At 46.4% G+C, this 72,089-nt stretch overlaps 1 protein-coding gene across 3 annotated transcripts; it reads left to right on the top strand.

The window, feature by feature from the left end:
- The first annotated feature begins 12,399 nt into the window (after positions 1 to 12,399).
- map3k1 (mitogen-activated protein kinase kinase kinase 1, E3 ubiquitin protein ligase) lies at positions 12,400 to 66,688 on the top strand. 3 transcript variants are annotated; one of them, XM_041897423.2, is made up of 20 exons: positions 12,400 to 12,901; positions 42,942 to 43,092; positions 44,445 to 44,669; positions 44,899 to 45,099; positions 47,599 to 47,715; positions 48,164 to 48,315; positions 48,984 to 49,105; positions 51,862 to 51,943; positions 54,616 to 54,787; positions 54,982 to 55,236; positions 57,852 to 57,973; positions 58,582 to 58,673; positions 58,916 to 59,108; positions 59,658 to 61,071; positions 61,743 to 61,895; positions 62,652 to 62,814; positions 64,245 to 64,376; positions 64,830 to 64,972; positions 65,975 to 66,106; positions 66,466 to 66,688. In XM_041897423.2, the coding sequence occupies exons 1-20, from the start codon at positions 12,408 to 12,410 to the stop codon at positions 66,613 to 66,615; spliced, it is 4,665 nt and encodes a 1,554-aa protein (XP_041753357.2). In that variant the 5' UTR covers positions 12,400 to 12,407; the 3' UTR covers positions 66,616 to 66,688. The 3 variants fall into 3 exon arrangements, with proteins under 3 accessions (XP_041753357.2, XP_041753355.2, XP_041753358.2); XM_041897421.2 differs by having other exon boundaries at positions 48,981 to 49,105; XM_041897424.2 differs by lacking the exon at positions 12,400 to 12,901 and adding an exon at positions 38,240 to 38,424 and having other exon boundaries at positions 48,981 to 49,105.
- Positions 66,689 to 72,089: the final 5,401 nt, after the last annotated feature.

The raw sequence follows: 72,089 nt of genomic DNA, 5'->3' as shown, positions 1-72,089 counted from the left end.
CTGCTCTTTAATTATTTGTTACTTTTATTTAGTATTATTTAATATTGTATTTTTGTGTGATTTTCTTTGGTATTCTTTCTTAAAACTGCAAAACAGAAATATATTTATAGCTCAACTGCACTTTACATTTTCAAATACAATTGCATGTCAATTAATTTAAACACATACTGAGTGTGATTTAGTGTTTTCATCTCAACTCCCGCTGTCATTTCTTAACCAATGACAGGCAGAGCCATTTAACACGTGAGATGAAATGCGTGGGGCTTGGAGAGGGTAAAAAAGGTTACGTCCAATGACCTACAGATGAGTCTTCCTGGAAGTGAAAGTGCCAGGGAGAGTAATGTGATATCTGAGTCTTCCCAACAGGGGTTCACGTTTGGAAATATGCAAAGACACGCAAAGACGCCGCAAAGACACGCAAAGACACGCAAAGACACGCAAAGATGCCTCAAAGACACGCAAAGACACACAAAGACACGCAAAGATGCCTCAAAGACACGCAAAGACACCACAAAGACACGCAAAGATGCCTCAAAGACACGCAAAGACGCCTCAAAGACACGCAAAGACACGCAAAGACACGTAAAGACGCCGCAAAGACACGCAAAGACACGCAAAGATGCCTCAAAGACACGCAAAGACGCCTCAAAGACACGCAAAGACACGTAAAGACGCCGCAAAGACACGCAAAGACACGCAAAGATGCCTCAAAGACACGCAAAGACGCCTCAAAGACACGCAAAGACACACAAAGACGGCTCAAAGACACGCAAAGATGCCTCAAAGACACGCAAAGACACACAAAGACACACAAAGACGGCTCAAAGACACGCAAAGATGCCTCAAAGACACGCAAAGACACACAAAGACACGCAAAGACGCCTCAAAGACACACAAAGACACCTCAAAGACACGCAAAGACTCCTCAAAGACACGCAAAGACGCCGCAAAGACACGCAAAGACGCCGCAAAGACACGCAAAGACGCCTCAAAGACACGCAAAGACGCCTCAAAGACACGCAAAGACACACAAAGACGGCTCAAAGACACGCAAAGACACACAAAGACACACAAATATGCCTCAAAGATATGCAAAGACACGCAAAGATGCTTCAAAGACACGCAAAGACACACAAAGACGGCCCAAAGACACACAAAGATGCCTCAAAGACACGCAAAGACGCCGCAAAGACACGCAAAGACGCCGCAAAGACACGCAAAGACGCCTCAAAGACATGCAAAGACACACAAAGACGGCTCAAAGACACGCAAAGACACACAAAGACACACAAAGATGCCTCAAAGACATGCAAAGACACGCAAAGATGCTTCAAAGACACGCAAAGACACACAAAGACGGCTCAAAGACACGCAAAGATGCCTAAAAGACACGCAAAGACACACAAAGATGCCTCAAAGACACACAAAGACACGCAAAGATGCTTCAAAGACACGCAAAGACACACAAAGACGTCTCAAAGACACGCAAAGATGCCTCAAAGACACGCAAAGACACACAAAGATGCCTCAAAGACACGCAAAGACACACAAAGACGCCTCAAAGACACGCAAAGACACGCAAAGACACGCAAAGACACCTCAAAGACACGCAAAGATGCCTCAAAGACACGCAAAGACACGCAAAGACACGCAAAGACGGCTCAAAGACACGCAAAGATGCCTCAAAAACACGCAAAGACACGCAAAGATGCCTCAAAGACACGCAAAGACACGCAAAGATGCCTCAAAGACACGCAAAGACGCCTCAAAGACACACAAAGACACGCAAAGACACACAAAGACGGCTCAAAGACACGCAAAGATGCCTCAAAGACACGCAAAGACACACAAAGACGGCTCAAAGACACACAAAGATGCCTCAAAGACACGCAAAGACACACAAAGACGCCTCAAAGACACGCAAAGACACGTAAAGACGCCTCAAAGACACGCAAAGACACACAAAGACGGCTCAAAGACACGCAAAGATGCCTCAAAGACACGCAAAGACACACAAAGACGCCTCAAAGACACGCAAAGATGCCTCAAAGACACGCAAAGACAAGCAAAGACGGCTCAAAGACGCCTCAAAGACACGCAAAGACACACAAAGACGCCTCAAAGACACGCAAAGATGCCTCAAAGACACGCAAAGACACACAAAGACGCCTCAAAGACACGCAAAGACGCCTCAAAGACACGCAAAGACACACAGACACCTCAAAGTGAAATACAGCCATGGGTGTTTGTATTGTCATATTGTGGCGATCATGTGACTATGCACAGCTAAGTATTTAGAAGACTTCGAAAACAATTTGAGCCCAGGTCTGGCGGGCTCCTGCAGCGACTTGATGGGTGGGTCACAGGGATTTTGGACACAGCCAGACTTCATGGAAGAAACGGGCCCCTGCCCTCGAATCCAACACCAGACAACGATCAGAGCGCTCCTAGCACCATGAACTCGATTACCAGATCCTAATACTCCAGGCTTGGCATGGGATTTCATATTACGGGGCCGACAAAAAATAGCCAATGAAATATGATAATCTGATCCCGTTAACATGCAGAGAGTGCCCTGTCCCCATAGGGCTTCGTGCTAGCCTTGTAAAGGAGCATGGCCGAGGGGGGCTCGGCAGAGAGAGAGGCAGGGACAGAGAGCCGAAGTGGCTGAGGGGGGCTCGGCAGAGAGAGAGGCAGGGACAGAGAGCCGAAGTGGCTGAGGGGGGGGGGCTCGGCAGAGAGAGAGGCAGGGACAGAGATCCGAAGCTCTTGCCACACAACAGGGGAGCCTTTTCACAAAAGTGAACCTTTGATTGCGGATGACATTTAGCAATTATACACACATGAAGTTGTGATGAATGTTTGTTTGGTTTGTCACTGACACCGACACATAGACTAGTTGATGTGCTTCCCCCTGGAGGATCGACACAGCTAACCAGTGCCACTGTGTGAACAGTCATTCCGGAGCTTTCCAAAGAGTTTCATATCAAGCTGCACAGCAGTGGAATAGTATAGTGTAGGGGTGGAAATGACACATTCTTGAGGACATGAAACCTTGAGCTTCAGAATGCCTCTGTTGAAGAACGTATGCACCTACTAGGCTCCAAAAGGGGTGGGGGATTTTGGGGGCTAGGGTCCCACGAACAAAAGCTTTTCCCCGACTCCCCACCCCAACTAAATCTGACAGATTCTGGGCCGGGGTCCCAAACCCGGTAGGACAGATTCCGCATCCTCATGCAAGGGCTTAATACGCCCAGCGTGAGTTGTTCCTTGGGACAGAATAATTGGGATTTGGATTTTATGGGGAATCAGTGCATAGTTGAACATGACCATAAAGCATTCATCAAGAGGCCATCACGCAAATTGAGTGCATTTGACACATAGAGGTTAAAGGCATTTGTGTGGTTGTCAGGCCAGCGCACTGGTGTGAAATCAATGCCAAATCACATGGAATGAGTGGCATGTCTTTACGGAAAAGCCGTTGCTAAACACAATGAAAATGGTGAAACATTTTTGGGACATTGGCATGGGTTTGGTGTTTCTCAGAGAAGGGCGACGACGGGGTGTCGCCTGTTGCACAGTATAGAACTTCAATTACTTTCTGAACCCAAAATAAACCTCAGTGTGAGGCTTGTCACCAAAGAAAGTAGGAAAAATGTATCTTAAAACGATAAAGAATTTTCAGATGATGTACAATGTGCGACACTTGGTCTGCAAAATTTATATTCTCACAAACAAACAGCAGTCTATGAAGAGATTTCAATCCACGCTGTTTCTTTTCCCCTAGACACTCCACTAATATTAGCATTTTCCTACCAAAAACCAAGGGAATTCAATGTACCCCAAAGTAGCTGCAGCACTCTTGAAATTTCAGGCTGGGAGTAGACCTACATAGATTTTCATTGGTTTTTGGCTAGAAAATACCAATATTTAGAGTTGGTGACGTGCTAGATAAATAAAATCAAAGTGTGGATTGCAATCTCTATTTTTCCATGGACTGCATTCAAGCTAACAAAAAATGATTTTGTAATTTGTGTGAACTGTCCCTTTAAATAAATTCTTATCTGCATTGAATCTTGATTGGTCTAAATTAATTCAGTCATACTGTGTGTACTGTAAACACAAATGTCACTTGACAGTTGTGCAATTCCCCTATTATGAACTCGTTCCTAAACTTTAGTGCCTGATGGTATATTTGTCACAGGAAACAAACCTGACAAAGGAATCTAGAGTGTGCAGGATCTAAAACAGTCCCACATGCCTGCCAACTGTATGCCAGCTATGTGGTAGTAGTGGGGTTTTGCCCCACCTCAGGACAATGTGGTCACGTTCATTAGGCACCAAATGGAAGAAAGTGGACTGAAACAGGGAGGGACTACCTGGATTTGTCCAATAAGAAACGCTAATGTTTGTTTTCCATTGTAAAACATTTTAAAACGTTTTCCGTTGCTTGCCCTAATGAACTGACCTTCTTGTTTGCTCTTGGAAACCTTTGGTTTGACTACACCCCAAAGTCTTTGGTCCCAGATTGAAGCAGCAACCGTAGGACTGAAAGAGGATATGGTAATGTGTGCTTGGTTACATGGTGAGGCAAACTAATAGAGAAACCTTAGCATTTACACCTTTTGTGAAACCTGTTGCACCTTTTGTGAACCACTGGCTTATGAAGAATGACAGTGAGGGTGACCACGGTCGCTGTAGCCGAGTCTTTTTTTAATACAAGTCGTTTGTCGCTGGAGGATGCCAAGTCAGTGTTTAATCTGGTTCTACCCTAACTGAACCAACATTGTACTGTACCTGTAGCTTGGTCCTTATCCAGTTGGGTGAAAGCGTTCTGAAACGGGAGGCTACATCAACTTGTCCAACAAGACAAAACACAGATTTCTGCTTTATGCTCTGTGTTGAGTGAGTTGTTACATTCCTGGGCCCGGTTTCCCAAAAGTATCTTAAGGCTAAAATAATCTTATGGTTCTAACGATTAATTTAGCCTTAAGCTGCTGCAAAACCTGTGAAATGTCTCACAATTACCTTTCTCTATTTTTTTTAAAAATCGCAGCTAACCTAATAATTGTAGACATCAATATTGCATCTATAGAAAAGTTTGTGGTCATAAGCACATCCTTAAACACTTAGGTTCTGGGCTAATAAAGAATACCTGTAAAGGACTTAAGGGCCTGTTTATGCTCCCAATTCACTGCTTTATTGACAATGTTTCGATCCGTAACGGATCTTCGTCAGGTCAAACAGACGGCGCTCACATCCCAAAATATACACATTTCACCTCACATGACGCATGGTGGGTGTGGAAATAATTCAATTAACTTTGGCCCATAGTCAATGATAATTAATCACAGCGGTACATACGGTCATAAAGGATTATATACATACAAATCTGTCCGAGTTAAAAACCTTGGTAACAGTAACAAATATTACATTGGAAACTGTTGTAATACCTGCCCATATGACCATTACGCGCAGGACTCGTGGTGGCCATAGATATAATTAAAGTGACCTAAACGTCAATATTACGAAATTCATTATTATGATTCTCATAAACATATAAGTTAAATTGTCATGTTAATTTAGTGTGCTTACAGTATAAAGTTCTTAAGAAGTTGTCAGTTGAAGCACCTGTTGAATAAATGAAAATAAAGGTAAATGAACACAAATGCATCCAGGTATCAAGCTATCACCCCATAGCACTCACATCTATAGCCATGAAATACTTGAAAGGCTGGTCATGGCTCACATCAACACCATCATCCCAGACCCCTGGACCCACTCCAATTCGCATACTGCCCCAACGGATCCACAGATGAAGCAATCTCTATTGCACTCCAAATTGCCCTCACCCACCTGGACAAAAGGAATACCTATGTAAGAATGCTGTCACCCACCTGGACAAAAGGAATACCTATGTAAGAATGCTGTTCATTAACTACAGTATAGCATTCAACACCGTAGTCCCCTCCAAGCTCCCTGGGACTGAACACCTCCCTCTGCAACCAGATCCTGGTCTTCCTGACGGGCCACCCCCAGGTAGTGAGGGTAGGCAACAACACATCCGCCACGCTGACCATCAACACCGAGGCTCCTCACGAGTGCGTGCTTAGTCCCCTCCTGTACTCCCTGTTCATCCACAACTGCGTGGCCGCCAACGGCTCCAACACCATCATCAAGTTTGCTGACGACATGACGGTGGCAGGACTGATTACCGACGACGATGAGGCAACCTATAGGGAGGAGGTCAGAGACCTGGCAGTGTGGTGCCAGGGCAACAACCTCTCCCTCAACGTGAGCAGGACAAAGGACCATCCACAATGCCGGGGCTGTACTGGAGCGGGTTGAGAGCTTCAAGTTCCTCTGTGTCCACATCACTAAGGAATTAACATGGTCCTACACACACCAACAAGGTTGTGAAGAGGGCACGACAGCGCCTAGACTGTTCTTTCTGCTACCACACTGCAAGTGGTACCAGTGCACCGAGTCTGGGACCAACAGGACCCTGAAAAGCTTCTACCCCCAAGCCATCAGACTGCTAAACAAGACTGCTAAATAGCTCATCAAATGGCTACCCGGATTACCTTCAATTACCCTTTTTTTTCTCCTAACTCTCTTGCACTGACTCTATGCACACACACCGGACTCTACCCACACACTCACACACACTACATACGCCCATACACATAACATCTGCACACATTCATACTGACGCCACACACACACACACACACACACAAACAAACACACACACTTTCACACTCACCACATACGCTGCTGCTACAGCTCAGTCTATTATCTATCCTGTTGTCTAGTCACTTTACCCCTACCTACAGTATACTGCTGCTACTGTCTATTATCTATCCTGTTGTCTAGTCACTTTACCCCTACCTACAGTATACTGCTGCTACTGTCTATTATCTATCCTGTTGTCTAGTCACTTTACCCCTACCTACAGAATACTGCTGCTACTGTCTATTATCTATCCTGTTGCCTAGTCACTTTACCCCTACCTACAGTATACTGCTGCTACTGTCTATTATCTATCCTGTTGTCTAGTCACTTTACCCCTACCTACAGTATACTGCTGCTACTGTCTATTATCTATCCTGTTGTCTAGTCACTTTACCCCTACCTACAGTATACTGCTGCTACTGTCTATTATCTATCCTGTTGTCTAGTCACTTTACCCCTCACGTACAGAATACTGCTGCTACTGTCTATTATCTATCCTGTTGCCTAGTCACTTTACCCCTACCTACAGTATACTGCTGCTACTGTCTATTATCTATCCTGTTGTCTAGTCACTTTACCCCTACCTACAGTATACTGCTGCTACTGTCTATTATCTATCCTGTTGTCTAGTCACTTTACCCCTACCTACAGTATACTGCTGCTACTGTCTATTATCTATCCTGTTGTCTAGTCACTTTACCCCTACCTACAGTATACTACTGCTACTGTCTATTATCTATCCTGTTGTCTAGTCACTTTACCCCTACCTACAGTATACTGCTGCTACTGTCTATTATATATCCTGTTGTCTAGTCACTTTACCCCTACCTACATTATACTGCTGCTACTGTCTATTATCTATCCTGTTGTCTAGTCACTTTACCCCTACCTACAGTATACTACTGCTACTGTCTATTATCTATCCTGTTGTCTAGTCACTTTACCCCTACCTACAGTATACTGCTGCTACTGTCTATTATATATCCTGTTGCCTAGTCACTTTACCCCTACCTACAGTATACTGCTGCTACTGTCTATTATCTATCCTGTTGTCTAGTCACTTTACCCCTACCTACAGTATACTGCTGCTACTGTCTATTATCTATCCTGTTGTCTAGTCACTTTACCCCTACCTACAGTATACTGCTGCTACTGTCTATTATCTATCCTGTTGTCTAGTCACTTTACCCCCTACCTACAGTATACTGCTGCTACTGTCTATTATCTATCCTGTTGTCTAGTCACTTTACCCCTACCTACAGTATACTGCTGCTACTGTCTATTATCTATCCTGTTGTCTAGTCACTTTACCCCTACCTACAGTATACTACTGCTACTGTCTATTATCTATCCTGTTGTCTAGTCACTTTACCCCTACCTACAGTATACTGCTGCTACTGTCTATTATCTATCCTGTTGTCTAGTCACTTTACCCCTACCTACAGTATACTGCTGCTACTGTCTATTATCTATCCTGTTGTCTAGTCACTTTACCCCCTACCTACAGTATACTGCTGCTACTGTCTATTATCTATCCTGTTGTCTAGTCACTTTACCCCTACCTACAGTATACTGCTGCTACTGTCTATTATCTATCCTGTTGTCTAGTCACTTTACCCCTACCTACAGTATACTGCTGCTACTGTCTATTATCTATCCTGTTGTCTAGTCACTTTACCCCTACCTACAGTATACTGCTGCTACTGTCTATTATCTATCCTGTTGTCTAGTCACTTTACCCCTACCTACAGTATACTGCTGCTACTGTCTATTATATATCCTGTTGCCTAGTCACTTTACCCCTACCTATATGTACCTAGCTACCTCAATTACCTCGTAGCCCTGCACATCGACTTGGTACTGGTACTCCCTGCATATAGCCATGTTATTACCTGGTACTCCCTGCATATAGCCATGTTATTACCTGGTACTCCCTGTATATAGCCATGTTATTACCTGGTACTCCCTGTATATAGCCATGTTATTACCTGGTACTCCCTGTATATAGCCATGTTATTACCTGGTACTCCCTGTATATAGCCATGTTATTACCTGGTACTCCTGTATATAGCCATGTTATTACCTGGTACTCCCTGTATATAGCCATGTTATTACCTGGTACTCCTGCATATAGCCATGTTATTACCTGGTACTCCCTGTATATAGCCATGTTATTACCTGGTACTCCCTGTATATAGCAATGTTATTACCTGGTACTCCCTGTATATAGCCATGTTATTACCTGGTACTCCCTGTATATAGCCATGTTATTACCTGGTACTCCTGTATATAGCCATGTTATTACCTGGTACTCCTGCATATAGCCATGTTATTACCTGGTACTCCCTGTATATAGCCATATTATTACCTGGTACTCCCTGTATATAGCCATGTTATTACCCTGGTACTTCCTGTATATAGCCATGTTATTACCTGGTACTCCCTGCATATAGCCATGTTATTACCTGGTACTCCCTGTATATAGCCATGTTATTACCTGGTACTCCCTGTATATAGCCATGTTATTACCTGGTACTCCCTGTATATAGCCATGTTATTACCTGGTACTCCCTGTATATAGCCATGTTATTACCTGGTACTCCCTGTATATAGCCATGTTATTACCTGGTACTCCCTGTATATAGCCATGTTATTACCTAGTACTCCCTGTATATAGCCATGTTATTACCTGGTACTCCCTGTATATAGCCATGTTATTACCTGGTACTCCCTGTATATAGCCATGTTATTACCTGGTACTCCCTGTATATAGCCATATTATTACCTGGTACTCCCTGTATATAGCCATGTTATTACCTGGTACTCCTGTATATAGCCATGTTATTACCTGGTACTCCCTGTATATAGCCATGTTATTACCTGGTACTCCTGTATATAGCCATGTTATTACCTGGTACTCCTGTATATAGCCATGTTATTACCTGGTACTCCCTGTATATAGCCATGTTATTACCTGGTACTCCCTGTATATAGCCATGTTATTACCTAGTACTCCCTGTATATAGCCATGTTATTACCTGGTACTCCCTGTATATAGCCATGTTATTACCTGGTACTCCCTGTATATAGCCATGTTATTACCTGGTACTCCCTGTATATAGCCATATTATTACCTGGTACTCCCTGTATATAGCCATGTTATTACCTGGTACTCCCTGTATATAGCCATGTTATTACCTGGTACTCCCTGTATATAGCCATGTTATTACCTTGTACTTCCTGTATATAGCCATGTTATTTTTTACATCGTTATTATTATTTGTGTATATTTATTCCTCATGTCACTATTTCAATTTTTTTATATTTAACTCTGCGTTGTTGGAAAAGGACCGGTCAGTCAGCATTTCACTGTTGTTTACAAAGCATGTGACAAATAACGTTTAATTTGATTCTACCCTGTCAATTATCAAACGATGACACCCTTGTAAGCCTCAGTGACCAAATCCACCCTGGTATAAATGACCATGCTTGAGGAGGTGTGTGGGCATGTGTCATGTGTTCAGTCCCACGTGAGCAGGACATGTAGAAGCTAAAGGAAGTCTGAGTGGCTATGAATAGCGCTTGGTGATGGATTGAATCCACATTGACAGGAAATTGGTTTCTCCCCAGGGCTCAAAGATCCCCTCTACACCCAGTTTTTTTACTACACTAGGTAAAGAAAATACCCTCCTGAGTGGCGCAGCGGTCTAAGGCTCTGCATCTCAGTGCTTGGGGCGTCACTACAGACCCCCTGGTTCGATTCCAGGCTGTATCACAACCGGCCGTGATTGGGAGTCCTGTAGGGCGGCGCACAATTTGCCCATCGTCCTGGTTTGGCCGGTGTAGGCCGTCATTGTAAATAAGAATGTGTTCTTAACTCACTTGCCTAGTTAAATAAAGGTTTAAAAAAATACCCTGCTTGCTCAACTACCGGTTTCTGGGAAAACAAACTTTTTTGCTGAGTTTGCACGCTCAAAGTCACAATCTGAAACCGTCCATGTTCTAGAGTTTCTGATTGTTATATCAAGATAGCAATGCATTGACTTTCATATTTGTGGAGGTAATGTTTTCTTTGGGAATTTTATACAGTAAACAGTACACTGAATAAGGAGTACTCCTCTATGATAAAGTAAACAGAACACTGAATAAGGAGTACTCCTCTATGATAAAGTAAACAGTACACTGAATAAGGAGTACTCCTCTATGATAAAGTAAACAGTACACTGAATAAGGAGTACTCTTCTATGATAAAGTAAACAGTACACTGAATAAGGAGTACTCCTCTATGATACAGTAAACAGAACACTGAATAAGGAGTACTCCTCTATGATAAAGTAAACAGAACACTGAATAAGGATTACTCCTCTATGTGATGTATTTGACACCACCGTAAAAATCCCTGAATATCATGTACTATAGGTTACAATAGCACATACTATTCATACATAAAAGCATTTGGTGTAGCCTGCATGTAATGTACTCTGAATCAAGAAGAACAATCACTATATATCAAGAGGAAAACCATACCAACGGTTTCATTTGAGGGCTGATATTTTCAACAATGTACATGACATGAATAAAGTGAAGGGGAAAAGCCTGCAAGCCCAATATTTATTTGCTGTTTGAATCTTAAACTCAATTGTGCCATTACATAACTTGAATAACAAAAGATACATTCAGGGGGACATTTGCAGGTTCACAAAGCTGACACTCTGCCCAGACCAACGGTTGCCCTAGAAAAAGAGGAACACACTGAACTGGTTGGTCATGGCCAGAGATCTCCCTGGTGCTTTGGGACAATCTCTGCAGTTTATACTGATAAGTAATTATCAGAACAGAATACTGTTCAAAAGAGCTATAATTATATTACTAGTTAAGTTCTGTTCATTTATGTAGGCCTAAAGCTAAACCATATAACAACAATAAGTATCCTAGCCATATTTATTCAAAGTATTTATGTATTCAATGTAGGCCTATGTTTGTTTTATTCAGTCATCTACGAAACTTCCAGTTAGTAGGCCTAATTTTCCATCAGTCCACAACCTTTACAATCACGTGTTCATTGTTAAGTGTTTCTCGTTTTCTATTGGTTGAGATTATTGGTGGCTAATTGTCAGGTGGGTGTTTTTACTGAGCTAAATCGCTCATTTAGAGCTGTGTTTACACGGGCAGCCTAATTCTGATATTTTGCCTAATTATTGGCAAAAGAGCTGATCTGATCGGTCAAAAGACCAATTAGTGCAAAAAAGCTCCGAATTGAGTTGGCTGTATAAATGCAGCATTCTTGTGCCAGTTCTGTGTTCTGGTTTATGTATTTTAACCGGAGTGTTCCCTGGGTGTGTTTTCAGCTACCAATGGTTTGTAGTTATGTATGGTTTAACTTTCTCTGCAGTTTTTAAATAAATCTAAAATAAAACTAACAACTTTATTCGCAGTCATTGTTTTAAGCGTTTAATGTGGTTTCACATGCTGCCTGTAACAGGAGTCACGTATCATTCCTTGTCAATCTTCTTTGGACCTTGCGTAAAATTGCGCAAAATACGGCAATTTATGCGCCTTTTACGGTCGAATGTAAACACCACGGTTCTCTCGCTCCTCCCTCCCGACCCTCCCCCAATTCCCTCCACTCCCTCTTCATAGAACCTAATAAGTGATAAACTCCGGGACAGAAAATGGCGACGGCGGGGAGCCGGACCTCGTCGTCGGGAATATATGAGTCGAATAACAGCACAAACGTTGAAAGCGGTCCTCAGGGAAACTCAAGCACCCCTAGTCTTCCAAGCAGTCCCGGTAAGGCGAAGAGTAGTACCGGGGAAAACTCACAATGGAGACGTAAAGATCTACGCAAAGTCCGAAGTGTGGATCTGGATAAACCTGAGTCGCTGCTCCTATCTCCGGAGACTGGGACTGCTCCGATATCAGCGCAGCTGCACTTCTTGTCCATTTCCTCGCCTGGTGCGGTCCAGGCTACTTTACTACAGAAAACTCCCCACATTCAGCAGAGCAACTCACTAACTGACCACCCTCTCTCGGATAAAACGACTAATAGTTTGTCTACAGCCGCTCAGGAATTGTTGAACACTTCTTTCAAAAACAGCAGCGACCATCTCAGTCCCGATAATGGTGCAACCGTAACTTCAATAGAAGTTAGCGCTTCACAAAATAGGTAAGATTTACATACAAGATTGGCTCTCAGTGCATGGATTTTTTGATGATCATGGATACTTTTCATCTTGTTGGTTGGATTCTGTCAGTTGCAGACATATAGCTAGTTACTTTGTTGCACACTTTCATATTCATTTGTGAGATTTCCTCATCTTGGCGCACGTTTCTATCAGTTTTTGAAACTTGCAATATAGCGATTTATGAAATGTAAGTGCGTGTTTACTGTGAAGCATGATTTTTTTATGACAGTAAAACCTTTTTATTGGTTTATAAATCATTAATTAATCATTGTTATGGTTCTTTATGTAGGCGTTTTCAAAAAAAAAGTCCAGAGAATTCAAGGTCGGAAATTCTCCAACTCGTATCATGTAGAAGGACCTTTTGTATAGGCGATGTGTAATTTGGAAGTAGAGTCAAAAGTATCTATTTACAGATGTGCCACAGTCAGCAGCACTAGGTTGCACTACCAATATGTTTTCTGAGAGTAAGAGATTTAAATGTCATCACATTACACAGATAAAAACATATGTGAAAAGCAGCCAATATTTTTAACGGAATTGTTTTAATATAAAACTTGTCACGGTGAAAAAAAAATGCTGTGTGACAACCTCAGATTTACAGTAGGTCAAGTGCTTCAAGCAGGTATCCCAAATTCGGCTGTTTTTCCATTTATAGAACATCCTTTGCTATGCAATGTTCTACCATTCAAATGAATTTGTTGTCCTGTGTACTGTGAACACACACAGTTTTGTAATGGTTGCTATTAAAAATCAGCAAACTTCTATGTATTTCCTTTTGTCAGTAGTGTTTAACAATCAACATCTTAGTGTCCATTATGGTTCAAGGGGAGGGGGTTCTACTAAACTAACGTGGAATTGTTTTAAATGGTCATACCATGAATCATTTAGCTATTTGATTTAGAATTTTAGGACCCCTGTAGGTATCAAACAAAATATTTAAAATGCATTTGATAAAATATTTAATCTTGCCTTTACTACTATAGCCCATAGAAACGCATTGAATAACACATTCATAAATGGCAAAACAGACAGTCAAAAAATGAAATCATAAGGTTTTGAAGTGTCTGTCCTATGTCTAGAAGATATAAGAAAACTCAGGAAATATTTTAGTTTTTTGGACACATATTTAACCACCATCGTGAGAGTCTCCCCTTTCCATAGTGGGGTCATATTAGTTTGTAGCCCAAACGGTTCGGACGCTACAGACAGAAGTTGACACATCGGCGGTCCCGATTTCGGACGAGTCCCGTGGGGGTCGTTGACCAAAACGGAGAACACCATCGTGGTGGTCATAGTGAGTAGGCCAAACCATTCAGATGTTAGAGACATTTTCGTGTGAAGAACGATTTTCGTGATGTCTCCTGGTCTGACAAACAGCGCTGTTAAAACTGACAGATTTTGATGGGGATCTTTGTATTATGTTAATTAGATTGACGCATGGGTGCATCAATAGACTCTTAAGGATTAATGAGTGACACAGGCTGTGTATTGACAGGCAGCCCAATTCTGATATTTCTTTCCACTAATTGGTCTTTTGACCAATCACATCAGATCTTTTCACATCTGCTCTTTTTCAGAGCTGATCTGATTGGTCAAAAGACCTATTAGTGGAAAAAAGATCAGACGTGGTCTGCCTGTCTAAACACAGCCCTATAGTGCAAAGATCAGTGAACATAATCACGTGAGAAATTCCGAAGTCGCCCGGGATGAATGACAGCTTTTTAGAAAAGAAAGATTGTGAGATGAGAATTTGTTGCAACGTGACACGTTGGCTTTTGGAACTGTACAGATAATGAAAGATGAATAGGATGTTGAAAGCTAAAGAAATTGATTGAAAGAGAGCTGGATTCCTTTGTGGCGTTTCTTGTCCGGGATAATGGGCTAAGGCAAACCATCAGTATCCCCTCACCGCACAAAGGTAGAATTCCAACAAACAACTGAACACCATTTACAGAAGACCCACTGTTGGACCTCAGAGGCCCAAGCCCCTTTCTGTACACAATAGTTTACCTGGGCCTCCCGAGTGGCACAGTAGCTGTGCCACTAGAGATCCTGGTTCGAGTCCAGGCTCAGTCGCAGCCAGCCGCGACCGGGAGACCCATGGGACGGCGCACAATTGGCCCAGCGTCGTCCAGGTTAGGGGAGGGTTTGGCCGGCAGGGATGTTCTTGTCCCATCGCGTTTCCTCCGACACGTTGGTACGGCTGGCTTCCGGGTTAAGCGGGCATTGTGGCAAGAAGCAGTGCGGCTCGGTTGGGTTGTGTTTCGGAGGACGCACGGCTCTCGACCTTTGCCTCTCTCGTGTCCGTACGGGAGTTGCAGCGATGGGACAAGGACTGTAACTACCAATTGGATACCACGAAAAGGGGGTAAAATACCCCAAGAAATATAGTTTCCCGGTTAAACTTTAGTCCTCTCTCCACTGATCCTTAGGCCAACACAATGAAATATAGAGACAATTATGAATGTTAAGTATTTATTATAACCTTTTACATTTAGTGGAGCAAGACATCACAAGCCAAACCCATAATTAGCATATTATTTTTCAGTGAGGCATCATCATTTTGTCAATGGCTTGCAGGGACTTGCATTACAGAAAGCATACAAGTAAACACAATCCATATCAGATATTTTATTACACTTAAAAACTGATGAATGCTGAAGAAGTTGAGTCAAATATCCTAGTCATGGGTTTGTCAGAGTTTACATACATACACTACATGACCAAAGTATGTGGACACCTGCTCATCGAACATCTCATTCCAAAATCATGGGCATTAATATGGAGTTGGTCCCCCCTTTGCTGCTATAACAGCCTCCACTCCTCTGGGAAGGCTTTCCACTAGGTGTTGGAACATTGCTGCCTGGACTTGCTTTTATTCAGCTGCAAGCATTAGTGAGGTCGGGCACTGATGTTGGGCGATTAGGCCTGGCTCGCAGTCGGCGTTCCAATTCATCCCAAAGGTGTTAGATGGGGTTGAGGTCAATGCTCTGTGCAGGCCAGTCAAGTTCTTCCACACTGATCTCGACAAAGCATTTCTGTATGGACCTCGCTTTGTGCACGGGGGCATTGTCATGCTGAAACAGGAAAGGGCCTTCCCCAAACTGTTGCCACAAAGTTGGAAGCACAGAATCGTCTAGAATGTCATTGTATGCTGTAGCATTAAGATTTCCCTACACTGGAACAAAGGGGCCTAGCCAGAACCATGAAAAACAGCCCCAGACCATTATTCCTCCTCTACCAAACTTTACAGTTGGCACTATGCATTGCGGCAGGTAGCGTTCTCTTGGCAGCCGCCAAACCCAGATTCGTCTGTCGGACTGCCAGATGGTGAAGCGTGATTCATCACTCCAGAGAACGCGTTTCCACTGCTACAGAGTCCAATGGCAGCGAGCTTTACACCACTGCAGCCAACGCTTGGCATTGCGCATGGTGATCTTAGGCTTGTATGCTCCTGACGAACAGTTCTTGTGCTGACGTTGCTTCCAGAGGCAGTTTGGAACTCGGTAGTGAGTGTTGCAACCGAGCACAGACGATTTTTCCTACCACTTCGCGGCTGAGCTGTTGTTGCTCCTAGACATTTCCACTTCACAATAACAGCACTTACAGTTGACTGGGGCAGCTCTAGCAGGGCAGAAATTTGACAAACTGATTTGCTGGAAAGGTGCCATCCTATGACGGTGCCACTTTGAAAGTCACTGAGCTCTTCAGTACGGGCCATTCTACTGCAGATGTTTGTCTATGGAGATTGCGTGGCTGTGTGCTCGATTTTTATACACCTGTCAGTAATGGGCGTGGCTGAAATAGCTGAATCCACTAATTTGAAGGGGTGTCCACATACCTTTCTGTAGATATAGTGTAGTTTCAATATTAGCCATAAGTAAGCTAATGCTCAGGCTAATGCCTTTAGGGGTCCACATCCTATTTAAATGCTCCAGCTGGACATGTTGCATGCTTTCAATGAAGGCTGGTGTGTTGTACTCCCCCAGCACTCACGTATTGTAGAATCACATGGTGATTTTGAGTCAGATAAAGCGAAACGCCTCAGTTTGCGTCAGCACACTGAATCACTCACTGACATGTTGCCTAAGGAATATCAAAGAGCGTCACTGGTTTTTGTGGAATTATTCACAGCTGTTTTTTCCTCCCTAAACAACCCTTGCAGGTAGACGCTGTCATGAGCCATCCGACAGGTGTTGCCGACGTTTCGAAAAGCAGGTGTGTTAAGCGCTGTAGTGTTTCACTCCACAGAACCTTGTCTGTTATGCTACAGTTGTCTTCCTGACGAGCGATCAAACGAGGGTTTAGTCAAACGTCTCTTTCTCCTCTGGTTGACACGGTTTCTTTAGGGGTTAAATCATTCAAATGCCTGGATTGCCTCTCTTCTGAAGACTTCCCTTGCTATCCGCAGTGATGGTTACACATTAAGGTCAGAAGTTTCTTTGAACTCTATTTCTATGCTTCAGACTAACTACAGGGAAGACTCGACTCAACACTGAATGTCTCATGTCTCGCAAGGCCCTTACTTAAAGATGAACTATGCAGAAATCGCTTTGCCATTTCCTGGTTGCTGAAATTCTAATAGTTCGCTTCATTTCAGTTTGTGACAAAACAAGCAATATTTAATGTAGAGAATCATTGTACCATCTAAACCGCTGTGAAATATATTTTCAATAACCAAAAATATTGTATTTTCCAGCTGTTTGAAGCTGGTGTACAAAACCGAAAGTAAAAGATGCAAAAACAAAACTTATGAACAGGAAGCATAGAAATAGTGCACATAGAACAGATCTACTGCTTCTTAGAATTGTTTTCAATGAGAATGACAGATCTATAACTCACATTTCTATGAATTTGGTCAGGTCGCCCAAAAAGTTACATATTACAGCTTTAATTTATAGAGGCCTAATCAAAGTTAGTATCTGAGGGAGATGATATAATGGTAGGTACAGTATTGTGGATGTGGCCTACCTTTTTGAGGAGTTACATGGCTTCACCGTGTTTATTTTGTATTATTTATCCAGTTGGTGCTCTACGTATCCTGTCTACATTGTGAGGTTGAAGTCAAATGGAGGAGGGAAGCTATCACTGCCTAGGGCCAGAACATCCCCCAACCACATCCTAAGCAGGTCACTCAAACAAGAAAAGCTGCACCTCAATTGGCTTTTCGTCCATATTTTCTCTCAGCTTAGTCATTTTTTAAAGTTATTGGTGCTCTTTCTTGGCTCTGTGGTATGTTTACAATGAAACTGGACACAATTCACCAGGGCCTTAACCTCAACTGACCAGTTGGCACATGAAAGGCTGATGATAGTGGAACCTGACTATTGTGCTTTTTGTTTTTGAAGGACAGAAGTTTCCTTTGGAAAAGAAGAAGCTGGTATGTGACCAATGGGTGTTCCCTACCCACGGGGTTCGCAATTAATTTGTTTGCATTTCCAGCGGATGTGGCAGGAGTTCTGACGTTCTGGTTTACAGTAGACCGACAGTCTGATGCAGGATAAGATATGCCCCCCTGGAAAAGAATGTCATGGGCCATACCATCATGGGCTTTAGCCTTTGACATTCTCCACTTTCTGAATTTTAATGTCACGTTTCTGAATTGCATTTATTAGGCTTCGTCATTTTTATGCTGTTGGGGGGACCTTTCTGTTTGTGATAGACATGCTTATATAGTAGCCTATATATTGTAATAATAATAATAATATAATATAATATGCCATTTAGCAGACGCTTTTATCCAAAGCGACTTACAGTCATGCGTGCATACATTTTAATTTTTGTGTATGGGTGGTCCCGGGGCTCGAACCCACTACCTTGGCGTTACAAGCGCCGTGCTCTACCAACTGAGCTACAGAGGACCATTGTACTGTAGTTGTGGTTTTGAGTAGTGTTTGTACACCTCGTTTAAACTCCTCATATCTTTGGCTGTTAGCTAGTATTCTTAACTGCACGAAACTCCTTGCTATTATCGGCAGTCTCATCAGATCAGAGGTCATTTGTGAAGCACACTTCCTTTTGGACTGCACCCCTCCCAGCAATCACAAACTAGACATTTCTGGTTCAAAAATAAGAGTTGCAAAATCCCCTCTCCATGCACTTCGCTTAGGATCCATAATTGAGAGTTTCCTGAAGTGATTTCATCTCACATTTTATTTAGCTGACGCTGCTCCAGGCTTAGGTTTCAAACACAGCTTTACTCAATTCTGTTGAGGTGGCGATGTTGAAGATTTGAAGCAATATTTGGGCTTAAGTCATATTTGTCTTCAGTCATTTTTCAGCCTGGGGGGCATTATGTCATTAACTTCTTGTTATCCTGTCATCGTGATGAATGAGTCATCGTGGCTCCAACACTGGGATGGTCACTGAACAGCTGGGGGGAGCGGCTGTTTTGGAGTCAAATTAGTAGCTGGCTAACATCTGGATGCCCAATGACTCCATGGGTGAAGTAGGGGGAAAGCCTACGTAGTACAAACCCCATGTCCCTTCAAAGAGTATGACCTCACATCATCTCAAAGACTAGCTGCGGATGTCAGTAAAGTCATACAATAAAATGACACCAGCATGCGTGTGATTATATAAAGAGCTGCAAATGCTCACTTCAGACTGTTAACCAGAAAGTCCAGGACCACGGGTAAGGTCAATGATCATCAACCAAAGTTCTAGATAGGGCCGGGCACGGTACCAGTATTGCAAAATGTTTTCTATGTCAAAAATTTAAACACGAAGCAGACCGAACTCTTTGTTCCTTTTTAAAAACCTGCTGAATGTAAAATATTGTGTGCTATAGCTTGGAAAATACATTTGACTGGATGACAACATAATGATGTTTGTTTCCAACATTAGGGATGTTTTCCTAAAGAAGTTGAATCCGCTTCGTGTTTTGTTTCCTTGCCACGATACTAACAAGTATGGCGATACAGGTATCATCCCTGCGCTAGTTCTGGATCTTCCAAAGTCATGAAATGTTGTGAAGAAAGGACCTATGGATCAGTTCTGCTGACGCATTACAACAAAAACGGAGACCCTGTTATTACAGGGTCTTATGTATCATCCCATGTTGTTCACGTCAGCTCCTTTGACAGTGAGGGGAGAGGGGATTTTTGTGAACTAGACCAGAGGATCTCCTCTGTACGCGCTCACTGGCCAGTGTTCAATGCAGGGTGGGCAAAGTGGCGTTTGAGTGTAAAATGCGACACTTTGCTTCCCGGGGATGGAACGGAGCCTTTGGAGTCAAGGGGAGCCACCGATCTCCTCCCACCGAATTCACATGACTAGCGCCCTCACTGGGAGAGCGCCGAGTGCTTTGATGCTTTGATCTTTTCATCCAGAACTGGTTTGACTGCACCCCTATTTCCACTGCCAACTCCACCATCAAGATATGTTAAAAGGCGCAATGTTTATGTTTTGTGGCGGAGATGGCCGCAGGCAGATTGGTTTTCAGTGACTCAGCGTCGCTTTCAACATTTTAGTTTTCAGTGATTCATTTTAATCCAAGGATTGGGATTTTCCATTCTGAGATTGTTTTTGCAGAGAGACTATTGGTTTTACTACTATTTCTTTGACTGAAGTTCACATTCAATATATGGCCTAGTTTATAGTTCTTGTAGAATCTAGAGGGAAACGCGTCAATGTTTTGCAACAGTGTTTGACGCAGAGCTGTTCTAACCTCTACATTTTATAGTGATGGAGGTGACATTTTTATCACGTAAACAACATAACATTGCTTCAGACACTTGTCTCACTGATATCCATTCCATAAAACTCCTGGCCACGGTTTAAGACTTGCCTGGGTAAAAGCAAAGTTTTCTTAAAGGTAACATGGCAATGTTTATAATGAGCAGTTGCTTCGGGCTGCTCCAGTCTTGAAGTATCTAAAATGCACTGTTGCTCGGCAGACCGGGGCTGGAATGCTCTCAAATTGTATTCTTCACATGCGGGTCAGAAGCCAGCTTTTGTCCTTCTCCACTCTCCAACTCCTTCTGAAAAACCCTAATGCTATTTGTGATAATTGGTATATGATTTAAGAGGGGGAGCCCATACCATTGTGTTCACAGAAAACACATACATGTCTCACGCTCTGTGCGCAGCGCTACAGCATCATCAGCATGAACGATGATTGGATGGATAATGTTTGACTGTGGTTTGTAACAGAAGTGGTGTTAATGTATAATCTTTTAAATGGATTTGGGGGGCACATTTCTTAGTTTTAATGGTTATCTTTAACCGAGACCTTATCTGATAGCCTTTGGGTTTCCAGTGGTAATGTGTTGTTGTTCCCGTGGTCCTGCCCCAGTGGGTTGTGTGTCGGCCCTGGGCTCCTGAGGGTTGGAGGCTGGGTTTGACTGTTTTGTCTAACCAGCTTGCCTGGGCCTCTCCACGGTCACCAGAACTGGCTGTTTTAAAGCCCGGGGTTAGCTTAACACTCAGAGCTGGAGGCCGCCAACAAAAGGCCCGGATATTTCCATCCCCATTAGGCATGTGAGCAGGCCTACGGGTCCCCCTCCCAGATTCTGTTTAGTTAGCAGCAGGACGAGGCAAGCTGGAGATTACATGTGAAAAGTAAACGCATGGGTCCCTGCCTAATCAGGGCAAGATTACCAGTTAAAACAACGGGTCTCATGCAGGCCCTCCGTATACGCATTCAACACATAGCCAACATACACACAGACATCGACGTGTACACACACACACACACACACACACATGCCCCTGCCCAGTCATGTGAAATCCATAGATTAGGGCCTAATGAATTCATTTCAATTGACTGATTTGCCTTATGTGAACTGTAACTCAGTAAAGTCGTTCAAATTGTAGCATGTTGCGTTTTAAATTTTTGTTCAGGATATTATTGGAGTGTTCTAGAGACTTACGGGGTGAGAAGGGCTATCTTGAATGCTGATAAAAGAATGCATGGCTTGTAGTTTCGGTTGAATATTTTGAGAAGATCGGGACAAGGACACCTAAATATTGACCAGTGCCTCTGACGGTTAGCTGCCAAGCGCCTAACAGCCTTGTGTTCATGTATTGCTCCACTCTTTTCTTCTGGAAATGTGCTAATAATGTATGGTGGCAGAGAAAACAAACAAGTTGTGCCATCTCTGTTCCTCCCAAAGCAGTTTAGCGCCAAATAACTTCAAATGACCATTTATGCATCGTATGATTTATGCATTGTATGAGGACCTCGCTTTGAATTTGCTGTGTTAAAATGACGGCCCCTAGCTGGCATGTTCAGCGCTCCCATTTGCTATAGCCGAAGCTGTTTTTGGAAGGGCTTAGAAATGTTTACTTAGCCACGCCTTTCTTCCACAGTACGTTCATCCTGGCAGCTGCCTTGGCCTCCACACACTCCCACAGGGTCACTGTTCCACACTTGTTTTCCTTTACTCTTTCTTTGTGCTTTTTTCAGGTCAAGTTGTTTTGTTTCAAGCAATGTTTCCCCAAGCAGCTGAAAACGCTGGCTTGTGCCTGGCTGAATGTAGCCCTATTAATCTTTTTTGCCCTCATCTGAGTATCCCTGCCTTTGACGACAGCGAGGGTAGCACTTTTATTCAACTATCCATGAGTCTTGGAAGAGATTACATCAGTGGAGGCTGCTGAGGGGAGGACGGCTCTTAATAATGGCTGGAACTGAGCCAATGGAATGGCATCAAACACATGGAAACCATGGAAACCATGGCTTATTTGATACCATTCCACTGATTCCGCTCCAGCCATAACCACAAGCCTGTTCTCCCCAATTAAGGTGCCACCAACATTTAAACATTTTTACATTTTAGTAATTTAGCAGACGCTCTTATCCAGAGCGACTTACAGTTAGTAAGTGCATACATTTTCATACTGGCCCCCCGTGGGAAACGAACCCACAATCCTGGCGTTGCAAGCGCCATGCTCTACCAACTGAGCTACACGGGACTAACCTCCTGTGGATTACGTGTGTTGTCGGAGGCTCTTGTTAGCGAGATGCTAGCTTGTCTCCTGATGGAGCTCTTGCCTGGTAGTCTAGTCAAACACAACCTCTCTAACCCTAACCCTCTGACTGTCAGCTCCACAGCTTTGGCTCAACATGCTGCTCTGACTTCACTAATGTGGTTTGTTTGCTCTGTTTTGATGTCTAGTGTCTCACACTTAATGTTGTGGCCGCGCCAAAGCGCACCTTTTCTGGAACTCTTGTTGCTAGCTGTCAAAATGCCGACACCGAAAGCGACGTCCAACTGATATTTTGCAATGATGTTCTTAGTTAGGCTGAAGGGCTATTTGATCACTGAATAAAAATACTTCAGCGCCATGTACCTATAAAAATATGAGCTAAATGTGATTGTATGAAAATATCCGAGGCAGGAATAGCCAGATGCACTTTCTAATGTCCTAGCCGTAGCCAACAAAAACATTTTGGATGGGGAGAGAACTAGGCAGTTCTACTACAGTGCCAACTTTGCATATTGCTCTCTTTCTTTCTCGCTCTCTCGCTCTCTTTCTTTCTTTCTCTCTTTCTTCTCTCACTCTTTCTCTCACTTTCTCCCTCTCTCTCTTTCTTTCTTTCTCCCTCCCTCTCTCTTTCTACCGCGCTCTTTCTCTCACTTTCTCCCTCTCTCTCTTTCTTTCTTTCTCCCTCCCTCTCTCTTTCTACCACTCTCACTTTTTTCTCTTTCTTTCTCTCTCTTCTTTCTCCCTCTTTCTCTCTCTCCCTATCTCTCTCTCTTTCTACTGCTCTCGCTTTTTTTCTCTTTCTCTCCTTTCTCCCTCCCTCTCTTTCTCTCGCTCTCTTTCTCTCGCTCTCTCTCCCTCTCTCCCTCTCTTTCTCTCTCTCCCTCTCTTTCTCTCTCTCCCTCTCTTTCTCTCTCTCCCTCTCTTTCTCTCTCTTCTCTCTTTCTCTCTCCTTCTCTCGTTCTCTCGCTCTCTCTCACTCGCTCTTTCTCTCTCTCTTTCTCTCTCCCTCTCTCTTTCTTCCTCTCTCTTTCTCCCTCTTTCTCTCTCCTCTTTCTCTCGCTCTCTCTCTCTCTTTCTCCCTCTCGCTCTCTCTGTCTTTCTCTCTCTCTCTGTCTTTCTCTCTTTCTTTCTCCTGCTCTCGCTTTCTCTTTCTACCTCTCTTTCTCTCTCTTCTTTCTCCCTCTTTCTCTCGCTCTTTCTCTGTCTATCTCTCTCTGTCTTTCTACCGCTCTCGCTTTTTTCTTTCTCTCTCTTTCTCTCTCCGTCTCGCTCGCTCTTTCTCTCTTTCTCTCGCTCTCTTTTTCTCCCTCTTTCTCCCTCTCTCTTCTCTCTTTCTCTTTCTCGCTCTTTCTCCCTCTCTTTCTCTCTCCCTCTATTTCTTTCTCCCTCTCTCGCCCTCTCTTTCTCTCTCCCTCCCTCTATTTCTTTCTCCCTCTCTTCTCTCTTCCTCTTTCTCTTTCTCTCTCCCTACTTCTCTCCTTCTCTCTTTCTCCTTCTTTCTCTCTCCCTCTCTCTTTATTCCTCTATTCTCTTTCTCTCTCTCTCCCTATTTCTCTTTCTCGCTCTTTCTCTCTTTCTCTCTCCTCTCTTTCTCTCTCCTCTCTTTCTCTCGCTCTCTTTCTTTCTCTCTTTCTCTTTCTTTCTCTCTCTGTCTTTCTCGCTCGCTCTCTTTCTCTCGCTCCCGCTTTCTCTGTCTCTGTCTTTCTCTCTCTCTGTCTTTCTCTCTCTCTCTGTCTTTCTCTCTCTCTCTGTCTTTCTCTCTCTTTCTCCCGCTCTCGCTTTCTCTTTCTACCTCTCTTTCTCTCTCTCTTCTTTCTCCCTCTTTCTCTCGCTCTTTCTCTGTCTCTCTCTCTGTCTTTCTACCACTCTCGCTTTTTTCTCTTTCTCTCTCTCCCTCTTTCTCTCCCTCTTTCTCTCCCTATTTCTCTCTTTCTCTCTTTCTGTCTTTCTACCGCTCTTGCTTTTCTCTCTCGCTCGCTCTCGCTCTCTTTCTCTTGCTCTTTCTCTCGCTCTCTTTCTCTCGCTCTCTTTCTCTCTCTCTCTCCCCCTCTCTCCCTCCCTCTCTTTCTCTCTCCCTCCCTCTCTTTCTCTCTCCCTCCCCCTCTCTCCCTCTTTCTCTCTCCCTCCCTCTCTTTCTCTCTCCCTCCCTCTCTTTCTCTCTCCCTCCCTCTCTTTCTCCCTCTCTTTCTCCCTCTCTTTCTCCCTCTCTTTCTCTTTCTCTCTCCTCTTTCTCTCGCTCTCTTTCTTTCTCTCGCTCTGTCTTTCTCGCTCTCTTTCGCCCTCTTTCTCTCTCCCTCCCTCTCTTTCTTTCTCCCTCTTTCTCTCTCTCTCCCTCCCTCTCTTTCTTTCTCCCTCTTTCTCTCTCCCTCCCTCTCTTACTTTCTCCCTCTCTTCTCTCTTTCTCTCGCTCTTTCTTTCTCACTCTCTCTCCCTCCCTCTCTTTCTCTCTCCCTCTCTTCTCTTTCTTTCTCCCTCTCTTCTCTTTCTTTCTCGATCTCTTTCTCTCTGCTCTCTTTCTCTCTTTCTCCCTCTTTCTCTCTCCCTCCCTCTCTCTCTCCCTCTCTTTCTTTCTCGATCTCTTTCTCTCTGCTCTTTCTCTCTTTCTCCCTCTTTCTCTCTCCCTCCCTCTCCCTCCCTCCCTCTCTTTCTCTCTCTCGCTCTCTTTCTCTCTCGCTCGCTCTCTTTCTCTCGCTTTCTCTCTCTCCCTCCCTCTCTTTCTCTCTCCCTCCCTCTCTTTCTTTCTCCCTCTCTCGCTCTCTTTCTCTCGCTCTCTTTCTCTCGCTCTCTCTCTTTCTCCCTCTTTCTCTCTCCCTCCCTCTCTTTCTCTCTCCCTCTCTTCTCTTTCTTTCTCGATCTCTTTCTCTCTGCTCTCTTTCTCTCTTTCTCCCTCTTTCTCTCTCCCTCCCTCTCTTTCTCTCTCCCTCCCTCTCTTTCTCTCTCCCTCTCTTCTCTTTCTTTCTCGATCTCTTTCTCTCTGCTCTTTCTCTCTTTCTCCCTCTTTCTCTCTCCCTCCCTCTCCCTCCCTCCCTCTCTTTCTCTCTCGCTCTCTTTCTCTCTCCCTCCCTCTCTTTCTTTCTCCCTCTCTCGCTCTCTTTCTCTCGCTCTCTTTCTCTCGCTCTCTCTCTTTCTCCCTCTTTCTCTCTCCCTCCCTCTCTTTCTCTCTCCCTCTCTTCTCTTTCTTTCTCGATCTCTTTCTCTCTGCTCTCTTTCTCTCTTTCTCCCTCTTTCTCTCTCCCTCCCTCTCTTTCTCTCTCCCTCCCTCTCTTTCTCTCTCCCTCTCTTCTCTTTCTTTCTCGATCTCTTTCTCTCTGCTCTTTCTCTCTTTCTCCCTCTTTCTCTCTCCCTCCCTCTCCCTCCCTCCCTCTCTTTCTCTCTCGCTCTCTTTCTCTCTCCCTCCCTCTCTTTCTTTCTCCCTCTCTCGCTCTCTTTCTCGCTCTCTTTCTCGCTCTCTTTCTCTCGCTCTCTTTCTCCTTCTCTTTCTCGCTCTCTCTCTTTCTCGCTCTCTCTTTCTCTCGCTCTCTCTCTTTCTCTCGCTCTCTCTTTCTTTCTCTCGTTCTCTCTCTTTCTCTCTCACTCTCTTTCTATTTATCTCTCTTTTTCTCCCTCTTTCTTTCTACCGCTCTCGCTTTTTTTTTCTCTTTCTTCTTTCTCTCTTGCTCTCTTTCTCTCTCGCTCGCTCGCTCTTTCACTCGCTCTCTTTCTTTCTCTTTCTCCCTCTTTCTTCTCTCTTTCTCCCTCCCTCTCTTCCTCTTTCTCTCTCTCCCTATTTCTCTCGCTTTCTCCCTCTTTCTTTCTACCGCTCTCGCTTTTTTCTCTCTCTTTCTCCCTCACTCTCTCTCCCTATTTCTCTTTCTCCCTCCCTCTCTCGCTCTCTCTCTTTCTCTCACTCTCTCTTTAGTAGTGCTGGGGGAGAGGCCATGCATGTGATTCTCTGGGCAGATTTGGCCCAGATTTTCTCATGACTTGAGTCGCTCTCACATGTGACTGGGGAGGGCCCGCTGAAACCCTGTGAAATGCGCTGTTGCCTCTGCTCACAGTGGGGACGGATGAGTGGAGCAAGAGAACGGAAGAAAGAGTGATAGTTAGAGGGTAGGGGGGTTCTTGCTTTTTGGGTTTAGACATTGTAGAGGAAGAGGTGCTTTCATCATCTACCCCCTATGGGCCCTGTGGTTCACCATGTACCCCCTATGGGCCCTGTGGTTCACCATGTACCCCCTATGGGCCCTGTGGTTCACCATGTACCCCCTATGGGCCCTGTGGTTCACCATGTACCCCCTATGGGCCCTGTGGTTCACCATGTACCCCCTATGGGCCCTGTGGTTCACCATGTACCCCCTATGGGCCCTGTGGTTCATCATCTACCCCCTATGGGCCCTGTGGTTCACCATGTACCCCCTATGGGCCCTGTGGTTCACCATGTACCCCCTATGGGCCCTGTGGTTCACCATGTACACCCTATGGGCCCTGTGGTTCATCATGTACTCCCTATGGGCCATGGGCCAACACCATTGTTTTCCCCCCTGTCAGCTTGCATCACCAGCGAGGATCCTGATGTGCACGAAGACAGCGGCTCCAAACATCATCTCTGAGAGAGGCCAGCTCATGACTGCAGCAGCCAGTATCTCATCCAATATAAATGAGGCAAAGTCATGGACAGTTCATGAACTATATCTACAGACTCCCATGCTAGCTACACTGCTGTACAAACAGTTGTCCAGCTCTAGCCTAAGAGTACTCTCACTGTAATATCCCAGGAACAGTGTCCTAGGGAGAAATGCCGGGGCTGGAAATGGCACCACCTTTAGTTTAGCATGGTGAGACTGTGACACTACCATACTTGGATGTCAAGATTGTAAACGGTGGATGAATGGACTGTCTTATAACTCATTTTGAGTTATATCAGGTTTACACAGTTTGAAAAAGAACATTTCCAGTCTGTCTGTCCAACAGCTGGCCAGAGGGTTGAAGAGTTAAGGTCGATGTCGGTCCAATAAGAAAACGGCAATAAAACCAAACGCCTTTGATATTCGCAGAACACGGCATGTGTTTTTACGAACTTTGTTCCACTTATGTGTCTGGTGAAAGTATTTATTAACTTGGGGAAATCACCTGTGTCTGCTAAGTTTCCACTCTACTCTGTTCTGAGGCAGCAGAGTGAATATGTAACACCTGCCTTGTTTGCAGGACAGATTGATAAGATCAGCTGTGTACTTTAACTCCTCTAGGACTAATACGCACGGCAGAGGAAGCTATAATACTTCTCATAAACCCAAAGTATATTTAAAGGCATGTTTTGTTTGTGAAATGGACACGAAAGTGGGACTACACTGTGTAACATTGAACAATGAAACCATGGAGTGTTATTAGAAATACATTGTTTTTGACCACTTTAGACCATGTTTGGCCCTCAAAAGTGCATCCAGCACAGGTTTCTTTGGTGGTTGTGTTTATATATGTCTAGAATGTTCCAGAGACCTTGAGATTGGCGTCTTTTAGCATTGGAGAAGTAACATCAGTTGAAAGAACTGATGATGTCATGGCTCATAGTTCTCAGTGGCTTGGGTTTATGTGTGTTCTATGTCATCAGGAGCCGCATTGAATGCTTTTCCAGCTAGGGAATGGCTACTTTTCCTTAGTTCCTCTCTTTGCAGCTGCCGTAGGGATGTCTTCAATTGTGTCCTATACCTGCCTTTGACACGTGCATTGGGATTGGCCAAGCCTCGGTTCAAAAAGGGAGAGCGAGATTAAGCCCACCCCTCCTCTCCTAAAAGCAGTATTCATCCTTCCTCATCCTCCCCCCCTTTCTTCCCCCTTCCTCCTCCTCCCTGGAGGCCTTGCTCCACTTCCAGCGCGTTGACTAGTGGGACATTAATGGAGTATTTGCTCGTTGGGGCACTGTGCACAGTCGCACTGACACACTGGGGGGGAAGAGAGCCCTGGTGGGGGGGGGTGAGAGGATGTGTGCAAGGATAGGAACACCTCAACTCTCACCAACCAACCAAGCCTTTTCAGCTCAGTGTTGATTTATGCTGCAGAAGTGAAGCATTTTTTTTTCTCTGGAAAATAAAGTTGTTGGATTTGGAAATGTTTTTTTGTTTGTTTTTTTCCCCCTGAAAGTAGTCTGGTTTGTGATGAGGATCTGGTGTAAGAATGGGAGGCACCAGCAGTCCTATTGGCCTGGTTTGTGGGTTGATAAGTGTTGAGGGCTCCGGGAGAGGTTAGTGGGGCTTCCCCCGCTCAGAGAGGGAAGGTGGGGAGATGGTGGGGTCCTGACCTCCCCCATACACCCCCACCACAGTGGGGGCCGAGCGCTCTGAATAACTCTGGGTGGGAGGAATTTCTCTGCATTCCAGCTACATTCCATAGCCAAGTAGTGGGCACTGAACTAAACAACGCGGGCACACAACACTCCCACCTGCCTTCATCAACCACTATAGTGGTATGACACAAACAAACTGATTGTGTAGATGCTTTTTTTATATTAAATTGTTTAAGTTGATCAGACATTACATTTACATTTTAGTAATTTAGCAGACGCTCTTATCCAGAGCGACTTACAGTTAGTGAGTGCATACATTTTCATACTGGCCCCCCCGTGGGAAACGAACCCACAACCCTGGCGTTGCAAGCGCCATGCTCTACCAACTGAGCTACAGGGGACTAGACATATAGCAGGCGAGACCATGTCATGTTGCCTCTACTAGCACTAGGGCTAAATTCAGCACTAGGCCTAAATTCAGAAGTTGGCTGCACTAAAATGAAGGTTTCAGATTACCTGCAAAAAAACAACAATCTATATTCAGACTACATGTCCTGTTTTGGAAGGGATCTGTTAAGATTCATTTGAATGAGAAGACTCAAGTAGAATGCCATTAGAGGTCAATAACATTTGATGGTAATTGAGGAAGACTGGTTTGAACGTGTTTTTAAACCTGTCTTCCTCCATAGGCCAAAATGACAAAGTGGAGAATGTGAATCCCTGATGCATTAAGTCAGTCAGCAGCCTACATCGTATGTGATCATTAGACATTATTATTATGAACTAGATTTCAAAGTCAAGGCATCTCAGCTTTAGTCCAACGTTTGAACTCCGCTACCAAAATGTTGGTAAACAAACTAAATTGCTATTAAATGCGTAGACCTTTTTATTTATTTATTTTATTTAACCAGGTAAGCCAGTTGAGAACAAGTTCTCATTTACAACTGCGACCTGGCCAAGATAAAGCAAAGCAGTGCGATAAAAACAACAACACAGAGTTACATATGGGGTAAAAAAAACATAAGGTCATAAAATACAACATAAAATATATATACAGTGTGTGCAAATGTAGCAAGTTATGGAGGTAAGGCAATAAATAGGCTATAGTGCAAAATAATTACAATTAGTATTAACACTGGAACGCTAGATGTGCAAGAGATTATGTGCAAATAGAGATACTGGGGTGCAAAAGAGCAAAATAAATAACAATATAGGGATGAGGTAGTTGGGTGGGCTAATTTCAGATGGGCTGTGTACAGGTGCAGTGATCGGTAAGGTGCTCTGACAACTGATGCTTAAAGTTATTGAGGGAGATAAGAGTCTCCAGCTTCAGAGATTTTTGCAATTCGTTCCAGTCATTGGCAGCAGAGAACTGGAAGGAATGGCGGCAAAGGAGGTGTTGGCTTTGGGAATGACCAGTGAGATATACCTGCTGGAGCGCAGACTACGGGTGGGTGCTGCTATGGTGACCAATGAGCTAAGATAAGGCGGGGATTTGCCTAGCAGTGATTTATAGATGGCATGGAGCCAGTGGGTTTGACGACGAACATGTAGTGAGGACCAGCCAACAAGAGCGTACAGGTCACAGTGGTGGGTAGTGTATGGGGCTTTGGAGACAAAACGGATGGCACTGTGATAGACTACATCCAATTTGCTGAGTAGAGTGTTGGAGGCTATTTTGTAAATGACATCGCCGAAGTCAAGGATCGGGAGGATAGTCAGTTTTACGAGGGCATGTTTGGCAGCATGAGTGAAGGAGGCTTTGTTGCGAAATAGGAAGCCGATTCTAGATTTAACTTTGCCATTGCTCAAACGTAATTGGGCATAAACTCTCAACTGTGAATTGAACATGTTTTGTTGTCCAATGAGGCGACACTGAAGTTTTCCCTCTAGGGATCCTCTATAGCCCTAAACTATTGCCCAGAAATGACCTTATTGGACAGAAAGGGGCACACCTCCCTGAAATGACCTTATTGGACAGAAAGGGGCACACCTCCCTGTGTTGCATCACATTCGTCATGAACTCTGCTTTTACCTCTTACACTGTGACTCAGTTAGCCTCCCAATCAGGGATTTGGACCTGAACCTCTTCAGAACCAAACAGCAGGTTGAAGAGGGACAAGGTGAGAGTCTGTGCAGATGTCCTGCCACACAGGTCCGGTGTAGCTCAGTTGGTAGAGCATGGCGCTTGCAACGCCAGGGTTGTGGGTTCGATTCTCACGGGGGACCAGTACGAAAATGTATGCACTCACTACTGTAAGTCGCTCTTGATAAGAGCGTCTGCTAAATTACTCAAATGTAAACTGTAATGTCCAACAGACTCTCTGCTCCAACCTCTCTATGGTTTGGGTCTTCATAAGTGGTGGCTGTTTGTTACGTCTTTAGAAAAGAAAAATCAACAATAGTATCTCTACCCAATGACACCACCACTGTCTGTGAAAAAAAGAAAGAAAAGCTCACAGGCAGAGAAACCTGATTTCCTGTCTTTGCGTTGGGCTCCTATTGAGGCCCTCAATCATATTTCCTCTTCCTTTCTTACCAACCCGTTATCTGAATTGACAGCGGTGGCGGTGGATGGTTTCAAACAGTCAACTTGCGAAATGCATATTTTCTAAATCTTGCGAAACGTCCCAGGTCATGCTGTTGTTTTTTTCCCCTCGCCTGCCCACAGGATCTGAAACCGAAGTGGGGAACTTCTCTTGGTGGACCAGTTTCGGTCTGTCCGACACACGTGGCAGGATATCTCCTCGGACTCTCATTTCTCCTCTCTGACCTAAGCTGCTGGTTTGTTTGCTGAGAGGAAGTTAACGCCGAAGACGCAGACCTTCAACACAACTTTTGAAGTGTCCCTTCAGCTCACCAAGTGTCCCTTCTCATGTTCGTCTAGGTCAGACGGGCCGTTTTGCTTGTTGGAATGAATAAGATTGATAGGGCTTAATTTTTCCCTCCATTTTCTTTTCAATCAATATGTCAACGAGGTTGTTCCCTGGCCCTCTTGTTTCCCTAGAGAAAGGGGGGCTTGTGATGGATACCCCCATTCCCTCCCACACCGTCCCAGGCAGCTCTAGATGGAGGGGAATATCTGTCGGCACTGGGCAGGCTACCTGATGCTGAAGCTAACATTCAGTGTAGGGCCGGGATGATACCAGTATTGCCATACTCGTTAGTATCGTGGCAAGGGAACAAAACATGAAGGGGATTCAACTTCTTTAGAAAAACATCCCTAATGTTGGAAAAGAACATCATTATGTTTGCATCCAGATTCACATTATTTATTTTCCAATCTATAGCACGCAATATTTTACGTTCAGCAGGTTTTTAAAGGACCAAAGAGTGGAGTCTGCTTCATGTTTTCATTTTTGCCATGGAAATAATATTGCGATACTAGTATTGTCACAGCACTAATTCAGTCAGCAGAATTCCATTTTATTTCCACTTAAAACGCCTCTGTCAGGTTGCTTAGTCTCATGACTTGGCGAGTTGTTGTGGGGATTGCCCTTTTCAGTTCTGTTTCTGCCATCTAACCAGTTCACTTCTGTTGGTTCCTAATAGTAGAAATATTGTCAACATTTATTGGTCTCTCCAGGAGATTTCTCCCAGGATCAGTTGACCATTGGTTGCTCTCTAAGGGGTCTCTCAGTGGGTCTGTGGAGTTAGATCCCCCACCTCATGGTCATGATGCAAGGGGTCTCTCAGTGGGTCTGTGGAGTTAGATCCCCCACCTCATGGTCATGATGCAAGGGGTCTCTCAGTGGGTCTGTGGAGTTAGATCCCCCACCTCATGGTCATGATGCAAGGGGTCTCTCAGTGGGTCTGTGGAGTTAGATCCCCCACCTCATGGTCATGATGCAAGGGGGTCTCTCAGTGGGTCTGTGGAGTTAGATCCCCACCTCATGGTCATGATGCAAGGGGGTCTCTCAGTGGGTCTGTGGAGTTAGATCCCCCACCTCATGGTCATGATGCAAGGGGGTCTCTCAGTGGGTCTGTGGAGTTAGATCCCCACCTCATGGTCATGATGCAAGGGGTCTCTCAGTGGGTCTGTGGAGTTAGATCCCCCACCTCATGGTCATGATGCAAGGGGGTCTCTCAGTGGGTCTGTGGAGTTAGATCCCCACCTCATGGTCATGATGCAAGGGGTCTCTCAGTGGGTCTGTGGAGTTAGATCCCCCACCTCATGGTCATGATGCAAGGGGTCTCTCAGTGGGTCTGTGGAGTTAGATCCCCACCTCATGGTCATGATGCAAGGGGTCTCTCAGTGGGTCTGTGGAGTTAGATCCCCACCTCATGGTCATGATGCAAGGGGGTCTCTCAGTGGGTCTGTGGAGTTAGATCCCCCACCTCATGGTCATGATGCAAGGGGTCTCTCAGTGGGTCTGTGGAGTTAGATCCCCCACCTCATGGTCATGATGCAAGGGGGTCTCTCAGTGGGTCTGTGGAGTTAGATCCCCCACCTCATGGTCATGATGCAAGGGGTCTCTCAGTGGGTCTGTGGAGTTAGATCCCCCACCTCATGGTCATGATGCAAGGGGTCTCTCAGTGGGTCTGTGGAGTTAGATCCCCCACCTCATGGTCATGATGCAAGGGGTCTCTCAGTGGGTCTGTGGAGTTAGATCCCCCACCTCATGGTCATGATGCAAGGGGTCTCTCAGTGGGTCTGTGGAGTTAGATTCCCCACCTCATGGTCATGATGCAAGTCAGCTGTAATAAGGCTGCAGTGAAGCTCCCCTCTTCCCCTCTACTAAAGTCACTGGGGGGCTGAGCCATAGAGTTACAGAGGCATGCTTAGGACATAGATATGGTCCTCACAGCATTAGTTATGGTTATTAATGTCAGCATTAGATTCCACTCAATATTTAGAGGTGCTGAATCTCATTGTGTCATTGATTTAATTTATGGTTACGCAGAATCTGATCTTTGTCGGCCTCCCTTTCCATATGTTAGTCAGAGCAGTTGACCTTTTTGTTGCGTTGGTTAGTCATGTGGATATGTTTCTTTCCCTTTTTTAAGTGTAACTGTTTATTTTGTCAGGCGAAATTCAATTGCTGCCTTTTTGTTTTGCCTGAAAGGTTTTGAAGTTGTTTACGGTTGTTGTTGAGTCTGCTCAGCCTTGTTTTGACCAGAAACACCAGGCTCCATCTGTCATTATCCACTGTTGGGCAGTCGTGGCTCCTCTGTCCCCTCTAGCAGAGGCAGGGAGTGTGTGAACCGGTAACCTGAGTTTTTGGGAGCGTTGAGGCCCATGAGAAAGGGTGTGTGTGCCCAGCGAGCTTGGCCCTGTGTGTGTTTGACGCAGGCTCTGCTTACGTGGAGGTTTGAAATGGACTCCCAGCCTGCTGGCCCTTCCAAGTCCCACCTGCACAGCCCCACAATGCCCTTTTGTTCCCTGCCCACGGCCTTGTGGGATAGCTGTTATTTAAGAGGGGACAGCAACAACACCGACTCTTTTATTCAGAGGAAAGATGGTAAACTCCTCTTATCTGGTTTCATTGTCAGTGGGGACTGAATAGACAACCCCGGTCTCTGCTAGTGGGGACTGAATAGACAGCCCCGGTCTCTGCTAGTGGGGACTGAATAGACAACCCCGGTCTCTGCTAGTGGGGACTGACTAGACAACCCCGGTCTCTGCTAGTGGGGACTGACTAGACAGCCCCGGTCTCTGCTAGTGGGGACTGAATAGACAGCCCCGGTCTCTGCTAGTTGGGACTGAATAGACAACCCCGGTCTCTGCTAGTGGGGACTGAATAGACAGCCCCGGTCTCTGCTAGTGGGGACTGAATAGACAGCCCCAGTCTCTGCTAGTGGGGACTGAATAGACAGCCCCGGTCTCTGCTAGTGGGGACTGAATAGACAGCCCCGGTCTCTGCTAGTGGGGACTGAATAGACAGCCCCGGTCTCTGCTAGTGGGGACTGAATAGACAGCCCCGGTCTCTGCTAGTGGGGACTGAATAGACAGCCCGGTCTCTGCTAGTGGGGACTGAATAGACAGCCCCGGTCTCTGCTAGTGGGGACTGAATAGACAGCCCCGGTCTCTGCTAGTGGGGACTGAATAGACAACCCCGGTCTCTGCTAGTGGGGACTGAATAGACAACCCCGGTCTCTGCTAGTGGGGACTGAATAGACAGCCCCGGTCTCTGCTAGTGGGGACTGAATAGACAGCCCCGGTCTCTGCTAGTGGGGACTGAATAGACAGCCCCGGTCTCTGCTAGTGGGGACTGAATAGACAGCCCCGGTCTCTGCTAGTTGGGACTGAATAGACAACCCCGGTCTCTGCTAGTGGGGACTGAATAGACAACCCCGGTCTCTGCTAGTGGGGACTGACTAGACAGCCCCTCCAGTTGTTCTTAACTGATTTCCACACTATGCGCTTTTGCACACAAGGCTATTTTGGAAGGCTTGAGATCTGTGAAAATGAAGGAGTTGAGCTAATTTGACTTCTCTTTTCATTTGCTGGCTTGACACAAAATGGCGTGTATCTAGGAACTATGGTGCCCAAATTCGTATGTTTCTTCTCCTTAGTTAAGCTGAAGGCACTTACGCTATGCTTAATGATCACTTATACAGTACAAGGACATTTTGGAGACATGCACTGCGATCATTTTCAAAGAGCATGCCGCAGAACAGCATTGCTATCAAAGTTGTTCACAGACAGTGTAAACTTTAAGGAAAATCTACTGAAAAGGTTTGAGCAGGTGTATGTAACAACATTTTAAAGTTAATTCTCAGAAGATAACTTGTTTTGAGAGTAGTCCTAATGAACAACTAGCCCTCCCACTAGCCCATAGGAAGCACACTAGCCCATAGGAAGCACACTAGCCCATAGGAAGCACACTAGCCCATAGGAAGCACACTAGCCCATAGGAAGCACACTAGACCTCCCGCTAGCCCATAGGAAGCACACTAGCCCATAGGAAGCACACTAGCCCATAGGAAGCACACTAGCCCATAGGAAGCACACTAGCCCATAGGAAGCACACTAGCCCATAGGAAGCACACTAGACCTCCCGCTAGCCCATAGGAAGCACACTAGACCTCCCGCTAGCCCATAGGAAGCACACTAGACCTCCCGCTAGCCCATAGGAAGCAGACTAGCCCTCCCACTAGCCCGTAGGAAGGACACTAGCCCGTAGGAAGCACACTAGCCCATAGGAAGCACACTAGCCCTCCCACTAGCCCATAGGAAGCACACTAGCCCGTAGGAAGCACACTAGACCTCCCACTAGCCCGTAGGAAGCACACTAGCCCATAGGAAGCACACTAGCCCATAGGAAGCACACTAGCCCATAGGAAGCACACTAGCCCTCCCACTAGCCCATAGGAAGCACACTAGACCTCCCACTAGCCCATAGGAAGCACACTAGACCTCCCACTAGCCCATAGGAAGCACACTAGACCTCCCACTAGCCCATAGGAAGCACACTAGCCCTCCCACTAGCCCATAGGAAGCACACTAGCCCGTAGGAAGCACACTAGACCTCCCACTAGCCCATAGGAAGCACACTAGACCTCCCACTAGCCCATAGGAAGCACACTAGCCCTCCCACTAGCCCATAGGAAGCACACTAGACCTCCCACTAGCCCATAGGAAGCACACTAGCCCTCCCACTAGCCCATAGGAAGCACACTAGACCTCCCGCTAGCCCGTAGGGAGCACACTAGCCCGTAGGAAGCACACTAGCCCGTAGGAAGAACACTAGCCTGTAGGAAGCACACTAGCCCATAGGAAGCACACTAGCACTCCCACTAGCCCATAGGAAGCACACTAGCCTGTAGGAAGCACACTAGCACTCCCACTAGCCCATAGGAAGCACACCAGCCCTCCCACTAGCCCATAGGAAGCACACCAGCCCTCCCACTAGCCCATAGGAAGCACACCAGCCCTCCCACTAGCCCATAGGAAGCACACTAGACCTCCCACTAGCCCATAGGAAGAACACTAGACCTCCCACTAGCCCATAGGAAGCACACTAGACCTCCCACTAGCCCATAGGAAGCACACTAGCCCTCCCACTAGCCCATAGGAAGCACACCAGCCCTCCCACTAGCCCATAGGAAGCACACTAGCCCTCCCACTAGCCCATAGGAAGCACACTAGACCTCCCACTACATTTTTACATCACTAGCCCGTAGGAAGCACACTAGCCCTCCCACTAGCCCGTAGGAAGCACACCAGCCCTCCCACTAGCCCATAGGAAGCACACTAGACCTCCCACTAGCCCATAGGAAGCACACCAGCCCTCCCACTAGCCCATAGGAAGCACACTAGACCTCCCACTAGCCCATAGGAAGCACACTAGACCTCCCACTAGCCCATAGGAAGCACACTAGCCCTCCCACTAGCCCATAGGAAGCACACTAGACCTCCCACTAGCCCATAGGAAGCACACTAGACCTCCCACTAGCCCATAGGAAGCACACTAGACCTCCCACTAGCCCATAGGAAGCACACTAGACCTCCCACTAGCCCGTAGGAAGCACACTAGACCTCCCACTAGCCCATAGGAAGCACACTAGACCTCCCACTAGCCCATAGGAAGCACACTAGCCCTCCCACTAGCCCATAGGAAGCACACTAGCCCTCCCACTAGCCCATAGGAAGCACACTAGACCTCCCACTAGCCCATAGGAAGCACACCAGCCCTCCCACTAGCCCATAGGAAGCACACTAGACCTCCCGCTAGCCCGTAGGGAGCACACTAGACCTCCCACTAGCCCATAGGAAGCACACTAGCCCTCCCACTAGCCCGTAGGAAGCACACTAGACCTCCCGCTAGCCCGTAGGGAGCACACTAGACCTCCCACTAGCCCATAGGAAGCACACCAGCCCTCCCACTAGCCCATAGGAAGCACACTAGCCCTCCCACTAGCCCATAGGAAGCACACCAGCCCTCCCACTAGCCCATAGGAAGCACACTAGCCCATAGGAAGCACACTAGCCCTCCCACTAGCCCATAGGAAGCACACCCCCACAATTACAAAGCATCAACCCCACATAAACGTTAGCCCTGTAATGTTGACTTAAACCCCAGTCCACTTCCTAGTTGCTACATCTTCCGCTTCAGAGACTCTTCAGTTCTCAGAACAGGAAGACTCCTCTCTTCCTGTTCCCCGAACCAACCAACCACTTGTTATTGTCGAACCGACAGCGTTCGTTAGCTGCAGCAAGTCGAGTCCCCTATTCGATCGACCAACGGAAAAGGCCTGAAGGGGGGTATAAGCATTGATCACAGCACAATTAAAGATGGCTGGTTACCGCAGCTGGTCCTGGCCTGCGTGTGACTCCCAACGGACATGTGGGGGAGAAGCTGGACCCGCTGGGTGAGTTCTTTTCAGGCCCTTATATAGGGAATAGGGTGCCATTTCGGACGCAGTGAGGTCTGGTAAACAACTGTATCCAGTGGTGGGATCTTTCCTCTCAGAGCAAAGGCTGATATAATTGTTTTAAGGAGAGCTTTACCCTCCGACTTTAATCTTCTGACTGACGACCATAAGGTCTCAGACACCCCAATAGCATTTGCTGGCCGAGAGTACCTAGCCCAACTGAACGTAATTTGTGAACAGAGTGCGCACCGATTTTTGTAGAATCTGGTGAAAAATGTTGACAGTCAGACATCTACAATGGGTGGTCCCTAAAACACAGCGCGCTAAATGATTGGCAGACGAATGCTAGATCCACATCTGATGCAATGTGTGCGATCCTTAAGATATGTTTTGTGGGAGACTTTGAAGTTCAGTTCAGCTCCCGGTTGTGTTCGATTGATGTTTAAGCTAGTTGTGGTATTTTTTTTTGTCTGAAGATTATTGATATTGTAGTCTTCAGATCTTCCCAAATTGGAGGTCTTGAATGGTAACCGAAGTCCTTTTGTTTGTTCAAGGACTTTGTAGTTCTATGGACTTTATAGTCCTGTTTTCTATGACTCATATCAAACTGAGAATATACCTTTTTGAATTGTAAGATTTGTGAAAATGGTTCATGAACTCTATCCTTTGATAAGAGCAAGCTTCACACACGGTTGACTGGTGACCAGCCCACACCTCCAAGTCCAGCCAATGGAAAAAGACTCCAAGGTTGTGAAGCGATGAACTGACCTGACCAGAGGGGTTTGTAGGCAAACAATTTTTTTTTTTTTTTTAAAGGCAAAGTGTTTGGGAGCTGAAAGGGGAGGCAGCATTGGGAGTGCAGTGAACAAGGCTGTCAGTTCCAATTCGTATGATGTACTGTAAATCTAACAGGCTCAGAGTGCTGCGTCTCCTTATCATAACATCCTCTCGTGTGAGGCGGAATATTTGTTCTGAAGCACTCTGACCCGACAGCCTTAAACACAGACGGGCCAGGGGTGGGAGGAGGATTTGTTTGCTCTGGGGTTGTATGGGTGGTATACATAAGTTAACATAATACTAGTGGAGCCCCAGAGTTCACAAGACCCATGTTTAAATGCTGTTCATATGTCCTATGAATGAAATAATGTGCAGATTGTCAATATATGAAGTGTAAATAATATGGTTGTGTTTGTATGATTTTAAATGCTGTTCAAATGTCCTATGAATGAAATTAAAATGCCATGTGCCTTTATCGCCTACAATACAGTCCTCAAATGTGAATTTCCATTAAATATGGAGAAAAACATAATGGTGACGTATTCCAATCTGCTTTAATTTGCATGCTGAGAATGTGGTAACATTAGGTCAAACTTAAATATAAAATTGTCTAAATGTTCTTGAAATGTTCTGAGGACCTCCAAGACAAGGTAAAATATATATTGCGTGAACATCAATGGAATATTATGTTAAACCTAAAACAAATACAGTGGGGGAAAAAAGTATTTAGTCAGCCACCAATTGTGCAAGTTTTCCCACTTAAAAAGATGAGAGAGGCCTGTAATTTTCATCATAGGTACACGTCAACTATGACAGACAAAATGAGAAAAAGAAATCCAGAAAATCACATTGTAGGATTTTTTATGAAATTATTTGCAAATTATGGTGGAAAATAAGTATTTGGTCAATAACAAAAGTTTCTCAATACTTTGTTATATACCCTTTGTTGGCAATGACACAGGTCAAACGTTTTCTGTAAGTCTTCACAAGGTTTTCACACACTGTTGCTGGTATTTTGGCCCATTCCTCCATGCAGATCTCCTCTAGAGCAGTGATGTTTTGGGACTGTCGCTGGGCAACACAGACTTTCAACTCCCTCCAAAGATTTTCTATGGGGTTGAGATCTGGAGACTGGCTAGGCCACTCCAGGACCTTGAAATGCTTCTACGTAAGCCACTCCTTCGTTGCCCGGCGGTATGTTTGGGATCATTGTCATGCTGAAAGACCCAGCCACGTTTCATCTTCAATGCCCTTGCTGATGGAAGGAGGTTTTCACTCAAAATCTCACGATACATGGCCCCATTCATTCTTTCCTTTACACGGATCAGTCGTCTGGTCCCTTTGCAGAAAAAACAGCCCCAAAGCATGATGTTTCCACCCCCATGCTTCACAGTAGGTATGGTGTTCTTTGGATGCAACTCAGCATTCTTTGTCCTCCAAACACGACGAGTTGAGTTTTTACCAAAAAGTTATATTTTGGTTTCATCTGACCATATGACATTCTCCCAATCCTCTTCTGGATCATCCAAATGCACTCTAGCAAACTTCAGACGGGCCTGGACATGTACTGGCTTAAGCAGGGGGACACGTCTGGCACTGCAGGATTTGAGTCCCTGGCGGCGTAGAGTGTTACTGATGGTAGGCTTTGTTACTTTGGTCCCAGCTCTCTGCAGGTCATTCACTAGGTCCCCCCGTGTGGTTCTGGGATTTTTGCTCACCGTTCTTGTGATCATTTTGACCCCACGGGGTGAGATCTTGCGTGGAGCCCCAGATCAAGGGAGATTATCAGTGGTCTTGTATGTCTTCCATTTCCTAATAATTGCTCCCACAGTTGATTTCTTTAAACCAAGCTGCTTACCTATTCCAGATTCAGTCTTCCCAGCCTGGTGCAGGTCTACAATTTTGTTTCTGGTGTCCTTTGACAGCTCTTTGGTCTTGGCCATAGTGGAGTTTGGAGCGTGACTGTTTGAGGTTGTGGACAGGTGTCTTTTATACTGATAACAAGTTCAAACAGGTGCCATTAATACAGGTAACGAGTGGAGGACAGAGGAGCCTCTTAAAGAAGTTGTTACAGGTCTGTGAGAGCCAGAAATCTTGCTTGTTTGTAGGTGACCAAATACTTATTTTCCACCATAATTTGCAAATAAATTCATTAAAAATCCTACAATGTGATTTTCAGGATATTCTTTTCTCAATTTGTCTGTCATAGTTGACGTGTACCTATGATGAAAATTACAGGCCTCTCTCATCTTTGTAAGTGGGAGAACTTGCACAATTGGTGGCTGACTAAATTATTTTTTCCCCCACTGTATGCTATGAACGTCATAAAAACAAACGTATTTAATTCTTACGACATTGCCTGAATGTCATCACAACTGAGCATATATTGTGTTTTGGGAACCTATCTCTCTTAATGTACTCAGTGTTCCCACAACCTAATTACATATTCCGGGAATCTTTAAAGAACTCAGAAAAAGGCTGTTCTGTCAACATTCTTGCAACATCAAAGGAATGTTTTGTGCACCCTGATACAAACATTATCTGAATGTCAGCAAAACTGGACATTTTCTGTGTTTTGGGAACATACAGTATCTCTTGTCATTTCCCCACAATGTTACAATAACCTAATGAAACATTCTGGGAGCCTTTTAAAGAACAGATGAAGTGTGTTCTGGGAATGTTCTTAGAACATCAGGTGAATGTTTTTTGCACCCTAAAAGAAACGTTGTAGAATCATCCGCACAACTGGACAGTTTTTGTATTTTTGGGAACATATCTTTTATCATGTCCCCACAAGGTTCTCACCAGACTGCTCCCACAACCTAATGAAACATCCTGGGAACCTTTAAATGTATTATAGGAACATTCTTGCAATATCAGGCAAATGTTTTAAACAAACGTTCTATAATCACCAGGAATGGAACGTTTATGTGTTATGAGAACATTCGCCGCGACCTAACAAAGGTTCTGGGAACTTTCACAGAACCAATTTGGGATTGCTGGGAAAACATTACTGGTACATTTGTTATTACATTACCTGGAAACCTAGTGGCTGGTGGACCAAAAAGGTTTTCAGGCCCTGTACACGGGGTACCAGTACCAAGTCGAGGTGCAGGGGTACAAGATAATTGAGGTAGATATGTACATATACTGAACAAACATATAAACGCAACATGCAACAATTTCTAAGATTTTACTGAGTTAAAGTTCATATAAGGAAATCAGTCAATTTAAATAAATAAATAAATTAGGCCCTAACCTATGGATTTCACGAGTGGGCAGGAGTGCAGTCAGGGGTGGGCCTTGAAGGGCATAGGACCACCCACTGGGGAGCCAGGCCCAGCCAATCAGAATGAGTTTTTCCCCACAAAAGGGCTTTATTACAGACAGATTGACTTCTCAGCACCCCCCCTAGACGATCCCACAGGTGAAGAAGCCGGATGTGGAGGTCCTGTGGTTGTGAGGCCGGTTGGACATACTGCCAAATTCTCCAAAATGATGTTGGAGGCAGCTTATGGTAGAGAATTGAACATTAAATTATCTGGCAACAGCTCTGGTGGACATTCCTGCAGTCAGCATGTCAATTGCAAGTTCCCTCAACTTGAGACATCTGTGGCATTGTGGTGTGACAAAACTGCACATTTTTAAAGTGGTCTTTTATTGTCCCCAGCACAAGGTGCACCTGTGTAATGAACATAGCAGTGGCCATATTGTCTAACTCTGCGGTTTCTCTTTAGTCGCGACATGGAGAGTAAGGACACCCTGCGTGGTCTGCAGAAGATGGAGGACCGGCCCGAGGAGCGGATGATCCGGGAGAAGCTCAAGGCCACCTGCATGCCCACCTGGAAGCACGAGTGGCTGGAGAGACGTAGCAGGAGGGGCCCGGTGGTGAGCTGCTGCAGCCTGACACACACATGCACACACTGAGAGACAAACGCACACACTGCTATGTACTGTATAAACATGTACGTTCACAAACACACACACACACACAACTATCACAGATCACCACACGTGTGTGCTTCGCTTACTGTGCCACACCTAACATTATAGATCCAAGCAACTCTTAAATATTCACTATGTTGATGCTTTGAAATAAGGTTTGTTTTTATGACTGAAATCTGGCAGATGAAGGGAATTGGACATTTCCAACCCTGGGCATTGCACCATTGCGTTGCACCATTGCGTTGCACCCAGTCTTTCACAGCAGACACAGATGCTGACTTCTAAATGGACCTCTAGCCCCTGACCTCTAGCCCCTGACCTCTAGCCCCTGACCTCTAGCCCCTGACCTCTAGCCCCTGACCTCTAGCCCCTGACCTCTAGTCCCTGACCTCTAGCCCCTGACCTCTAGCCCCTGACCTCTAGTCTAGGCACTCTTCTGAGAGGATTGGATAGATATATGTATTATGGTAATATAGCTACATCATGCCTTCCGATTGGCTGCATGGAAATGTCAATGCTTCCACCTTTCCAATTCTCTTAGCTCTACAGGCCCATGTTCAGTTGACGAACGTTGCCGATAGAAATGCCATGGATAGAGCCGACATGATTCCTTGTTCTACATGTCGGAGAAGCATGTTTGTTTTACATAACACAAGTCTATCTGAACGTTCCAAAACGTTGTGCCCTGCTGAACGCGCCCCAGGAGTGGCTTGGGAGTAGGGTCTAGTGGTGGATTTGACATTCAGCCACTGTAAAGGGACTCCACTGTAATTTGGCCTAACCCCAACCACATATTAACCCTCACTCCCCCTCTGTCCCTCCCTCCCCCTCTGTCCCTCCTTCCCTCCTTCCCTCCCTCCCCCTCTGTCCCTCCTTCCCTCCCCCTCTGTTTCTCCTTCTCCCCCTTCCTTCCCTCCCTCCCTCTCCCTCCCTCCCTCCCCCTCTGTCCCTCCTTCCCTCCCTCCCCCTCCTTCCCTCCCCTCTGTCCCTCCTTCCCTCACTCCCTCCCCCTCTGTCCCTCCTTCCTCCCCTCTGTCTCTCCTTCCCTCCCTCCCTCCCCCCTCTGTCCCTCCCTCCCTCCCCCTCTGTCCCTCCTTCCTCCCCTCTGTCTTTCTTCCTCCTCCCTCCCCCTCCTTCCCTCCCTCCCTCCCCCTCTGTCCCTCCTTCCCTCCCTCCCTCCCCCGCTGTCCCTCCTTCCCTCCCCTCTGTCCCTCCTTCCCTCCCCCTCTGTCTCTCCCTCCCTCCCCGCTGTCCCTCCTTCCCTCCCCCTCTGTCTCTCCCTCCCTCCCCCTCAGGTGGTGAAGCCCGTCCCCCTGCGACCGGATGGGAGCGAGGCTGGCTGCAAAGGGGCGGAGGCCGGAGCCGACACGCCCACCAGCTCATCCCCCCAGCAGAGCAGAGGCCGCCGAAGCCCCTCCCCCGGACCCCCCTCTTCCTCCTCCTCCTCCTCCTCCTCTGGCAGGGCCGGTGGGAAGCCTGAATCCCCCGGGGTGCGCAGGAAGAGGGCCTCACCCGTGCCGGTGATTAGCCACACACACAGACGTAGCGCACACACACAATACACCGACATAAAGACATTTGATGATAATATAACATTAATTAGATATCAAACCTCTTCACTTGGGGTTTAAAGAACTGTAAAAAGTATCATAGCAATATAAAGTCCTAAGTGACTATTTAGTGACAATATAATGAACCCATGTAACTATTTGTCTGAGGCTGTCTTGATCTGATGATGTCGTTGTGTAGTTTCAGAGTGGCAGGGTGACGCCCCCTCGCCGGGCGCCCTCCCCAGACGGCTTCTCCCCCTACAGTCCTGAGGAGACCAGTCGCCGTGTCAACAAGGTCATGAGGGCCCGCCTCTACCTACTGCAGCAGATAGGCCCCAACTCCTTCCTGATTGGAGGAGACAGCCCAGACAACAAATACAGGGTGTTCATTGGTCCACAGGTAGGAAGTGCTGGATGTCCACTCGGACCAATGAAGAAAGATGAAAGAGAATCAAGACTCATTTTCACATCGACTCCCTCTACCCTCTATGTACTTATTAAAAGGGTTAGATAGGTGTTAGCAGTATGACAGAAATTCCACCCCAGCTTTTACCGAATTGCGTTTACAGCAATGGTCTTAAGAGTAACTGTCCATTGAAAATCTCACTTTTAAAAGTTAATATTCTGTTAACTCATACCCAAATAATGTTGTAGACTCGTTCTACACTCGTATTTGTGGCCAAAGCATAAATTGGAGAAAAAATAGGGCTGGGAATTGCAAGGGACCTCACGATAAGATATTGTCATGATACTTAGGTGCCGATATGTATTGCGATTCGATACTGTGATTTTATTGCGATTCAATGTTCTCCCCCTACAGTTCTGAGGAGACTAGCGGGAAAATATAAATTGTGATATTGTCAAAACGATACAATACTATATATCGTCAAAAATAATATCCCCATATGTAATTGTACTAAGAAAAAACACTTCAAAAACCACACCTCAAACTTGTATATCAATGCTTGCTATTTTCTCATAGAGTATGATGTCATACTCCTCAGGAGGATGAGCTGACCAATCAGTGGTCTACTCGCATTAAAATATTTTATGACCAGTGTAAGCCCACACTATTCTGTTGCTTTTTAACATACAGTACTTAATTACCATTTTTTGGAAGGAAAACGATTTCACTCGTATTGTAAGTAATTATAGGTCATATTTCATAGTAATCTGGAAACACTGGACAGTTACTTTAACAATTTGCTTCACTTGTACATTGGCCGGCTCTTTTTGTTTACCCAGCCATTTACTAATGTAGAGATGGAATGATTTCCCAGCCATTTACTAGTGTAGAGATGGAATGATGACCCAGCCATTTACTAATGTAGAGATGGAATGATGACCCAGCCATTTACTAATGTAGAGATGGAATGATGACCCAGCCATTTACTAATGTAGAGATGGAATGATGACCCAGCCATTTACTAATGTAGAGATGGAATGATTACCCAGCCATTTACTAATGTAGAGATGGAGTGATGACCCAGCCATTTACTAATGTAGAGATGGAGTGATGACCCAGCCATTTACTAATGTAGAGATGGAATGATTACCCAGCCATTTACTAATGTAGAGATGGAATGATGACCCAGCCATTTACTAATGTAGAGATGGAATGATTACCCAGCCATTTACTAATGTAGAGATGGAATGATGACCCAGCCATTTACTAATGTAGAGATGGAATGATGACCCAGCCATTTACTAATGTAGAGATGGAATGATTACCCAGCCATTTACTAATGTAGAGATGGAGTGATGACCCAGCCATTTACTAATGTAGAGATGGAGTGATGACCCAGCCATTTACTAATGTAGAGATGGAATGATGACCCAGCCATTTACTAATGTAGAGATGGAATGATTACCCAGCCATTTACTAATGTAGAGATGGAATGATTACCCAGCCATTTACTAATGTAGAGATGGAATGATTACCCAGCCATTTACTAATGTAGAGATGGAATGATTACCCAGCCATTTACTAATGTAGAGATGGAATGATTACCCAGCCATTTACTAATGTAGAGATGGAATGATTACCCAGCCATTTACTAATGTAGAGATGGAATGATGACCCAGCCATTTACTAATGTAGAGATGGAATGATGACCCAGCCATTTACTAATGTAGAGATGGAATGATGACCCAGCCATTTACTAATGTAGAGATGGAACGATTACCCAGCCATTTACTAATGTAGAGATGGAGTGATTACCCAGCCATTTACTAATGTAGAGATGGAGTGATAACCCAGCCATTTACTAATGTAGAGATGGAATGATTACCCAGCCATTTACTAATGTAGAGATGGAATGATTACCCAGCCATTTACTAATGTAGAGATGGAATGATTACCCAGCCATTTACTAATGTAGAGATGGAATGATTACCCAGCCATTTACTAATGTAGAGATGGAATGATTACCCAGCCATTTACTAATGTAGAGATGGAATGATTACCCAGCCATTTACTAATGTAGAGATGGAATGATTACCCAGCCATTTACTAATGTAGAGATGGAATGATTACCCAGCCATTTACTAATGTAGAGATGGAATGATTACCCAGCCATTTACTAATGTAGAGATGGAATGATGTAGAACTTCATCGCCTCTTACTGAAGGGCTGTGTCCCAAATGACACCCTATTACTTGTATAGTGCACTATATGGGCGAATAGGGTGCTATTTGGGACGCAAGTAAGGATTTCAAAATCTCTATAGATGGAATTTGGTCTTTTGTCGAAAAAAAGTCGCAGCAGATCTGTGTCCGTCTGTGTGACCATTCATGGCCGTCTGTGTGTGCCTGCGCGTGTGTTTGTGAGTGCGATATTCGTATGTATATGCACACACAGGTGAGTAAGCCCCGGTCCGCTGTCCTCCTGTCTCTGTAGACCTGTAGCTGTGGCCGAGGGGCCTTCTGTATCCACGTCCTCTTCGTCATGCTCCGAGTCTTCCAGCTGGAGCCCTCAGACCCCCTGCTCTGGAGGAAAACCCTCAAAAACTTTGAGGTAACCTTCCAGCAACCAACCGACGTGCCCTAACCAATCTGTATAATTCCCCTTTCTCACTACTGAGCCGAGCAAACTGAGCTGTACCGTGCTGGCCTGTTTACGGATCCACCATAGTTGCTGAAACCGTGCTGGACGGGACAATGTGGAAATGGGATATCCGTACCAGCACAGTATGCTTCAGGTCGAAACAATAGTTTGAAAAGGGCATACATGATTAGTTAAACCCATTTGTAAAGACCAATTTCCAAAGAAACTTCAGAGCTAGAATATTTCTAATTTATGTTTAGGATAACTTTCAATGACTTGCACCATCTTGAATGCACCTTAGATATGCACTTGAATACGTAGATACTTAACCACTAGTGGAGAAAATGCCAATCTGACCCAAGATGAGCGTCTAGGGCCAACTTCACCCTACAATGGCTAACTGTGGCATTGTCTCCAGGTGGAGAGTTTGTTCCAGAAGTACCACAATCGCCGCAGCTCGCGCATCAAGGCGCCGTCGCGCAATACCATCCAGAAGTTTGTGTCGCGCATGTCCAACCCCCACACGTCCTGTCCATCCAGCAGCTCTGGCACCTCCAGCAACGACAGCAGGTAGAGCGCGCGCACACACACACACACACACACACACACACACACACACACACACACACACACACACACACAGGTATACGGAGTACAGGTGTTGTATTGTAAAACCTATTATGCCAGAAGGCCCTTGAATACCACCAATTGTATAAACAAAAATGGTGGTGTCAAATGTTTATGTAAAGGAGGGTCAAGCATTGGTTTAACACATTGGTCCAGCTTGGTTTAACACATTGGTCCAGCTTGGTTTAACACATTGGTCCAGCTTGGTTTAACACATTGGTCCAGCTTGGTTTAACACATTGGTCCAGCTTGGTTTAACACATTGGTCCAGCTTGGTTTAACACATTGGTCCAGCTTGGTTTAACACATTGGTCCAGCTTGGTTTAACACATTGGTCCAGCTTGGTTTAACACATTGGTCCAGCTTGGTTTAACACATTGGTCCAGCTTGGTTTAACACACATTTCTCTCTTTCCCTTTCTGCCCTGTCTGTCTTTATGCATCTATATATTTATATCTATATATTTCCTTTATTTCTCTCTCTCTCTCTCTCTCTCTCTCTCTCTGTCCCTCTCTCTCTCTCTCTCTCTCTGTCCCTCGCTCTCTCTCTCCCAATCTCTCTCTATCTTTCTCTCCCCATACCTCTATCTCTTTCCCTCTCTCTGTCAGTAGTCTTAAGGATGAAGAGGAGCAGATGTGTCCCATCTGTCTGTTGGACATGCTGGATGAGGAGAGTCTGACTGTGTGTGAGGAGGGCTGCAGGAACAAGCTGCACCACCACTGCATGTCTATCTGTGAGTACAACAGTACGCTATCATAAGTTCAACTCATTTCAACCAACAGTATGCTATCATAAGTTCAACTCATTTCAACTTTTGACGCATGTACAGTGTGATATAAGCCTAGGTGAGCTGTGACATTGTCAAAATTGTTTTACCCCAGTAACACTTAGGGTTAGTTCGTAGGGCAGGTGTATTCAAATCTTACCCTACGAGGTCCTGAGTACTGCTGGTTTTCTGTTCTACCAGATAATGAATTGCACTCACCTGGTGTCCCAGGTCTAAATCGGTCCCTGATTAGAGAGGAAGAATACATTTTTAAAAAGCAGTTAAACTGGCATCGAGGTCCAGATTTGAATTTGAGAGGCATATGGTATTCTGCTGTAGTTGCTTTTAAGAACGTTATGGTATTCTGCTGTAGTTGCTTTTAGGAATGTTATGGTATTCTGCTGTAGTTGCTTTTAGGAACGTTATGCACAGGTACAGTGAGGGAATAAAGTATTTGATCCCCTGCTGATTTTTGCCCACTGACAAAGACATGATCAGTCTATAATGTTAATGGTAGGTTTATTTGAACAGTGAGAGACAGAATAACAACAAAAAAATCCAGAAAAACACATGTCAAAAATGTTATAAATTGATTTGCATTTTAATGAGGGAAATAAGTATTTGACCCCTCTGCAAAACATGACTTAGTACTTGGTGGCAAAACCCTTGTTGGCAATCACAGAGGTCAGACGTTTCTTGTAGTTGGCCACCAGGTTTGCACACATCTCAGGAGGGATTTTGTCCCACTCCTCTTTGCAGATCTTCTCCAAGTCATTAAGGTTTCGAGGCTGACGTTTGGCAACTCGAACCTTCAGCTCCCCTCCACAGATTTTCTATGGGATTAAGATCTGGAGACTGGCTAGGCCACTCCAGGACCTTAATGTGCTTCTTCTTGAGCCACTCCTTTGTTGCCTTGGCCGTGTGTTTTGGGTCATTGTCATGCTGGAATACCCATCCACGACCCATTTTCAATGCCCTAGCTGAGGGAAGGAGGTTCTCACCCAAGATTTGACGGTACATGGCCCCGTCCATCGTCCCCTTGATGTTGGTGAAGTTGTCCTGTCCCCTTAGCAGAAAAACACCCCAAATCATAATGTTTCCCACCTCCATGTTTGACGGTGGGGATGGTGTTCTTGGGGTCATAGGCAGCATTCCTCCTCCTCCAAACACGGCGAGTTGAGTTGATGCCAAAGAGCTCAATTGTGGTCTCATCTGACCACAACACTTTCACCCAGTTCTCCTCTGAGTCATTCAGATGTTCATTGGCAATCTTCAGACGGCCCTGTATATGTGCTTTCTTGAGCAGGGGGACCTTGCGGGCGCTGCAGGATTTCAGTACTTCACGACGTAGTGTGTTACCAATTGTTTTCTTGGTGACTATGGTCCCAGCTGCCTTGAGATCATTGACAAGATCCTCCCGTGTAGTTCTGGGCTGATTCCTCACCATTCTCACGATCATTGCAACTCCACGAGGTGAGATCTTGCATGGAGCCCCAGGCTGAGGGAGATTGACAGTTCTTTTGTGTTTCTTCCATTTGCGAATAATCGCACCAACTGTTGTCACCTTCTCACCAAGCTGCTTGGCAATGGTCTTGTAGCCCATTCCAGCCTTGTGTAGGTCTACAATCTTGTCCCTGACATCCTTGGAGAGCTCTTTGGTCTTGGCCATGGTGGAGAGTTTGGAATCTGATTGATTGATTGCTTCTGTGGACAGGTGTCTTTTATACAGGTAACAAGCTGAGATTAGGAGCACTCCCTTTAAGAGTGCTCCTAATCTCCGCTCGTTACCTGTATAAAAGACACCTGGGAGCCAGAAATCTTTCTGATTGAGAGGGGGTCAAATACTTATTTCCCTCATTAAAATGCAAATCAATTTATACAATTTTTTACATGTGTTTTTCTGGATTTTTTTGTTGTTATTCTGTCTCTCACTGTTCAAATAAACCTACCATTAAAATTATAGACTGATCGTTTCTTTGTCAGTGGGCAAACGTACAAAATAAGCAGGGGATCAAATACTTTTTTCCCTCACTGTATATCCATTATGGCGCTACCACTGTACGCAAACTACTTCAACTGGTGAAGAAAAGCACTGAGTGAAAACAAGACTTTCAGGTCCTCCTCACGGCTTCTACTCTGTGTATTTTAGAGTCATTTCACCGTATCAGCCACTCTCAAAATGCATGTATAATCACACCACACCTCATCAAACGGAGGCTGACTCTGTGAAGCGGGAATGATAATAGCCTTTAGCGTTCCACATTGCCTTCCAAAGCGACCTCCCCTAACATCGACCGACTGACTGCATGAGACCTGGGTCTCTGTGGCCCGGCCTCAGACATGGACTCGTCTGACATTTAGTGACTCATCCATGGAGGTTTTATAGTCCAGCGAGCCTGACTGGCGACCGCACCACCACCCACCACTCCGCTTACTCCCATCCCATCACCCCTACACACACACACACACACACACAGCCCCCTCCATCACCCCTACACACACACACACACACAGCCCCCTCGATAGAAGTCTGAAACGTTCGTGCCGAGGCTCTGGTCCTTCTCTTCTCTCTATAAACCAGTCTAATTGTTGCTCCATTTTATTGGAGCATTGACTTCCTTGACAGCCAGTCAGTGCATTGTCCTCTTTCTAAACTGGGGGGAGAGCTAATTCTGTTGGTCGGACTGTCCGTCTCTGTCTCTTTTTGTCTGTTTGTCTCGCAGGGGCTGAGGAATGCCGGCGGAACCATGAGACGCTCATCTGCCCCCTCTGTAGAGCCAAGTGGAAGTCCCATGATTTTTACAGGTAATTATAACGTGTGTTTGTGTGTGTGCTAGGAACTAGCAACTCCTGGAAAGACTCCTGGGATGGGGGGGAGGGGGATTGATTCGACAGCGCACCAGCTGGTATCTGGTATTGTTGTGTGAAAGACGGGGGAAGCGGCTTCACTATATTTGTGTCTGGGAGGAAAGGAAACACCTGCCTCGTCTGAGATGACAGAACAGCTGTGGAGCTTAACAAATCTCATGCGAGCTGAATGCAAGTTATGGTTAACTAACAGTTAGCTAACTATTGAATGGTTTATAAGCTGTTTATAAGCTCATAAAGTGTTATGGATTTAGACTAGAGCATATCGTGTGGAACTGCACAATGAATCTGTGATGGATTCATTGTAGGCTACGTCAGTGGCACACAGTAGCCCAGAGACAGGAAAGAGCCTTAAGTGTTTGCGGTGAGCTACGCTACAGTGCATTCGGAAAGTATTCAGACCTCTTGACTTTTTCCACATTTTGTTACGTTACAGCCTTATTCTAAAATGGATTAAATTGTTTTTTCCCCCTTCATCAAGCTACACACAATACCCCATAATGACAAAGCAAAAACTGGTTTTTAGAAATGTTTGCAAATTTATATAAAAAATAAATAATAATAATATTTACTTAAGTATTCAGACCCTTTACTCAGTACTTTATTGAAGCACCTTTGGCAGCGATTACATCCTTGAGTCTTCTTGGGTATGACGCTACGAGCTTGGCACACCTGTATTTGGGGAGTTTCTCCCATTCCTCTCTGCAGATCCTCACAAGCTCTGTCAGGTTGGATGGGGAGCGTCACTGCACAGCTATTTTCAGGTCTCTCCAGAGATGTCCGATCGGGTTCAAGTCCGGGCTCTGGCTGGGCCACTCAAGGACATTCAGAGACTTGTTCCGAAGCCACTCCTGCGTTGTTTTGGCTGTGTGCTTAGGGTCGTTGTCCTGTTGGAAGGTGAACCTTCGCCCCAGTCTGAGGTCCTGAGCGTTCTGGAGCAGGTTTTCATTCATCAAGGATCTCTCTGTACTTTGCTCCATTCATCTTTCCCTCGATCCTGACTAGTATCCCAGTCCCTGCCGCTGAAAAACATCCCCACATCATGATGCTGCCACCACCATGCTTCACGATAGGGATGGTGCCAGGTTTCCTCCAGACGTGACACTTGGCATTCAGGCCAAAGAGTTCAATCTTGGTTTCATCAGACCAGATAATCTTTTTTCTCATGGTCTGAGAGTCCTTTAGGTGCCTTTTGGCAAACTCCAAGCGTGCTGTCATGTGTCTTTTACTGAGGAGTGGCTTCCGTCTGGCCACTACCATAAAGGCCTGATTGGTGGAGTGCTGCAGAGATGGTTGTCCTTCTGGAAGGTTCTCCCATCTCCACAGAGGAACTCTGGAGCTCTGTCAGAGTGACCATTGGGTTCTTGGTCACCTCCCTGACCAAGGCCCATCTCCCCTGATTGCTGAGTTAAGAAAAAGGGAAGCGGTCTGAATACTTTCTGAATGCACTGTATATTAGGGTAGTCCACAAATGGCTAAAAGTGTGCCATAGCCATCACATTAGCATGTTAGTGGTGCGCTAGGCTATATCATGCTAGGCCAAACAGGGCTACGCTAACGCCAGAGCCATTCCACTTAAAGCCTTATAGAAGCCAACAACTGAGCCCAGGTTGGGAGTTCGGGAATGCCAGTGTCAACAGCCCCGCCGCAACCCCCACACATACACACACACACACACACACACACCACCATTTGAGACCCCTTAGCTCTCAACCCTTACAGGCAACGGATGAAAGACACAGCTCACAAAAAACTACTCCTGGGATATGTAGCCAGCCACTGTAAAACATTATAGAACTAAAAACTATAGATATTTTAATGTTCTACACAATATGTTTATCTGAATGCTCTACTGCTGGATAATGTTACATACCCCTGAATGAGCCCGTGCCCTACCATAAGCCTCAATAACTAATTTGAACTTGAAGTGCCGTGTGTGGGTGGTGTGTGTGCGCGTGAGTATGCACACATATGTTAGTGTGCGTATGCGCGAGTATGCGCACCTGTGTTAGTGTGTGTGTGTGTGTACGTGTGTATGTAGGTTTGTCGTGAGCTGGATCCCCTCCACAGTGCGGTTATGTGAGCTAGACAGCCAGGCACCAGCCCTTGTTTTGTGCGTCTGCCTGGGAATGAAATGATAGCTGCCTACTAGTTGTTGTTTTCCCCCCCCTTAAGACATGAATACTGTCAGAAAGGATCTGTTACCCCCTCCGCCACCTCCTCGCTCTGAAATTGTACCCAGTTGTTTTTCAAAGTTTTTTTTGTATGATTTTTTTTCTTCTCGCAATTATGATGATGACCCGCCATGTCACGTGAACCTCGTGCCAATCCAACGGGAAGGAAAGAGTTTAGATTTTTCCGGTTTCAATCTTTTTTTCTCCCCCACCTCCCCCCATTGACAACTTCCCCCCCATTTAATTATATTCCGAAAGTATATTCCTGTATCCTGACCAAACCTGAATCAGCATATTCGTGACCATTATTGATTGTAATATCAATTGCTCAGAACTACAATTCAAACTTAGTCTAGCTACCTACCTACCACCACCATTTTGAGTCCCCCAAAAGTCGCTAAAAGCTCAGACTGACTTTGGCGTCTTTCTCGGCAGCCATGACCCCTCATCTGTCTCCATGGAGAATGCGGCGGCGGCGTCATCGTCCCACAGCGAAGGGGGTTCCAGAGGGGGGTCATCGTCCCAGGAGGGGGACTTCACACTGCCCCAATACGGGGTCCAGCAGATCCCACAGACCTACAAAGAACTGGCCGAGCCCTGGATAAAGGTGAGAGGGGTGGGAAGATATATATGTGGACCCTGGCTCAAATACATCTGTCTAATATTTTCAAATACTTGGTTTACCTTTTGAGCTTACATTTTTTGTGGGGACGATTCCAAATCCTTTGCATACCAAGAGGGGTTTATGTGTACTCGTGTCTATATCCGTTCAGACTCATTTACTGTCTGTGTCCTCCCAAGGTGTTTGGCATGGAGGTGGTGGGTTGCCTGTTCTCCAGGAACTGGAACATCAGGGAGATGGCCCTGCGGCGGCTGTCGCACGACGTCAGCGGTGCGCTCCTCCTGGCCAATGGCGAGCGCTCCTGCCCGGGGGCGGGGCTAGGGGCCGGGGTGGGCTGCGCTGAGGTGTCGGGTGAAGTGGTGGTGGAGTCGTGCTGTAGCGTCCTCTCCATGGTGTGTGCCGACCCCGTCTACAAAGTCTACGTGGCTGCGCTGGTGAGACTCTTTGACATTTAGATTTTAGTCATTTAGCAGATGGTCTTATCCAGAGCAACTTACAGTTAGTGCTTTCATCTTAAGATAGCTAGGTGGGACAACCACACATCACAGTCACAGCTGATAATTAAATAGTTATCAGCGAAGTCAGTGCTAGTAGAAAAGAGAAGTGCGAGTGATTTAGATGTTTCCCTTCTTTTCTTTAATAGGACTGTACCATACTCCATCTGTCAGGGAAAGCATTTTGGCCCCATAAAGTCTGAAGTCCTTAAACAACCCCTATCACAGCGGTTCCCAAACGTTTATCCTTCTATTCCAGGAATCACCATCACTTCAAAGACACTGTACTGTATAAAAAACAAATAAATAAAAACATGTATGCACTCACTAACTGTAAGTCGCTCTGGATAAGAGCGTCTGCTAAATGACTAAAATTAAAAAATGTAAATAGAGGGTCAAGTAACTTCAGCTCATTGCCATGAACCCAGTGCTGAACACATGAAATGTATTGTTATTGGTACTCAGGAATTGATTAGTTAGCGCTACCCGATCTCCGCTTTTACCCTTTGGCCTTTCTCCCACCCACCACATCTCTTGAATTGTCCTAAAGCCCATCTCAACAACAAGCTAGCCTGGCTAGTCCTAAAGCCCACCTCAACAACAAGCTACCCTGGCTAGTCCTAAAGCCCACCTCAACAACAAGCTAGCCTGGCTAGTCCTAAAGCCCACCCTCAACAACAAGCTAGCCTGGCTAGTCCTAAAGCCCCACCTCAACAACAAGCTAGCCTGGCTAGTCCTAAAGCCCACCTCAACAACAAGCTAGCCTGGCTAGTCCTAAAGCCCACCTCAACAACAAGCTAGCCTGGCTAGTCCTAAAGCCCACCTCAACAACAAGCTAGCCTGGCTAGTCCTAAAGCCCACCTCAACAACAAGCTAGCCTGGCTAGTCCTAAAGCCCACCTCAACAACAAGCTAGCCTGGCTAGTCCTAAAGCCCACCTCAACAACAAGCTAGCCTGGCTAGTCCTAAAGCCCACCTCAACAACAAGCTAGCCTGGCTAGTCCTAAAGCCCACCTCAACAACAAGCTAGCCTGGCTAGTCCTAAAGCCCACCTCAACAACAAGCTAGCCTGGCTAGTCCTAAAGCATACCTCAACAACAAGCTAGCCTGGCTAGTCCTAAAGCCCACCTCAACAACAAGCTAGCCTGGCTAGTCCTAAAGCCCACCTCAACAACAAGCTAGCCTGGCTAGTCCTAAAGCCCACCTCAACAACAAGCTAGCCTGGCTAGTCCTAAAGCCCACCTCAACAACAAGCTAGCCTGGCTAGTCCTAAAGCCCACCTCAACAACAAGCTAGCCTGGCTAGTCCTAAAGCCCACCTCAACAACAAGCTAGCCTGGCTAGTCCTAAAGCCCACCTCAACAACAAGCTAGTCTAAAGTCCACTTTAAATCCAGCAAGTCTCACCAAAGTCAAACCAGCAGGGATTCTCCAGGGACAGACTGAGCGTCTCTCTTTTTCACTCCTCCTAGCCTAATTTCTTCTACTTCGTCTCTTTGGAGAACAATATTTCTTAGTGGCTGTTTTAAAAAATGCAGACCCTCTGGGGAGCTCGACATTTCCCCCGCGGCACTTTGCTTCAGCAGAGCTGCGGTTATGGAAAACAAAAAGGTTTCTGTCCTCTCTGGGGGCTTTCCAGCGTGTTTAGCAGCAGACAGACTTTTGGCGTCTGCTGTATTCTTCTATCAAGACAAAGCAGGAGATGGTGGTGATGGCGGGAGTGGACTAAAAATACCATGGGCACCACCAGAGTTGGAAGAGTGGGCCAGATTGACTTAAATCGCTGTTGTGAAAAAGGCTCTACTTTGTTTGAGGCTGCCTTGGAAAGTGTGCTCGGATCGCGGGCAAAGTCGTTAGCTACGTGCCTGGGACCTTGAAACGAGTGAAAGTGCCAGTTTCAATAACTCTGATGTTTTTGGGGCTCCTCTTTTCTTAACTTTTCATAGCATGTGACATGGCTTCCCCATTGGAAGTTGTTTGTTTTGCCGAAACATTTGTTTATTGATACGATCTGTCTCCTAAGAGTAGAATAGACTGTGGAGTATGTAGTAATGTAGAGGGAGAGTGTGTGTGTGTGTGTGTGTGTGTGTATGTAGTGCTGTGTTTGTGAGTGAGTGGGATGAGGTGGTTGGAGGAAGGAGTAGCCTTGTCTGCCTGGTAGAGGGAGGGAGTGAGAGAGCGAGGGAGAGAACTCTGAGTCTATCCGTCTCTGGGCAGCGTTCCAATGCAACACTCTATCAGTCACCACTCCCCACACCCCTTCTCTCTCTCTCTGGGAGTAAGGGTCAGGCTGCACTGCCTGTAACCCAGCACCTCTACCCCTCTCCTGGGGGGGAGCACCACCAAGTCTCCTCCACCTTCAGCCGAGGCCAAAGAGGCCTCTCTAATGGCCTTGTGGTCAGACCCAGGTGGCCATATTCTCACAGGAATAGACGGGGTCGTAACTCAACTGGGTCAAACGTGCGATTTCCCCAACCGCCTGACCAGTGTTACATTAGGGTTCCAAAAGGTCTTGTGTTCCTTGTTTTCTTTACGCAACTTGCCGTCCCTTGTTATAGAAAACCTTGCGGGCCATGCTGGTGTACACGCCCTGCCACTCCGTGTCTGAACGCTCGCGCCTGCAGCAGCTGCTCCGGCCCGTGGTGGAGACCATCCTGGTCAAATGTGCCGACGCCAACAGGTAAACTCAGTCTCAAACTACAGAGTGGGATAGATATGGGAGCCTGTCAGTGGCTGACTGCAACTGCTTGTAGCTAGTGCCCTCAGGTGGAGAACACAAAACATGACATGCACTTGTTAGGTTTCGCCCAGTATGATCAGTGGTGAGTTCTATCAGGGATATTCAAATCTGAGCCTGGAGGTCCGGAGTACTGCTGGTTTGCTGTTCTACCTGATAAGTAATTGCACCCACCTGGTGTCTCAGGTCCAAATCAGTCCTTGATTAGAGGGGAACAATGTAAATCAGCAGTGGAACTGGCTTCGAGGTCCAGATATGAATTTCCCTGATATACTGTATATCTCTAAGAACTGACTCAAATATGGGCACCTTTACTGTTAGTCAACAGATTACATGACTCCTGTCTCATTTTAGTAGGTTTACATTGCACACTGGTTAACCCAGAACTAAAATGTTGCTTAATTTGGTCAGATATCTTTACGTAGTCTGTCCACGAGATCACACACTGTATAAAAGTATGACAGTATGAATGACTGCCATTAGCAGTCTAGCATGGACATGAATTCATTCTGAGTGTCGTTTTTCTTTTGTCGTTTCTGTGTGGTGTCCAGTCGTACCAGCCAGCTGTCGGTGTCCACACTGCTGGAGCTGTGTAAAGGCCAGCTTGGAGAGCTGGCCGTAGGCAGAGAGATCCTCAAAGCAGGTAAGAACTACAAATCCCATGCAGCCCCTCTGGGGTTTCAGCTGAAATGTAGTCCTCTCCCCATGTCACATACACTCACCAGAATTGATGTATGCGACTTTGACTGATGTCTTAACAGTGTTTTTTTCCCTTCTCAACAACAGTAAATGTGCCACTCCATTTCCATCTGACCATTAATGCCTAGGTTCTCGACATCCATCTGACTACTCACTGTAAGCGTCTCTCCCTATCATCTCTCTCAGGGTCCATCGGTATTGGCGGGGTGGACTATGTCCTGAACTGCATCCTGGGGCCTCAGACGGAGGCCAATAACTGGCAGGCCCTGCTGGGCCGTCTGTGTCTGATTGACAGGCTCCTGCTGGAGTTCCCCGCTGAGTTCTACCCCCACATCGTCTCTGGAGGGGACTGGCACCTGTCTCAGACCCTGGGGGAGAGGTACGCAATCTTATAGTCTTATAGCGTTGTTCTTTTATAGCCTGATTCACATAGCTGCTGACTCCCTGGGAGAGGTGGAGGAGTGCCAGAGGGATGAGTGTTGTGCCTAGTGATATTTCCTGACTTCGTAGTTTGGATCTTGTAGTCACGTAGCCTTGAGTTGGTGACCTTGTCCTGGTATAGGCTCAATCACCTAGACAAAGTCTGAGTGCGTAGCCTTGGACACATAGCCTTGGCCTGGCCCATTACTCTGAATGCTTGTTAAGTTCATTGTAAGGCTCCTAATGTGCTATTATGGATTCTTTGGGCATTGCTATTAATAAACACTACAAACTTTATTAGAAATGGTGTCCTGATTTGTAGCTTGTTAATCAGTAGTTTGTTCTGTTTTTAATGTTGATGACATTTTGGTCTGGATAACACTTCCTTGAATCATATATTTCTATCTCACACAGTTCTTTTATTGCAAAACATGGTGTACTATAGGGAACAGGGAGTCATTTGAGAGCCGCAGCCTTTTAAGTTGTCCTTCTCTTTCCCTCTCTGCAGGTATCAGAAGCTGCTCCCCCTGCTGAGCTTCTCGCTGCAGTCCATCGACAACTCCCACTCTATGGTGGGCAAGCTGTCTCGTCGCGTGTTCCTGAGTGCCGCGCGCATGGTGGCCCGCGTGCCGCACGTCTTTGTCAAGCTCCTGGACATGCTGAGCGTCACCAGCTCCACACACTACGCCCGCATGCGCCGCCGCCTGCTCGCCATCGCCGAGGAGATGGACATCCTGGACGCCATCAACCTGGGCCTGGAGAGCATGGAGCACAGCGCCAGCGAGGCGCACCAACGGGCCAGCGCCGCCTTCCTGGAGCCCTCCGCACCTCAGAACTCACCCAATGTGACCGAGAGCAACACCCCGACGCATACGGTCCAGATGACCAGCGGGAAGGTAGGGAGAGGTTGCTCCAGTAATGTGGGATTGAGTCCTGAGGATATAAGTGAGAGGTTAGCGGCCATCTCCACTAGCGCTGGGCGTCCCAATATGGCCGCTTCCGCATGTGGCGGGGCCCCGGCCGAGCACCCAAAGCCCCCCGTTCAGGCGCGTAACCGCCCCCTCAGCCAGTGCCTGAACTCCCCGTCTTCCAGCCTAGCCCCCAGCCTCCCCTCACCCTCTGCCTCCCACCCTCCCCCCTCCTTCCCGGGCCCTGACAGCAGTCCCAAACCCCGGCCCCAGAGCTTCGTCCCCAGCAAGCTAGCGTCAACCGCCCCCTCCTCTGCTTCCTCCTGCTCTCCAGGCGCCCAGCGCAGGTTCCCCCAGCAGAAGCCCTTCAGCAACAAGGACCCAGAGAAGCAGCTCCCCTCCCCCTGTTTCACCCAGGCCCGACCCCTCCCCTCCAGTCAGATCCACAGACCAAAGCCCTCCCGACCCACCCCCTCCGAGGGGGCCAAGGCCGTCTGCACCTCGCCCACCCCAAGAGCCTCCAAGACTGGCATGAAGCTGGACCTCCAGGGGGAATCGACCAGCCTCTCCACCAGCGCCTCCGGAGGTGAAGTCCCCTCCAAAGGGGGCCACATGGGGGGAGCCACCACCCTCATCAGCAGCGAGGACAGCTGCTTCACCCCTGTGGAAGAGAAGTTCCGCGGACTGGACGCCTCTGCTGAGCTCAACTCCTCCATGGAAGACCTCCTGGAAGCCTCTATGCCGGCATCTGGCGACACCACCACCGTCACCTTCCAGTCGGAGGTGGCCGTGCTGTCGCCGGAGCGGGCTGGGGACGAGCCGGGAGGAGGGGGAGAGGTGAGGATGTACAGTGAGGACGTGACACAGCACCAGAAGTGCAAGGAGAAGATGGAGGCGGAGGAGGAGGCGGCGCTGGCCGTAGTCATGGCCATGTCAGAGTCGCAGGATGCGCTGCCCATCATCCCCCAGCTGCAGGTGGATAAAGACCAGGACGTCATCATCATCCAAGCAGATGTGAGTCAATGTGCACCTTCTGGAACATATGTCCCTACAAGGCTTTAGACTACACCTCAGTGTTCCCTTAACAAAAGGGCAGTTTCCCAGACACAGATTAAGCCTTGTGATTCTCCATTGAGCTTGCTTTATAGGCCAGGACTAGGCTTAATATGTGCCCAGGAAACAGCCCCAGTAACTGGCAGAATAACTAACAGGTAAGTAGAGAACATTGTCACACCCAAGGTCAGAGAATACATGGAAATAATCATTCCATTCATATCAACCCGCCAATGTTGACTGAAGCCCTAAATCTAACCCACAGCATGCATGTGTATAGGCCTAGTGTGTGTGTGTATAACTAACACACACACACACACACACACACACACACACACACACACACTACAGGTACTAGGTACTGTACACATGCATGCTGTGGGAAGCTTACCACTTTGTTGTTGCTCCTAGACATTTCCACTTCACAATAATAGCACGTACAGTTGATCGGGGCCGCTCTAGCAGGGCAGAAATTTGACAAACTGACTTGTTGGAAAGGTGGCATCCTATGACTGTGCCACGTTGAAAGTCACTGAGCTCTTCAGTAAGGCTATTCTACTGCCAATGTTTGTCAGTGGAGATTGCATGGCTGTGTGCTCGATATATGATGTCATCATCCCATGCTTCCCCAGACTCCAGAGACTCTGCCTGGCCATACCAAAGCCAAGCAGCCCTACAGGGAGGGCCAGGAGTGGCTGAAGGGCCAGCAGATCGGCCTGGGGGCCTTCTCCTCCTGCTACCAGGCCCAGGACGTGGGCACCGGCACCCTGATGGCCGTCAAACAGGTGAGAAGAGGAGACAGACTCATGGCAATCACAGATGTCTGCCCTGATTCCCCTATGCTGAATTCCAAACAATTATGACGTCAGAGAAATAGATGGGTATAAGCAGTGTTGTAAAAATGTGTCCTAGCCATCAGAGGGCAAGGAGGAGCTCTTACCTATTCAATTCTATCCGATCTACAGGAGTGTCTAGGGATTAAGGGCTAGGTTTTGTTTCTAGGTGGGGCCTATGGGTCGCTTGTGTCCCCCCAGGAAGTGGCTTGTGTCCCCTGGTGCAGAAACTCTGGGGATTCCATGTCAGAGTTGTGACTTAATTTTTGCTAGTGACATCAAACTGAGATGTTGCCCTTAAAGAGAATGTTCAGCTCTCTCTTCCCCTAATAACCATGGGTGTGTGTACATGTCCTCCCCGCTTATAGAAGAGAATGTTCAGCTCTCTCTTCCCCTAATAACCATGGGTGTGTGTACATGTCCTCCCCGCTTATAGAAGAGAATGTTCAGCTCTCTCTTCCCCTAATAACCATGGGTGTGTGTACATGTCCTCCCCGCTTATAGAAGAGAATGTTCAGCTCTCTCTTCCCCTAATAACCATGGGTGTGTGTACATGTCCTCCCCGCTTATAGAAGAGAATGTTCAGCTCTCTCTTCCCCTAATAACCATGGGTGTGTGTACATGTCCTCCCCGCTTATAGAAGAGAATGTTCAGCTCTCTCTTCCCCTAATAACCATGGGTGTGTGTACATGTCCTCCCCGCTTATAGGTGACCTACGTCAGGAACACGTCGTCGGAGCAAGAGGAGGTGGTGACTGCTCTGAGGGAGGAGATCCGGATGATGGCCCATCTCAACCACCCCAACATCATCCGTATGCTGGGGGCCACCTGCGAGAAGAGCAACTACAACTTGATGGTGGAGTGGATGGCAGGTAAGGACCTCCGATGATAATGACACATCCCACGTTGAAAAAGGCCTTGAAATTGACTTTTTGAAGTTTTTTTTTGTTTCCTGCTTTCCTCATTAGTTCATTTCAAATCAATCCAATTTGATTTAGTTGATCAATATAAACGAAATTTGATACATTTTTGTTTTCTTGCTTTTTCTTCGTGAGGTGATTATTCATTATTTATTTTGTATTTATTCAACTTTTCAGAATTGGGTACATAAGATAGTATTAATTGAACCTTTAATGAGTGATGAATATGGGATGAATATGTATCAACAGCATTAACTTCATGTATGTAAATAAGAAATGTCCTGTCTAACCAGAAGTTGAACTTCATAGTAGATAGAGTACATTTTGACCCCATCCCTACTATAAAGCATTGTCCTTCCTCCTATAGAAATAGAAGTACTGGGTTTACCATTAATAGAATAAAAAGGAATTATATTTCATGGGTTGATCCTCTCTGTTGTGTCCAGGTGGCAGTGTCCCATCTCCTGAACAGTCCTCTCTGTTGTGTCCAGGTGGCAGTGTCCCATCTCCTGAACAGTCCTCTCTGTCGTGTCCAGTTGGCAGTGTCCCATCTCCTGAACAGTCCTCTCTCTGTTGTGTCCAGGTGGCAGTGTCCCATCTCCTGAACAGTCCTCTCTGTCGTGTCCAGTTGGCAGTGTCCCATCTCCTGAACAGTCCTCTCTCTGTTGTGTCCAGGTGGCAGTGTCCCATCTCCTGAACAGTCCTCTCTGTTGTGTCCAGGTGGCAGTGTCCCATCTCCTGAACAGTCCTCTCTCTGTTGTGTCCAGGTGGCAGTGTCCCATCTCCTGAACAGTCCTCTCTGTTGTGTCCAGGTGGCAGTGTCCCATCTCCTGAACAGTCCTCTCTGTTGTGTCCAGGTGGCAGTGTCCCATCTCCTGAACAGTCCTCTCTCTGTTGTGTCCAGGTGGCAGTGTGTCCCATCTCCTGAACAGTCCTCTCTCTGTTGTGTCCAGGTGGCAGTGTGTCCCATCTCCTGAACAGTCCTCTCTGTTGTGTCCAGGTGGCAGTGTGTCCCATCTCCTGAACAGTCCTCTCTCTGTTGTGTCCAGGTGGCAGTGTGTCCCATCTCCTGAACAGTCCTCTCTGTTGTGTCCAGGTGGCAGTGTGTCCCATCTCCTGAACAGTCCTCTCTGTTGTGTCCAGGTGGCAGTGTGTCCCATCTCCTGAACAGTCCTCTCTGTTGTGTCCAGGTGGCAGTGTGTCCCATCTCCTGAACAGTCCTCTCTCTGTTGTGTCCAGGTGGCAGTGTGTCCCATCTCCTGAACAGTCCTCTCTGTTGTGTCCAGGTGGCAGTGTGTCCCATCTCCTGAACAGTCCTCTCTCTGTTGTGTCCAGGTGGCAGTGTGTCCCATCTCCTGAACAGTCCTCTCTGTTGTGTCCAGGTGGCAGTGTGTCCCATCTCCTGAACAAGTATGGGGCCTTCAAGGAGGCTGTGATTATCAACTACACGGAGCAGCTGCTCCGAGGCCTGGCCTACCTCCATGAGAACCAGATCATCCACAGAGACATCAAAGGTGAGGGGGCACACATTCACACACTCCAGCGCACAGGAAATCCCTGCTGCTATTGTGTTGCCTGTCACAGGGCTAAAGATGGAGGATGGGGGATGGTGGGCCCTCAGGTCACACACAGACTCATTCCATGTGTTTCAACTTTTAGCTTTGGGGCGGAACTTTGGAGACTATGAGTGGTAACTAACTGCTACTGCACTAATTATAAGTCTCTCTGCAGAAGAGCGTCTGCTAAATGACTAAAATATAATGTCAAATGTAATGTCATATGTAGTGTTAAAATGATCAACTATAATAAAGGCTTGCGATTTGTACTGGACAGGTCAGGAATAACTCTGGTAACTAGAGGGTAACTACTGGATGACTAGTCAGAACACACCTCACCCTACCTCTCCTGTTATGGCATGCAATAACTCACCTTCTCTCCCCCTCTCTCCCCCCCCCTCTCTCCCCCAGGTGCCAACTTGCTGATTGACAGCACAGGTCAGAGGCTGAGGATAGCTGACTTTGGGGCTGCAGCAAGACTGGCCTCCAAGGGCACCGGAGCAGGGGAGTTCCAGGGCCAACTCCTGGGAACCATTGCCTTCATGGCCCCAGAGGTATGCACGGATGAAAGGGAGAGAGAGTAAATCTGCGTTAGAATTAGCATTCTGTTTCCGGCCTTTATAGTGCACTCCTTTTGACTGGAGCCGTAGTGCATTTCAGACACAGCCTGACACACACACTGCGTACAAGTGATGGCTGGCATAAAGCTTGCGGGCATAAAAACTAGTAAATTCCGCCACTTAAACCACTGCCCTAAGATCAAACCCCCCCCCAATCCTCTGTATCCTCTTTGTGGCTCTGAAAGAGGAAGAAGTAGAGGCCGAAGCATTAGCCTTCTGTGGGGGCTGTTTGTTTTGAAGAGGGCCCTGATCATGCCGTGGGAGGCCTGGGCAGTTGAACTCTCTCCTAATTAAACAAGGTTTTGGGAGCCACAACAATAACAAGACATTAAGGGGCCCTCTCTTTCAAAAGGGATTAAAATGCTCTTTCATTTGGGAGTTACTGAGAAATCTAAATCCACTTTAGTTCAGTTCCGCAGCGAACACGTGACTCTGAATGGCCCGCATAATGGCGGCTGGGTTTCACCGCTGAAAAAAAGCTTTGTCGGAAGCCAACAACATTTTAAATGGCCTTCCCCAAACGTATGAAAGCAAGATTTGGCCTGGGAATTAATTGAAGCCATAGTCATGTGACAAAGAATGTAGAAACAGGGAAACTAAATAGACCCAACAAAACATAATGGCCGCCTATGGGAGGCTCCGTAATACATTTCACTCCTTGGCCGAGTCACATCCTTTGGTTTGACGTTATGTGTCCATCCACCAAAAAGTAATCTGCCACTCCTCAACAACAACACCGAGTCAAGTGCTGTAAAACAATGGCTGGCCATTTCTGTCCTTTTTTATGCTGCTACATGCAAATGATAGACTATGAATGGAGTAGAGTTAAGTGTGTGTGTGTGTGTGTGTGTGCGTGCAGTAAAGGCTTAAATTCAATAAAACGTCTTGCAGTTGTCCATTTATGTTGCTACCTTTTCCGTACGGTTGACTCTGTAGGTGCTGCGCGGACAGCAGTACGGCCGGAGCTGTGACGTGTGGAGTGTGGGCTGTGCCATCATCGAGATGTCGTGTGCCAAGCCCCCCTGGAACGCTGAGAAACACTCCAACCACCTCGCTCTCATATTCAAGGTACCGTCAATACAAGTACAGCCTCAAAGTTAGGAATTTAAGGAAACCATGTCCATTCAGTTAGATATGTGATCAATGCGTCTTCACGACCAGAAATATCCTATACTTAGAAATTGTTATTGTTGCTCTTTAGCGTTATCATTTAAATGTGACCCACTAAAAACCGCAGTCATTGTTTTACACCACTAAATGGAGCTGGCACAACGTTACTGTATAAGGTTTGATGTACACACGTATAGCTGTAAAATACATATACCTGAAAAAGCACCCTATTGGCCTTCCTGTTTCATCCAAAGACCTTGTGGTTGATTGGGTTTCTACAGTAGCATGACCTCACCCTCCCCTCCTCCCTCCCCCAGATTGCGAGTGCCACCACGGCGCCCTCCATCCCTCCACAACTGACCCCGGGCCTGAGGGACGTCACCCTGCGCTGCCTGGAGCTGCAGCCTGCCGACCGGCCCCCCTCCAGGGAACTCCTCAAGCACCCTGTCTTCCGCCTCAACTGGTAGTCCCCTACCCTCCTCCCCAGTCCCCTACAACCTCCCCCAGTCCCCTACCCTCCTCCCCCAGTCCCCTACCCTCCTCCCCCAGTCCCCTACCCTCCTCCCCAGTCCCCTACAACCTCCCCCCAGTCCCCTACCCTCCTCCCCCAGTCCCCTACCCTCCTCCCCCAGTCCCCAACCCTCCTCCCCCAGTCCCCTACCCTCCTCCCCCAGTCCCCTACCCTCCTCCCCCAGTCCCCAACCCTCCTCCCCCAGTCCCCTACCCTCCTCCCCAGTCCCTACCCTCCTCCCCCAGTCCCCTACCCTCCTCCCCCAGTCCCCTACCCTCCTCCCCCAGTCCCCTACCCTCCTCCCCCAGTCCCCTACTCCTCCTCCCCAGTCCCCAACCCTCCTCCACCAGTCCCCTACCCTCCTCCCCCAGTCCCCTACCCTCCTCCCCCAGTCCCCTACCCTCCTCCCCCAGTCCCCTACCCTCCTCCCCCAGTCCCCTACCCTCCTCCACCAGTCCCCTACCCTCCTCCCCCCAGTCCCCTACCCTCCTCCCCCAGTCCCCTACCCTCCTCCCCCAGTCCCCTACCCTCCTCCCCCAGTCCCCTACCCTCCTCCCCCAGTCCCCTCCCTCCTCCCCCAGTCCCCTACCCTCCTCCCCCAGTCCCCAACACCCTCCCCCAGTCCCCTACCCTCCTCCCCCAGTCCCCTACCCTCCTCCCCAGTCCCCTACCCTCCTCCCCCAGTCCCCTACCCTCCTCCCCCAGTCCCCTACCCTCCTCCCCAGTCCCCTACCCTCCTCCCCCAGTCCCCCACCCTCCTCCCCCAGTCCCCTCCCCCTCCTCCCCCAGTCCCCTCCCCTCCTCCCCCAGTCCCCTACCCTCCTCCCCCAGTCCCCTACCCTCCTCCCCCAGTCCCCTACCCTCCTCCCCCAGTCCCCAACCCTCCTCCACCAGTCCCCTACCCTCCTCCCCCAGTCCCCTACCCTCCTCCCCCAGTCCCCAACCCTCCTCCACCAGTCCCCTACCCTCCTCCCCCAGTCCCCTACCCTCCTCCCCCAGTCCCCTACCCTCCTCCCCCAGTCCCCTACCCTCCTCCCCCAGTCCCCTACCCTCCTCCCCCAGTCCCCAACCCTCCTCCACCAGTCCCCTACCCTCCTCCCCCAGTCCCCTACCCTCCTCCCCCAGTCCCCTACCCTCCTCCCCCAGTCCCCTACCCTCCTCCCCCAGTCCCCAACCCTCCTCCACCAGTCCCCTACCCTCCTCCACCAGTCCCCTACCCTCCTCCCCAGTCCCCTACCCCCCCCCCCCAGTCCCCTACCCTCCTCCCCAGTCCCCTACCCTCCTCCCCCAGTCCCCTACCCTCCTCCCCAGTCCCCTACCCTCCTCCCCCAGTCCCCTACAACCTCCCCCAGTCCCCTACCCTCCTCCACCAGTCCCCTCCTCCTCCCCCCAGTCCCCTCCCTCCTCCCCCAGTACCCAACATCCTCCCCCAGTCCCCTACCCTCCTCCCCCAGTCCCCTACCCTCCTCCCCCAGTCCCCTACCCTCCTCCCCCAGTCCCCTACCCTCCTCCCCCAGTCCCCTACCCTCCTCCCCCAGTCCCCTACCCTCCTCCACCAGTCCCCTCCCTCCTCCACCAGTCCTAGTCCCTACCCTCCTCCCCCAGTCCCCTACCCTCCTCCCCCAGTCCCCTACCCTCCTCCCCCAGTCCCCTACCCTCCTCCCCCAGTCCCCTCCCCTCCTCCCCCAGTCCCCAACACCCTCCCCCAGTCCCCTACCCTCCCTATCCCATAGTGTCTACTACTGAAGGCCCAGCCAGCCAGCCTGCTTTTCTCTCCTTCTCCCACCGCTGCCAATCAGACCAGCCTCCCTAACACCAGACACCCCTCCATCCACCCCAGACCAGCCTCCCTAACCCCAGACCGCCCTCCATCCACCCCAGACTGCCCCCAGGCATGAGTGGAGGGCCTGGGATGGATGGGATACCTGGGTAATACCCTCCCGTTCCACTACTATGGCCTCAAACTGCTGTACCTTAGCACAAAATGCAAAAAGCGAGTCGCAAATGTTCTACTACAAAAACGGTGCTTACTTAGTTAAGAGTGCCATGTCGGTATACTGTAGTCTGTATTGCTCTGTTTTATCAAGCCTCTGTTCTGGTAAAGAAATGGTTCCTTCAGCACTTTGGTAGCCATTTTGCAATGGTTTCGAGAAGTTCTTCTTTCCATTTTAACCCCCGTGAGTCAACAAATAAGTCCTTAGAACTGCAAACTGGGGACGACGGAGTAAAATATGTTTTTTATCACTGTTATGTTGTAACGTCTGGTCATAAGTTTCAGACTCGGTTTTTGTTTTTAGAGTATCCTATGTGTAGAAGAAAGGCGTAATGAAGCAGTTTAATCGGTTGATTTTGTGCATAACTGCATTTCTACAAAGATGCCTTTAAGATGTGCATTTTACTGTTGGGCCATAAAGCTTAGTCGAATAATCATGAAGATTACTTAAGTATTTCAGGGAGCGGTGATATATCTAACAGAAACTTTGCTAGTTTGGCTAGCATAACGCTGAATGTGAACGCTTATGATGCCGGTATTGTCTCATGTTCTTTGGAAAGATCCCATGTATGAAGTTATGATTTATATACATACATACATACACACACACACACACACACACATATATGTATACACACGTACATGTATACACATATATGTGTGTATGTATATATATATGTATGTATGTATGTTTCTTAGCTTTTTTGGGGTGTTGTTGTATATTCAAAGCTATCCTTAAGAGATTGAGACGTTTGTTGGGTATGGACGTAAGGTTTCGGAACAACGTTTTGATGTCGTGCCACGCTGTTAAAATGAAAACACCCCGTTGGTCTCTTAACTCTCGCTGTTACGATTGAGCCATGTGCATCGCACATATTTTTGTCTTTTTTAATCATTTTATGATTTTTCAATGCTGTGTCCATACATTCAAACCGCTATATTCAATATTGATCTACCATTCTTCTGGTGCTGTTCCTATGTAGAATGTCACACTACAATTCAACTATTTTTTAAAATCTTGGCTCTATTTAAAAAAAACTGTGTTATAAAATCCATGTACATCTGAGGTTTTCTATGACTCTTCTATTTTCCATTGTGGATACTCCTATATAATGAATATAATGTTTATTTTTATTTTTGGTGGAGGGATATTTCTGAACTCAAGGCAGACTTTTCTGCTTGCAAATGTTTTTACCATCTCTTTTTGATTAGAATTCTCAAACATGTTCCTAAATGGTGTTACTTTATGAGCTATAGCTATCCAAGTGTTGTTGTTCTGGTTGTAATCAGTTAAGAAAGTAAAAGGATGGTCATTAATATGTAGAATGTTTCCAAATTCAACCTTTTTTTTTAGAATGGGGAATATGCATTTAATTGCTACTTTAATTTGGAATCCCTTAATGGCAAGGGTTTGAGACAATTTCAAAAATAATTTTTTAAGCAGAAAATGTAATCTATTTAATACAAATCCTATTCTTTATATGGAGTACAAGCTGATCCAGCTTGAGGAGTTAAATGTAAATACATGTGAAGTTTGGTAGCTAAAATGATTGTACTTGACTGTATTTTTATACCACACTCTTTTCCATAATTATTTTATTTTTGTTCCTGCTTCGGGTAATTTTTCTTATGTCTTTTTTAAAAGCTTTAAAGTTATGCACTCTTGTCTTTTTTTAAAATATATACTGGAAGAAAAATCTGTTTCTGTCAAATTCATAAAAGCTAATCAGTATTACTTCAATTTGTCATGTCGATAATTCTTACCAATCTCTCTTAATGGCTTCTGAATCCTCATCCACGTGTGTCTCAGCCAGCTTGCTGGTCTTTATCTATTTTGTCTTATTTTATGCCGATGTGATGTAATCTTATGTGCTTTTTTTGGATCTAAGCTGGACTGAAGTTTTTGTGTGAAATTGTTTCCTGTTTCCTGTGTCACTTGGTGGTACTTTTTTTTATTTGTAAAGAACGTCTATTGCTGTTTTATTCCAGTCTCCACTACCTCAGGTGTCCTATAGAGTCTCTTCTACCAAAGTTCACTTTCTCAATATATATATATATCAATATATCAATATATATTCTTTTTTTTTGGACTATTCTTTTTTTTCTTCAAAGATTTCCAGGGCTTAAGGGCTAACTTATATTAGCACCTTTACTGTGCAAATAAACTCATGAAATCTCTGGGTTAATAAAAATAAAAATTGGCTTAAGCTGTATCCTGTAAGTTAAAATGTATCAAGATATTTTAATTATTACAATTTTTTACCCCATTCAAAGCATTTTATAGCATAAATTGGAACTTATTTTGGTGTTTGTCTTTATAGTAAATAAACAAAAATTGGGAAAAAGGTTTCTTGTTCCTCCTATCATTTTGTCAATTCTTTGTCAAAGCCTCAGAACAGCATAAATACTGTGTTCAATGTATCAATGGGCACACAGACGAGTATCCTATGAGAGAGCATCCTCTACTTCAGAATGACGGTCCTATTCAGTCCAACCTATGTGTTCCCTGTTTAAAAAAAAAAAAACTTTTCTTTGTGCATTACAAAACTCTTGGGTGAAGGCCTATCGAAACCAAAAGCCTGATTGGTGGAGTGCTGCAGAGATGGTTTTCCTTCTGGAAGGTTCTCCCATCTCCACAGAGGAACACTGGAGCTCTGCCAGTGTGACCATCGGGTTCTTGGTCACCTCCCTGACCAAGGCCCTTCTCCCCCGATTGCTCAGTTTGGCCGGGCGGCCAGCTCTAGGAAGAGTCTTGGTGGTTCTAAACTTCTTCCATTTAAGAATGATGGAGGCCACTGTGTTCTTGGGGACCTTCAATGCTGCATAAATGTTTTGGTACCCTTCCCCAGATCTGTGCCTCGACACAATCCTGTCTCGGAGCTCTACGGACAATTCCTTTGACCTCACGGCTTGGTTTTTGCTCTGACATGCACTGTCAACTGTGGGACCTTATCTAGACAGGTGTGTGCCTTTCCAAATCATGTCCAATCAATTGAATTTACCACAGGTGGACTCCAATCAAATTGTAGAAACATCTCAAGGATGATCAATGGAAACAGCATGCACCTGAGCTCAATTTCGAGTCTCATAGCAAAGGGTCTGAATACTTATGTAAATAAGGTATTTTTTTTATGTACCCTGGTATTCCGTCTAAATATTTCGCTCACATTGGCCACGGAGAGCGAGATCGCACAGTCGTGGAAAAACAAGGGCTTTCACGCAAGGCACAGTGTTATATTCTTCAAAGCGAGCATAAAAGCCATATATTTAGCTCCTTCCGGAGATCTGCATTGCTTGGCAACTCAAGACTGGGTTTCCCCTTTGTAATCCGTTATTGTCTGTAAGCCCTGCCACATACGACGAGCGTCGGAATCGGTGTAATAGGATTCCTTCTATATTGTCCTTTTGCATGTTTGATGTCTTGTCGGAGGTTGTAG

Source organism: Coregonus clupeaformis, chromosome 15 (assembly GCF_020615455.1).
Source record: "Coregonus clupeaformis isolate EN_2021a chromosome 15, ASM2061545v1, whole genome shotgun sequence".
Taxonomy (NCBI): Eukaryota; Metazoa; Chordata; class Actinopteri; order Salmoniformes; family Salmonidae; genus Coregonus; species Coregonus clupeaformis.
The sequence above is the reverse complement of the archived record's forward strand: the minus strand, read 5'-3'. Positions and strand labels throughout refer to the sequence as shown.

What these genes read in the sequence shown, in the direction of transcription:
- map3k1 (XM_041897421.2), top strand. Translation starts at nt 12,408, where the DNA reads ATGGCGACGGCGGGGAGCCGGACCTCGTCGTCGGGAATATATGAGTCG. An exon ending in AGAGGGCCTCACCCGTGCCG is followed by an intron (nt 44,670 to 44,898) that starts GTGATTAGCCAC and finishes GTCGTTGTGTAG; the next exon opens with TTTCAGAGTGGCAGGGTGAC. An exon ending in TCATCATCATCCAAGCAGAT is followed by an intron (nt 61,072 to 61,742) that starts GTGAGTCAATGT and finishes ATGCTTCCCCAG; the next exon opens with ACTCCAGAGACTCTGCCTGG.